Source organism: Pinus tabuliformis, chromosome 3_2 (assembly GCF_031772625.1).
Source record: "Pinus tabuliformis cultivar Carrire ecotype Pingquan chromosome 3_2, CPIR1, whole genome shotgun sequence".
In the NCBI taxonomy this organism is placed as follows: Eukaryota; Viridiplantae; Streptophyta; class Pinopsida; order Pinales; family Pinaceae; genus Pinus; species Pinus tabuliformis.
Genome location: NC_142302.1, coordinates 161,720,076 through 161,792,164, shown reverse-complemented (window position 1 = coordinate 161,792,164; position 72,089 = coordinate 161,720,076).

The following is a 72,089-nucleotide window of genomic DNA, read 5'->3' as shown; positions in this document are numbered from 1 at the left end:
AGGGGTCTATCCAAAATCCAATTTGGATCAGTCTCTACCCTGGGTTGACTTGACTTGGAGGGAGGTCGACTTGACAACTTTTGGAGCCAAAAATTACATTTCAAAAAATCAATTTTTCTTCTTTTAAAATTCGCAATGGGACTTTGACTCAAAATAAATTTTCTTTTGACTCTAGCATTTAAAATATTCTTTTACAATAATCAATACAAGTACATCAAGTGGCCAAATATACATTATTAACACCAGCCATAGTTACAAATTTAACACTCCCTCTTAACTAGGGAGGTATTCACAATGATTGTCATAGATGTTCTCAAGTTGAAAATTTTCTCTAAAGAAAAGCTTATATCAAATCATCATCAACATCATCATCTACCATCAACATCCACTAATGGCCATATCCAGGACGGTACCAAACCCATGGCAATGTCATCAACATATTAGGATTGACTCCTCCAGAGTGATCAGTCCTCAAATCCCAAGGCCTTTTCCTAGGCCACCATGATAAGACCTGAACTAGCAAGCACTCACTCATCCATCCTGATGAGAAATTTTGTCCAAGACCTCACTCAAGCCTCCCTAGTTAGTGATCGGGTGTAGATGCTGAAAGACCTCACTACACCCTTCCCTAGTGTGTGATTGGGTGTAGATGTTGAAAGACCTCACTACACCCTTCCCTGGTGTGTGATCGGGTCCAGTTACTAAAGGACCTCACTACACCTTTCCCTGGTGTGTGATTAGGTCCAAGACCTCACTACACCCTTCTTGGTGTGTGATTGGGTTCAAATATTAACTGGCCTCACTACACCCTTTCCTGGTGTGTGATCAGGTCTAGACCTTACTCAACCCCTCATGGTGAGTAATCAGGTCTCCTTCAAGAGGCAATCACTCAATCCTACTGTTCACGGTGCTGGACCCGCCAACATTCAGGGGATCACCCTGGTATGAAGTCCCAACTAGACCTCACACCATTTGATGTGGGAGTCCCATCCGGTATGATGGCCTGATTGCCATTGTCTTAAGGATTTTCCTCAACTCTTTCTTATCAGCACAAGGGAGTGGTTCGCTTTTCCTTCGAGAAGTGAGGTTCGCGTGCCTCATGAGTGTAAGTGTACTTGTGTCAATGGTTCTTTCACTGTGAGGAAAAAAGGTGAAGGTGAGTTCCAGGTTGAAAGGGATCAGTCCCAACTCGGCTAGGAACACACAACACAAAGGACATACACAACTTCCGGCGAAGCAGCCCACTCGTATGCGGTAGTCACAACATACAAGGTAAGATAACACATACAGCACTCACGGATCAATCCGAGAGGAGTGCAACGGTTGTTACAACAAGGTTCATGTGAAAGGTTTGTCTAATGTCCGGCAGAGTAGTCGACATGGACGGGACAACATTAACAGCATATACAACACATTTCCACTAATAGATTATGAATTACATCAAATGAATTATTTCAAGTGTAGAACACAAGTTAAAGAAACATGCATTACAAGTGTTAAAGATCAGTCTTACAACAAATACAATACATGTTTGAAAATGTGTTGGCCTATTAACATGCTTCTGAATTAAGCGAAAGTTCCAAGACACATCGTTGCACCATACATCCCTAACCCTGTCAACGGGGCGTTGGAGCCACTACTTACTCCTCAAAGAAAAGATTACAAACTCTCTTGGCTATGTGGGAGGAGCTGAGGTGAAAAGTCCTTTCATGTACAAATGAGGGGGGTATTTATAGTCAAGGGTGAAACTGACCCTTGTGGCTATTTGGCTACCCTCATGACCGTTCGACTTCCATGACTTTTTGACTTACATGACTCTATGTTCAACAAGTGGGTCTCTTGGACTTCCATGTTACATCACATTAATTGACAATAAGCCCATAGTGGAGATGTGGGCAACATGACTCATGAATTGACTCGAAATGACTTAACATGAAAATGTTGGTACATTCGTGCTGCTACTGGAGTGCATGTCGAGCTATAGCGTTGTTGAGTGATGGATGTCTTCATGGTGTATCATAGCTTCACCTTTGCGTGGCGAAGTGCATGGAGTCTTCGATGGTCCTTGGTTCACTTGATGAAGCTTTAGCATGTTGTTCCTTTCTTTCATGCTGGAAGGCTTGACAAGCTCACTTGTTTGTGAAGGTGCATGTTCATTGCATTCGTCTGCTTTGCATGCTTCGTTCGTTCGTCTGTTGGTGAACCTGTCCATCTGCATGTGCTCCCTTCGTTCATCCCGTTCATCGTCTTGACATGTTTGTTGGTGTACCTGTACCTATAGTCACTCATGACGAGACGACATCAAATCCAAAACCTCCTAGTCTACCATGAAACATGACCATTGATCTAGGAGGATCTCGTCAGATCAGTTACACTAGCTCAGTGTCGTCATCAACATTCAGTCCGGTGTCATTCAGTTTCGATAGTGTTGTTTATGGTTCAGGTTGTTCAGGTGATTTCTATGGTTTTCATGGTGTTCAGTTGATATGGTTTGGAACCTGGTTGTAGACATGTTGGTTGTCGTCAGTCTACCAAGATATGGTTTGTCATCCGCCTTCGCAGGATTTGGGTGTTGACAAAGGTTTGTCGTCGCAAATGTAGCTCTATGATGATGATATGTATGTGGGTTGAATGTCACCATGTGACAAGATTGATGTAAAAGGTTATGTTAAAACAAAAAAAAACCATGTAATGAAAAAACACTAATACAATAATCCTAAACCCTAACCATGCATTAATATGTCAAACCTAAGTCCTAGACCTTACCCTAAGTTCTAAACCTATCGAAACATATTACATTGCAAACTATGTATGACTACATTTCAAACCATGTATTAAAACCTAAACCCTAATTCTAAACCCTCTCGGCCTTTGCATATATATTAAAAAATTACATAAAAACCCAATTCCCTAAGTCTAAACCCTATGTATGAACTCTCGGCCTATGTGAAATGTTATAAACATATTAAAACATTACAAATTGGATACACAGTCCTAACTGTGGAGTCTGACCGCGTCAAAACCGCAGTCCACCATGTGATCAATGTGTAAACAGCGGAGATGTCAGTCATAACCGCGGGCCTTAACTGCGCTGGAGAAGACCATGGGGGAAGTCGACATGTGAGCGGAGTTTTCATTAGTCGTAAGGGTTAGAAATTAACCGTCGCGGAACTGTATCAAACCTTAACCATTGCCAAAACCACCGGGAGGAAGCCTGTTCACATGGCATGAGGCTGACTGCAGATCGTAACCGCCGAGCGAATAAACCACCAGGTGTCTAAAAATGGTTAGACCACCCTGTTCACATGCGGGCGGTCAACCTCCTCCCCCTAGTTAGCAAACCATTTACGGTTTTGCTTTAATATAAAGTTTATAAATGGGTTTTCGTTGCAATCTTGGTGCAGAACTAATTCAACCACCATGCAAGTGTTCAAACGTGATAAGACCTTAACTCCAAGAACCCAAATTAGAGAAAATTCATTCCTAAATTCGGTGGAGGGAGTTCTAATGCACTTGCAGGGTTTTAAAAAGGCGAATTGCTCATTGAAGTGAGGGAGAGTGGTTTTGAGTTTCATGTGTAGGTTCTGGAGGGATAGAGGTTGTTTTGTTTTTAGTGTAACAAGAGCATCCGGAGTCAGAATTGGGAACCGTGACAGGCGTTGGAAAGCTAGTTCAGAGAGATTTCTCATGATAGTGACTAGAAGTGTCTGTGTGCACATTCAGTTTGGTCAAATTTCTGTGTAAAGGATCTCTCCAGTTTCAATCCTAATAAAGCGGTCACCCATCTTGAAAGCGGACCCAGAGACATAGTTCATCAGGGACGAACTCTGTAATCAATTTTGTTGTCTGGTATCATTGTGTTTTTGCTGTTTTCACTTCTGTTTTGCATCTTAATTATGTTTGATCAACTGTCGTCAAGTCTTCTTCTTGAGAAGTTCTCACATTTTCAACACTTATAGCTAACATTCTATTCAGTAATGGCATAATCAATTCTACATCAGTTTTATCATATGATCATTTCAGATCATATAATTTGGTATAGAATTTGCCATTGAATGTTAACTAGGGCAAAGTTGCAATGTGGAGAAGGAATCCTTGAGCAGATTGATCCAGAGATTGGAAAGCGACGAGTCATTCATAAGTTGACCATGACAGGATATGATGTAGGTGAAAATCCAGAAACTAAGATGAGTGATGAACAATTTCAGCAAGCATTCTTGACTATGCAACAGATGTTGGGAGAACTCTACAAAGACAAGAAGGCGAGAGATGCAGCTTCTTCTTCAAAGACATCCAAGAAGGACAACAGTAAAGGCAAGGCTAATAAACCACCTTCACCTCCATCATCTCCATCATCATCTTCTTCTTCTTCTTCCAGTGTAGAATCTAAAACAGAAAAGAAACCTAAGAAAACGTCTCTTTTGAAACTTGATGTAAAATTTGAGTTACCTATTTATGATGGCGAAATGAATCCTAAAAAGCTAGATAATTGGATTAAGCAGTTAGAAGTGTATTGTCGTATTCAGAACATTTCTAATGATAAAATGAAAATTTAGTTAGGTACACTTAGAATGGGGGGAACAACTTTAATCTGGTGGGAAAGTAAAACTCAGATAGATTTAAAGTGAAAAGGAAAAGTCATCTCTTCATGATCTAAGTTTTTAAAAGCTCTTAGAAAACAATTCTATCCTTTAGGATACATGCAGCAAGCTATTATTGATTGGCAACATTTGAGGCAAGGTAAAGGGTAGAGTGTTCAGGAGTTTACTCAAGAGTTCAGAAAGAAAGCATCGGCACTTGGTATTTCATTGGATACACGTGAAACTTTATTGAAATACATAGGTAGTTTACATTCATATTTGCACCATACATTATTGATGTTTAATCCTGATGATTTTGATGAAGTGTGTTCAGGCCATACATATTGAATCAGGTGGCAGACCATTCAAGTTTTCATTGCAATCATCCAAAGACTTGGAAATCAAAGATTCTAATGACAGTAAAGGGAAGAACAATTCAAAGAGAAATAAATCAACAATAGCTCAGAAGGAAAGACCTACTTGTTCTCATTTCCAGAGAATACGTCATGATGAATCTAAGTGTTGGAAACTTCATCCAGAACTTAGGCCCAAAAAGTTCCTTAAGGAGAAGGATGAAAAGAAGGCAATTGTAGCAGTCCAACAAGATCTAGGTTCAGATTCAGGTGATGAAAGGAGGATAACTGCTATGGTTACGATAGGTAAAACTTTTGACATTGGTTCAAGTTCGAATACTATTGCATCTTCATCAAACATAAATCCTTCAAATGAGGATAAAAGAGTTGAATTGTTTAACATAAGGATAACTTCTAAGCACACAAAGATAGATACAATGTTTGACAGTGGATCATAGGCCAACTTAATATCTGAATATTTAGTTAAGAATTTGGGTTTGGAGACATGGAATCATCCAAGACCTTACCCATTAGGATGGCTAAATAAATCAACTCAGATAAAAGTCACCAAACAGTGTCGATTAAGATTTGCCATTATAGCTAATTACATTGATGAAGTGGAATTAGATGTGGTTCCAGTAGACATATGTGGAGTTATCTTAGGAAGTCCTTATCTTTATGATCATGATGCAATATTTTACAGGAGAGAGCATAAATATCACCTTAAGAAAGATGGGGTTGAATTTATTGTCAGGGCACATCAAAGTAAAAATCACTTGAATTTAGTTGTTGCTAATCAGATGAAGTGATTAATAAGTTCAAATAAAATATTTGTAATCATGTGTGTAAAGGAACAACATAAGAATCAACATGATGTTTGTTCAGGTTATGAGTCTCAGCTTAAAGATAGTTTGATCAAAGAGGTAGAAACCTTTTCAGTTCTATTTAAAGAAACCAAACATCTTACTCATAAGCAGGGAATACAACATGAATTACAGTTGATGCCTAAAGCTCCTCTTCCTAATGTCAGAATGAATCAATTTAGTCCAAGTTTGGAAATTAATAGTTACAGGGATGCAAGTTAGTATTGGGGAAAGTCAGTATTAAATTTCTCTTGTATTGTGTCACCAATTCATGTTTCAAACAGTTTAGAAGCCTCTTTTCAAGTGGAGAGGAAGCCTATTTGTTTTCATCTCAAAGCCTTTTCTAAAGCAGTGTCAAAGTATCTAAGGGAAACTTATGCATCAGGGGAAAGTGATAATCAATGGAAACATCATTTAATAAATGAAGAAACAGTGATTCAAACAAATCAACAGCTAATTCAATACTTTTAAAATCAAGCTAAGATGCAGTAGTTGTCACCTTATAGTTTGATGGGTTTATGGCAGCAAGTTCACTTAGTAATCAGGAATCAGGAAAGTATAGCTAGTTTGATGTCAATAATATCTTTGATTGTCTCTGTTATTCTGCAAAATAGATTGTTAATACATGTCAATGGTATTGAACAATATCCTGTAGAGACTGTTTTCAAAGATTATTATGAATCACTAACTCATGGTATTTCGTGGAAAGAAATCAATTATCATGTTCATAACAGGTTGTTTGAACATCTTCGCAAGTTGTACATTCTGCAGATGGATGGAACAGGTCACCGATTCAAAATGTGCCATGGTCAGCATCATCGGGGTCATCACTTGCAGGGGATTGATCGAATGTATTGGTACATTATCAGGACAAGGTGGAAAGTGAGGGAGCTCTACCCTCATCGACTATTTGTTTAGTCAAAAATTTTGTGGTCCAAAAGCTTTCAAGTGGAGAGGATTGATCCAGGAGGATCTCATTAGATCAGTTACATGGGCTCAATGTCATCGTCAACATTCAGTTCGGTGTTGTTTAGTTTCAGCAGTGTTGTTTATGGTTCAGGTTGTTCAGGTGATCTCTATGGTTTTCATGGTGTTCAGTTGATATGGTTTGGAACCTGGTTGTCGACATGTTGGCTATCATTAGTCCACCAGGATATGATTTGTCATCCGCCTTCGCAGGATTTGGGTGTCGACAAAGGTTTGTCGTCACAAATGTAGCTCTGTGACAACGATATGTATGTGGGTTGAATGTCACCTTGTGACAAGATTGATGTAAAAGGTTATGTTAAAACAAAAAAAACCATGTAATGACAAAAGCCTAATACAATAATCCTAAACCCTAACCATGCATTAATATGTCAAACCTAAGTCCTAGACCTTACCCTAAGTTCTAAACCTATCGAAACATATTACATTGCAAACTATGTATGACTACATTTCAAACCATGTATTAAAACCTAAACCCTAATTCTAAACCCTCTCGTCCTTTGCATACATATTAAAACATTACATAAAAATCCAATTCCCTAAGTCTAAACCTTATGTATGAACTCTCGGCCTATGTGATACATTATAAACATATTAAAACATTACAAATTGGATACACAGTCCTAACCATGGAGTCTGACTGCATCGGAACCGCAGTCCACCATGTGATCAGTGTGTAAATGATGGAGATGTCAGTCATAACCGCGAGCCTTAACCATGCGGGAGAAGACTGCGGGGGTAGTCAACATGTGAGCAAAGTCTGCATTAGTTGTCGGGGTTAGCAATTAACCGTTGCGGAACTATATCAAACCTTAACCATTGCCAAAACCACTGGGAGGAAGCCTGTTCACATGGCATGAGGCTGATTGCAGACCGTAACCATCGGGCGGATAAACCATCAAGCGTCTAACAATGGTTAGACTGCCCTATTCACATGCGGGCGCTCAACCTCCTCCACCCGGTCAGCAAACCGTTTACGGTTTTTCTTTAATATAAAGTTTATAAATGGGTTTTCATTGCAATTTTGGTGTAGAACTAACTCAACCACCATGCAGGTGTTCAAACATGATAAGACCTTAACTCCAAGAACCCAAATTAGAGCAAATTCATTCCTAAACTCGGTGGAGGGAGTTCGAATGCACTTGCAGGGTTTTAAAAAGGTAGATTGCTCATTGAAGTGAGGGAGAGTGGTTTTGAGTTTCATGTGCAGGTTCTGGATGGATAGAGGTTGTTTTGTTTTTAGTGTAACAGGAGCATCCGAAGTCAAAATTGGGAACCATGATAGGCGTTGGAAAGCTAGTTCAGAGAGATTTCTCATGACGTGACCAAAATTTCTTGTGTGCACATTCAGATCGGTCAAATTTTTGTGTAAACAATCTCTCCATTTTCAATCCTAATAAAGCGGTCGCCCATCTTGAAAGCGGACCCAGAGACATAGTCCATCAGGGAAAAACTCTGTAATCAATTTTCTTGTTTGGTATCGATGTGTTTTTGATGTTTTCACTTCTATTTTGCATCTTATTTATATTTGATCAATTTTCATCAAGTCTTCTTCTTGAGCAGTTCTCACGTTTTCAGCACTTACAGTTAGCATTCTATTCATTAATGGCATAATCAATTATACATCAGTTTTAACATATGATCATTTCAGACCAATCATTTGCATACAAGTTGCCGGGAGAGGTAGCACGGCTGTGATGTGGGATGATGGCTCTGAGAAACTGCTGATGAAAACTGCGCAAGAGTCATTGGGGGATGGAGACAAACAATCTGAATCAACAGTGACTATCTGCAAGGCCTGGCTCGACTGGGAGGCAAATTTGCACAAATTTTGGGAGGGATAGTCTGAGCTGCAGGAGGGCAAGGCATGCATGCTCTACGCATTTTCCAGAATGAACAGTCAATAGGGCCTGGACGACCAGATTTGCACAATTTTCCAGAGGAATGGGTTAGGCTGTGTGAAGGGTCAGCAGACAGGGATTGCGCAGTTTTTCTGGGGAACTGCCCAAGAGACTGGCAGCCAAAACTATGCAATTCCCAGAGGGAACTGCCAGTTGGTTGTTGGGTCACTAGCAGCCAAAAATGTGCAATTCCCAAAGGGAACTTCTAGTCACTAGTGGCCAAAACTGCGCAATTCCCAGAGGGAACTGCCAGTTGGCTACTGGGGTCACTGGCAGCCAAAACTACGCAATTCTCAAATGGAACTGGTAATTGGCTGCTCAGTCACTAGCAGTCGAAATTGCGCAATTCTTGGAGGGAACAAACAGTTTATTGCTAGGAGTTGTTGGCTAGGAAAACTGCACTGAGGCCGGGAGGTTGGCCTGCTGATCATCTCTGCACAATTTCTGAGTTGAGCTGACTGATGGGCAGCGAAAGGCCTACTCATGAGCATTGTGTAATTTCTGAGATGAACAGTCGGTCGACTGTTCGGATGACTGACTGGGAAAACTGCGCAATTTTCTAAAGGAGACAGAGACGAGAGCTTGGTGTCTATTCGGCCTATCTGCAAAATCTCCTTAGTCAGTTGAATGGGTGAGGTCAATGGCCTCTGCGCAATTTTTGAGGGGAGTCAATCCTGGGGTGACTATCGGGTCTAACTATCCAGGTGGCCAGCATGAGAGTTGATTGAGTTGCTTGTGGGTAGTGCAGCTTGAAAGGACTAGCTTAGTGCTTATATGCTGTTCTAGTTGACAGTCGATCGAGTCGAAAGCAGGGTGGTGGTTTGTCTGTCAGTGAGGAGTCTAGTCATCAGAACTTCAGCAAAATGACTAAGTGTGTGAAGAGTCGAAAGATGCATAGGTGATCATATGAACACACACACGCATGACTTGACGATGAAACGACCAAACCATCTAGACACACATGCTCAACATGACTGACCAACAGTGCAAGCGACAAGCGTGGCACTCGTGATTGATCGTTCATGATCGAGACGACGATTACGTGGTAGTGAATGTGACTCCATGTGTTAGTGTGACAGATGCTTTCATGGCGAACACAACAAACACATACGAAGAAAAGACTTTGAGCATAACCATAACACGGTCATGAGCATGACTTAGACATCAACATGCGGGGACTTGAATGCAATAAACAAGCAAGGAGAATGTAAAGACTCACACGAGCTCATGGAGTGAACTCAAGTGTGTGCAGTCATCAAGTGAAACTCTTCAAGGGAGGCTTCGAAATTGGTGCAGGCCAAAATTTTGGAGGGTGGTTGTAGCCGCTACAAGACTTGGCAACACACTAGTAGAACTCCAGCTTCTCTGTTTTGGTTCATTGCTAGCACAAGGCCTTGGTCTTTCGAGGATTATTGAATCACTGTGCAAGTTACTTTAGTTTCCCCACTTACCCCATGGACATACATGGTTCACCCTTTGCTAACTCAGTCAAACAAAATCAAAATTTCAGCTTAGATCTCAGTGTTTCAAATCTGGGAAGGGTAGTTTAGTTCGTGAGTTGAAGATTTTTAGAGTATAAGTTTTCATCTCTAGTGTTGCTCTGCTACCAGCAGGCCTGGAAAGTACCCTGGCAGAGTCACACATGAACACACACATTGCTCCACTACCAGGGAGCCTAGTTAGTACCCCAGTGGAGTTGCATGCTTCACCCTCTACGCAGGAAGCCTTTCTCTTCTTTTGCCTTTGTATTTTTTAGGAGAACTGTGAATAGGCACTTATTTTTTTTTTTGGGGCAGAAGAGGGATCCCGACTTATTGAGAGAAGAAGAGGTTGTTCCTTAAGAGAAGCATGTAAGACCTCTGACATAGGTTTGCTCTGTTAGTGTCTAGATTTACCTCAGGCTAAGAAAGGTAGGATCTAGGGCCAACATCAAACCACGCTTAACCTAGTAGCTAGCCCTACCAGGTTGAGAGAGGGCTCTCTCCGGGTCAATCTCAGCAAATTATGATCGATGAGTGCTTGAGATGACTGATAGAAATACTGATATTAGGCTAGGTATATGTGTGAAAAAGTTTTATTGAATGAAATGATGTTTATGTTGGCTCAGATGGAAAGGTAGATCTTGGGTGCGGGGATTGAGGCTCAGTCTTGCAGAAATCTCAATGGGGCAAGGTACGTAATTGTTTTTGGCACTTCAATTTGAATGGGATGGAAGTATTAGACAAGTGAGGAGCTGAAGAGGGAAAGGGAAGTCATGGATCCTCTCCAAATAGCTGAAAACATCAAGAAACTAAAGCAAACCTCAAGTAGTGCACTACAATTTCAATGGATTCTACTTACACTCTTGTTTGTTTAGTTAAGAAGAAACAAGATAGAGAATGGCATACATAACACATAAGAAAATTCACAATTACAAAATAAAGCACTGTACCAAGACAAATTGCCACATGAATCCCAAAGAGTGCTGCAAACCCTGGTCTCAATTCCTTAGCCAAAATGCTGATATGAGTGTACAATGAAGCTCAAGGCTTTCTCAAAAGTCCAACCCTGCTAATGACTGAAAAAATACATAATATAGACAACCATAGCTCATCCTTGCCTCTAGGGGTCGAGCTCACATGTTTAGGATTTGTTTCAACTAATTCTAAACTAAGAACTAGAAATCAGGCAACAGAACAACATGCCTCTAGAAACAAGGGAACTAATTCATTCAGTTTCAAACAACTTTTAAACTGATGAATCTACCTCTATAAGTGAACATTTGACACATTTACATCATGATCCATCAATTTACATTAAATTACATCACAAATTTGCCATTAAGAAAGCGAAAAAGTCAAACTGGCAAAAGCTGGGCGAAAAACAGAGCTTTCCTGGTCAAACTGGGCCAAATTTCCTCTATGCGTCACACCTAATTCTCTATGTGTAGCGCCTGTTTGGACCCACTTTTGGAGGCCTTACTGGTGTCCAAATTAGCTCCAAGTGTGCTTGTTGGAAGGTTTGTCTGTCTACTTTCCAACCCAAGTGGAATTTTTCAATTTGGCCTCCATTTGCCCCTCCAAAAGTCAGTTCTCCCAACACTGCTTCCTGTGTGTCAAAATAGGGGCAGTGAGGTCATTTTTTGAGTGTTTTTGACCTTTTTGAGGGCTCAAAACCTGTCCAAATTTCTTGGCCATTGGTAGGCAAACATATTTTTCCATGCCAAATCCAAAAATGCTGAGTTTTTGTCATTTGGAGGCTCCTAGCAAAAGTGAGCGCCACGTGGCGCGACGCATAGGGCAGAAAATTCTGTTTTTTGTGCCAAAAATTTCAAAAATGAAAAAAGTGCCCCAAATTTTTTGAAATTTGGGCTGAGTCTTCTCCATCAAACATTGTGTTGGGCCAAGGAAGCCTCAGCCAATATCTGAAGTCCTTCATGCTCTTTTTGCCTCCTTGATGCTCTCTTCAACTTTGCCTTTAAGCTCCTGATTCTAGCTTGGCACACCATGTTCCTCGACAAGTAATGATATGATAGGTTTCTAAGCATATTCTTCTCATTGATGGCCTTTTCTAGCTTCCTCTCCAAGTGGATATTGGCTCTTTCAAGCCATGACTCCCGATCGGCATTAACCTCCTGCTCAAGTGAAGTGAACTCCACCCTCCTCCTTTGGGCAGCTTGGCGATTCTCCCGAATGTTTTGCAACTCCATAATCACTTGCTGGTCTTCAAGCTACTTATTCCTTTGCTCCAGGTATTGTATTTTCCATTGGGCTCTATCCAAGTTGATGGATAAGGCATCAATGTCCGCCTGCTGCTCTTGAATGATTTCTTTGAGATTTGTGCTTTGCGGGCCCATATCAGTATCATCACCCTCAATGAGAATGAAATCAGTCTCACGCTCACCTGATGGTCCTTCCTCCTGTAATGGCCTCTTGCCTTTGTCCTGAACCTGTTGTGTTGATGAGGGAAGTGAGGCCCCTTCCACCTCAGGTGGAGATAACACTCGCTTAGCTACTGCGAACAACCGTCTAGTGCCCTTCTGATAGGTGATAAACACCGGCATGCTAGCGGTCTGTGTCTCATGACCTTCATGCTGATAAGAAGGTCCACTTATCTCATGTAAAACCTCTGAAGGTCCCTGAGGAGCTGTGAAAAACTCACGAGAGATGAAGTCCTCCCAAGTGATGCCCTGTAAGCCAAGCTGATGAATGACCACAATTTTAATGAGAGCAAAATGGTAAATACTGTTGAACTGCTGCTGAGGAGTCTTGTGCTGCACTAGAGTGGTCATCTTCTCGATATTTCAGCACATGAAGTAAGGGATGTTCATCATCCTTACCCTGGTAAAATGCATCAGCAGCCTAATATGATAAGCATATAAACGTGAAAACCGGCCCTCACAGCTAAAATACCTCATGATCAATTTCATCAAAGGAGCATAAGCATCTTTGAGGTACCGAAAAGGAAACACTCTCCTGAGTTGTCTCAAATAGCCAGGTTTGATGTATGGTTCATAATGCTGCCGGTCAATTTGCTGCCTCTTGTTCCATTGCTCTCCAATGTTAGGAATACCGGTTGCTAGTGAAATGGATTCTGGTGTTAATGTAAAAGTGACACCAACTAGAGTGGCTTGACCATCATGTAAATGCAGCACAAACAAACGAGCCAACTCATGATGAAACTAAATGCTAGCAACCTTCTCACAAAATTCATAGCAGGACTGATGTTGGAAACAAGAGATGGCAAGAGGGCAGGCCTGTAATTCAGCAAGAGTGGTTGGTTCTTCTCTAATATGTTTGCCACCTCTATGAGGCCTCCTGGGTGCATGTACCTTTGTAGGTGAATCACTGTGGGTCTCCTCTTCATAATCATATGAGGGATCAGATGCCATGTCTGCTAGTGGATGGACTATTTTGGAGCTATCTTGATGAGAAATAGGTGAGCTGTGATGTGTTTTGACTTTTGCCACCAAGGGAAACAGTGATATGAGGGACTGTGGAGGGAGAAAATAGTGAGGGATTTAGGGACTGTTGGGGTAGGGTTTAATTAGGGAAATAGGGAATTAGGGAATGATTTAGGAGTTTTTGATATAGGACTAGGGTTTGGGAATTAGAGAGTATTTGGGACTTTGGGAAAGGGGATTTGGGATATGGAATTAGTGAATATAAGGGTGTGTGAATTTAGGGAATAGGGAAATCAAGGGAAAAATGGAGTAAGGGAGTGATTGAGGGAATAGAAGGATGGAATTGGTAGCAAAACAGTCAATACTAACCCTAGGCAACAATTTCCTTTGAGAAATTTCAAGAGATAGGGTTTGGTTTCTTTTAAACACTCACCATACAACAAACACCATAAAACAACCACCAAATTTGGATGAAAAGCAGTGACAGAGGGTCAACCTACTTGGACAAGTGATGATCCACAAGTTTCGGGTGATTTGGAGCAAGTTTTTGAAGTTTTCGGGCTTGCCGGATGTATGCGCCACGCCCGTGCAATTTTGAATTGGAGGTTGAAGCCCAGTGCGCCACGCCTCTATCTTGGAGCGATTTTCACCAATTTTTCTCACTTTCTCACCACCACAACTTTGCCTTGCTTCCACTTTGTCTTGGAGTGCAAATGAACTTTTCAAATTGAAGGAATGACTTATAAACAAGGAGCTTTTAAATTTTTGGCTCATAAAACCCATTTTTACAATGTTTTGAAAATGACTTTGTTTTTGACTCTGTTTTGAGCTTTTTCACTTTATTAGAACTTGTGATGGACTAAATGACCTGTGCTTTGTTTGTTTTGCAGGGGGTTGGAGCTACTGGGGCTAGGGAAAGAGACCAGGGTTACAGGTGGAGTGATTTACATATGAAGAAAATAAAATTACATAAATTTGTACCATAAAAGCAAAAATACTCTGTTTTTCCTCAAAACAGAGTTTTGAGGAAAGACACATCTCTGAGCACTTGATGATGAAATTTATTGATGCTGGAACCTCCTCATGTGCCTGCTGGTTGTTATTGGACACTTTGAAACACCTTTTGATGAAACCCTAATGAAACCCTAGACCTAAATGACAATGAAACCCTAAAACAAAAACCTTTGCAATCTTTAAGACAAAAGATGATTGTATATGCTTTGTAATGAACAAACATGAGCCAGCAGGTAGATAACATGAGGGAAACTGTAGGAAAGCCACTACCGTCAGATGATCCATGCGCCTAATGGAATGCAACTGACTGAGCGAGACACCTAATATGCAATGCAACAAGAGGATTTGATCTCTGACGAAGGGATGAAGATACTGACACTAACATGCTCATTTAGATTTTTCCCCTTCTCCGTTTCTACTAGTTGGATTAGCTTAAACACAAAGAGCAGAAGGCTAAGTACACGCATGGGGCTTCCCAGTGTGGACACAAGTTCATGGTTTGACCAAATCTTCCCTTACAGACAGTTCATATTTTCTGTCAGGACTTCATCGGCCAAAGGTTGTAACCAAGCACAGAGAAAACAGACTCAAGACTGGCCAAGTGTTGCAGTGTCATAAGTCTCTTCAAATTTCAGCCACATACTCTATTCAAAAGCCAGAACATAGTAATTGGAAGCACTTATTTCCGGAAACAAAAATAGTAATATATCAAACAGACAAAATGAACGTGAACAAAAATAGTAATCAGAATCAAACAAGGTGAAAGCAAAGATAATAAGGAAAACAAACCAAATGAAACAACAAGCATCAAGTAGACTATGTACATGGCACGAGCGCGGCCCAACCTACTGAAAATAATGTTTGAGATCTTGGCCATTGGCAGGAAGGTTGTGAATCCTCCTGCCTAGTGATTTCAAATGATATGTGTGTGGACCAAGCCTCTCGTAGACCAGTGCAAGTCCACTGGGTTCCACTACTAGAACTTGTTGGCATTCCATAATACCTTCAAGTGAAGACAACACCACTGTTTCGAGTACTGTGTGCAACATGGGCTCAAATGATGGCACAGGATAGTTGTATTTATTTCGGGAAGGGTTCAAGTTTCTGAAATCGATGCGTAAGCAGATTTTCCCAGATTTCTTATGTGTAGGATTGAAATTAGAAAACCAATCATGAGGACAAACTTTGCAAATAATCCAAACACGTAAACTGTTAGTCAATCTTTTCAGTGAAAGGAGTGCAAACAACATGTATGTGTTAACTGTACCTTGATGCAATAGCTTGTATCCTCCTTTACCTCACATCTCATGTTGGATTGCCTGCATGTAGTGTGTATTCAAGTCATCATCTACTCGTGTAGACCCATCCCAGTATTGTTCGATCAAGCGGTCAACAATTTGTCGTTGTTGTAGTTTGTAGCTTGTACCGAGATTGACCATCTTCGGATCGTGGTAGGTTCCTAGGTTGCTTTGTTTGTTCGTAGTGTTGGTCCTTTGTGTGTTCAACATGAGTGGTTCATACTTAGCATCCTTGTTTGTGATTTTGAACTTCAAACAGCTCGAAATCATGCGTTGTTCATTGTTTTGGATGACTGAGATACACTTGGTCCTTGAGCCATCATGTGTTCCCAATTTGTCAAGACTCATGGCCCACAACTTTTCTGTATATGGACCATTTGGTGTGCTAGTATTACTGCTGCTACTACTGCTACTATCAGAGAAATAAATTGTACAAGTTTCATTACCATCAGTTGGGCAAGGAAGGAGTCCCAACTATGTGTCTAATGAGGTTTGGGCTAGCGTGCAGGATAGCACTCCAATGTCTTTTCGAGGAGGCAGTTGCCAAACATGAGTTCTGCGAAGGCCAACGGTTTGTTCTCGCCGTTAAGGGGAGTGACATTATGCTTCATGTACCTATCAGACTCTACCTAGATTTAGTTTCATTTTCCCTTGTACAGAAGCCACATGTGAGACTAGTCTGTAGCAAAATATCTATCTAGCTTGCTGGACCAATCTCTACGGAGTAGTAGATCATATGCTTCCGGGATGTCCACAAGCACTATGTTGATGCATTGGTGGACTCGACCATCATGAGATAGTCAAATGTTCATGTCTCGTAGTTCACCAATGGCTGGTATTGATGTTTGATCAAGTTGGATGATTCACGCGGATGTTTCGCTCCATCGTGCATTGATCCTTTTCGCAGTGGAGAGCGGCATGACGTTGGCTGCCGCACCGGAATCATCCAGACAGTTGTGAACATTGCAGTTGAAAATTTGAAAATATAGCAAGAATGGGGGGCAACCTGAGTGTGCTTCTTCCATATGGAGTGTATTGAGCACAATGGAAAGTGATCCAGGAGGTGTGCTTGCTCCCTTGCTGGTAGAGGTTGTGCTGTTTGTTGCTGTCTGTCCCAGTGCGCGCAACAGGATATCTCACTGACTCTAGATCTTAGCCAACTCGAACAAAATGATGTTTGCTCTAGTTTTCTTAATGTCATTAACAATGTTTTAGTCTAGAGGTGGTAGACTTACCGAGGTGTCTAGGGTAGAATAGATGTTCATGTTTTCCAAGGGAGTGTTTTGCAGTTTGCTGCTCATGGAAGTACTCTTGCCCGCCACTGTCTTCCTGGACTTGTCTTGTGTTTTATGCTTTGGGGCAGCTGGTGGATTAGCCTTCCTTATCAACAGTCTAATCTTCTCTTGAATTTCCCCAAGTGTAGGGGGAGCCCCTTTACTCCTAATATTGTAACAGTCATTTTGTCTTGGGGGATGCTTCTTGGTGTTTGTCTTCAACACTGCTTGAGAGCACTGATTTACGTTCACCACATGCCCAGAACTTGATGCTTCAATAGGTGCAATACCTTGGTCATAATCTCCGTCATCCGATTGCTTCTGCATCGAGTGTATGACTGTATACCAAGTTTGTGACTCGCTTCTAGTTCGAACAAAAGCTCTCGGGGTGATGTTCTTCGTGGAACAAACATAACTCGGGATCTGCGCATTGATCGACATTGAACACGGAGCTCTGTGCATTTTCTTGAGTAGACCAGTTGCTGCCTGATGAGTTACTTCCCTATCTCTATCTAGGCGGATATCTCCTTGCAAATGTGTCTGTTTTCCATTGTTTAAGCTCAGACACTTCAATTGTTAAGTTCTTGATGAGGCGAGTGAGGGTTTTAATGTCATTTGCTTCCTTGTCTCTACCCTTGCTCGCCATCGCTTGGGACTGCCTGCATGCGTCTTTGGAGTCCTTTGCTGGTTCATCATCCTTGATGAGTCCAATCACACACAGGTCTCTTTTGACAACAATAGCCTCTTCGCAATTTTCCAAGAGTGTTAGTTTCGCAGCTCACTTGACGAACTGCGCAATGTTGGTCGATAGTGTGGATGTGTAGTAATCAATAGTGATGGAGTCATGAGGTTTGATGCCCGTTGCAATTTTTTTCAATATGTGTGTAAACCTATGGTTGAAATATTTTACCTTTTCTTTCCCCTCCATCTTCAGGCTACCCAATTCTTTCAGTAACATAGCTGGGGTCTTGTCATTAGCAAAATTTTCAAGGAACACGCGTTTGAAATAACCCCAGTTCTGTATGGAGTTGGGTCGAAGGTTGTGATACCAAGCAGCTATGTGGTAGTCCAAGGTACATGGGAACAATATACATGCTACGTCATCATAACGTACCTCAAGGGTCTGCAGTTGTAGGTAGAAGTTGTCTAAGTGGTCTTCTACCTTCACCGCGTTGTCAGGGTTGAACTTGATGTTCATCCTCTCTTCTCACTTCGGCATCTTGTGTAGAACGACCAGGAGGGCCAATGGTCCCTGAGTCATCCATTCAAGATTTGGATCAGCCATCTCTTTGTATTCTTCATCTTCTTCCTCTCCTTCAGAGTATGATGGTTCTAGATCTGAGTTTGTTGGTTTGTCTCCACCTCCTCCTCCTTCGCTACCTTCCTCTCTTCCTTCTATATCGGAGTTCGATCTTAAGATCACAAGAGTGCCTTGTTTGTCTTCAAGGAGGACTAGAGGTTCCTCTCCGTCTTCAATAACTTCCTCTAGACCTTCGAGCGTGGCAAGGACTGCTTCTTCCACCGATGATACAACAACTCCTGTAGGAGTGTCTTTTGGCTTCCTAGATGTGTGTGGAAGATGTTGTACGCCTAGGATCAGTTCGACTGCTTTTGCGAACTGGTGAGTGACGGGACGGATGGAGCGAAGGTGTTTATATGAAATCTCGTTTTCAATTCTGGGAGGTGAGGAGTAACCAACTGCCGAGTCATGAGAGAGGAGTGCGAGTTACTGCCTTGACAAGATGGTTGATGAGTGATTGTGAGGGGAATTTCAGCCATGTCCAACTGGCTTCCCTCCTTCTAGCGCTAGAAAAGTTGACGGTGCTGGACTTGCCAACATTCAAGGGATCACCCCTGTATGAAGTCCAAACTAGACCTCATACCATTTGGTGTGGGATTCCCATCTGGTATGAAGGCATGGTTGCCATTGTCTTAAGGATTTTCCTCAACTTTTGCTTGTTAGCACAGGAGAGTGGTTCGCTTTGCCTTCGAGAAGTGAGGTTCGTGTGCCTGGTGAGTGTAAGTGTACTTGTGTCAATGGTTCTTTCACTGTGAGGGGAAAAAGGTGACAGTGAGTTCCAGGTTGAAAGGGATCAGTCCCAACTCGGCTAGGAACACATAACATAAAGTACATACACAACTTCTGGTAGAGCAATCCACTCAGATGTGGTAGTCAAAACATACAAGGTAAGATAACACGTACAACACTCATGGATCAGTCCGAGTTGAGTGTAATGGTTTTTACAGCAAGTTTCATGTGAAAGGTCTGTTTGATGTCTGGTAGAGCAGTCGACACGGACGGGACAACATTAATAGCATATACAACACATTTCCATTAATAGATTATGCATTACAACAAATGAATCAGTTCAGATGTAGAACACATTTTAAAGCCACATGCATTACAAGTGTTAAAGATCAATCTTACAACAAATACAATACATGTGTGAAAACGTGCTGACCTGTTAACAGGCTTCTGAATTAAGTGAAAGTTCCAAGACACATCGTTACACCATACATCACTAACCCCATCAGCGGGGTGTTGGAGCCATTACTTACTCTTCAAAGAAAATATTACAGACTCTCTTGGCTATGTGGGAGGAGATGAGGTGAAAAGTACTTTCATGTACAAATGAGGGGGGTATTTATAGCCAAGGGTGAAACTAACCCTTGTGGCTGTTCGACTACCCTCATGACCATTTGACTTCCATGACTTTCCGACTTACATGACTCTATGTTCAACAAGTGGGTCTCTTGGACTTCCATGTTACATCACATTGATTGACAACAAGCCCATAATGGAGATGTGGGCAACATGACTCATGACTTGACTCAACATGACTTGACATGACAATGCTTGTACATTCATGTTGCTGCTAGAGTGCATGTCGAACTACAATGTTGCTGAGTGATGGATGTCTTCATGGTGTATCATAGCTTCACCTTTGCATGGAAAAGTGCGCGGAGTCTTCGATGGTCCTTGGTTCGCTTGATGAAGCTTTAGCATGTTGTTCCTTGCTTTCATGCTGGAAGGCTTGACAAGCTCACTTGTTCACGAAGGTGCATGTTCGTTGAATTTGTCTGCTTTGCATGCTTCGTTCATTCGTTTGTTGGTGAACTTGTCCATCTACATGTGCTCCCTTCGTTCATCTCGTTCGTCATCTTGACATGTTTGTTGGTGTACTTGTACTTGTAGTCACTCAAGACGAGAGGACATCAAATCCAAAACCTCCTAGTTTACCATGACACATGATCATTCAGATGCAGGTGACTGGGAGAGGCAGCAGGGCTATGATGTGGGATGATGGCTCTGGGAAATTACTGATGAAAAATTCACAAGAGTCATTGAGGGATGGAGACAGACAATCTAAGTCGACAGTGATTGTCTGCAAGGTTTGGCTCGGCTGGGAGGCAAAATTGCGCAAACTTTGGGAGGGACAGCCTCGGTTGCAGGAGGGCAAGGTAGGCATGCTCTACGCATTTTTTGGAACAAACAGTCAGCAGGGGTTGGACAATCAAATTTGTGAAATTTTCCAGAGGAACGGGTCGAGCTGCATGAAGGGTCAACAAGAAGGGAGTGCGCAGTTTTTTTGGGGAACTGCCTGGGAGACTGGCAGCCAGAACTGCGCAATTCCCAGAGGGAACTTCTAGTTGGATGTTGGGTCACTAACAACCAAAACTGCGCAATTCCTAGAGGGAACTTCCAGTTGGCTTCTGGGGTCACTGCTAGCCAAAACTGCGCAATTCCCATAGGGAACTGCCAGTTGGCTGTTGGGGTCACTGCCAGCCAAAACTATGCAATTCTCAGAGGGAACTGACAATTGGATGCTCAGTCACTGGCAGCAAAAATTGCACAATTCCTAGAGGGAACAGGTAGTCTGTTGCTAGGAGCTGCTGGCTGGGAAAACTGCACTGAGGCTGGGAGGCTAGCCTACTGATCATCTCTGCACAATTTCTGAGCTGAGCTGATTGATGGGTAGCGAAAGGCCTGCTCATGAGCACTGTACAATTTCTGAGATGAATAGTCAGTAGACTGTCTAGATGACTGACTGGGAAAACTGTGCAATTTTCTAAAGGAGACAGGTACATGAACTTGGTGTCTTTACGACCTGTCTACACAATCTCCTCAGTCAGTTGAATAGGTGAGGTCAATGGCCTCTGCGCAATTTTTGAGGGGAGTCAGTCTTGAGGTGACTGTCGGGTCCGATTGTCCGGATGGCTAGCATGAGAGTTGATTGAGTTTCTTGCAGGCAGCGCAACTTGAAAGGAATAACCTGGTGCTTCTGCGTTGTTATGGTTGACAGTCGACTGAGTCGAAATTAGGGTGATGGTCTGGCTATTAGTAAGGAGTCCGGTCGTAAAAACTTTAGCAAAATGACTGTGTGTGAATAGTCGAAAGATGCATAGGTGATCATACGAACACACACTCGCATGACTTGATGACGAAACAACCAAACCATCCAGACACACATGCTCAACATGACTGGCCGACGGTGCAAGCGACAAGTGTGATACTCGTGATTGGTCATTCATGATTGAGACGACGCTTGCACGACAGTGAATGTGACTCCGTGTGTGAGTGTGACAGATGCTTTCATGGCGAACACAACAAACACATACGAAGAAAATGATTTGAGCATAACCAGAACACCGTCACGAGCATGACTTAGACATCAACATGCAGGGACTTGAATGCAATAAACAAGGAACGCGAATGTAAAGACTCACACGAGCTCACAGAGTGAACCCGAGTGTGTGCAGTCATCAAGTGAAACTCTTCAAGGGAGGCTACGAAATTGGTGCAGGCCAAAATTTTGGAGGGTGGTTGTAGCCACTACAACACCTACCTTATGAGCACTCTGAGCGTCTCGGACCATTATCCCTTTCGGGATAATTTCCATCCATGTTGGTGTTATATCACCAATCCCTATCACCTAGAGGGGTAATCTCCACAATCCCTGTATTGTCTCTAAAGTACACGAACTTCTCTCTTGGAAACAACTTTGTCAAAACATCATCTTTCTGCTCATTGGTGTAGATATACTCGAGCCTTATTTCTCTCCTTTGCACCATGTCAGGGATATAGTGGTTCTTGATCTCAATATGCTTCAACTTGTCATGGAACACGAGATTATCTGAAATATTCACACAACTTTGATTAACACAATGTATCACCGTTGGTTCCAGCTCTTGGTCAAATATTCTTGCAAACAACTTTCGAAGCCATACTTATTTTGTACATGCTTCATTCACTACAATATATTATGACTTGGTAGTGTTGAGTGTGCCAGATCTCTCCTTCCTTCTCATCCAAGATATCATAGTCGATCCCAAGCTAAAGCATACTTCTAAAGTGCTTTTCCTATCATCAACACTTCCTTCCTAGTCAACATTTGTATATCCCTGAAGTTGTACATCTTTGTTTTCAACGTATCTCAAACCATAGTTCATAGTACCACATAGATATCTCAGAATGTGCTTTGCTGCAATCTAATGCTCATATCTCGGTTCAACCTAAAACTGACTCAAGGTGTGTAGGTTTTAACCCTATACAGAAATTACCTGCATACGAATTCTAAAAAGTAGAAAATAAACAATGCGAGAGCATAACACATAAAACACATATACACAGAGATTTTCCCTTGGATCCCAAAACTGGGACTACCAACTTGATTTTTTCATTATATTCCTTTCAATGTTACAATAAATATTTATACATGCCGAAGCATCCAATACCATGGACCGAAAACCATCGCATCCAAAACCATGGACCGAAAACCATCGCGTCCAAAACCATGTGTGAAAATCATGCACAAAACCATAGGTAGGTCTGCCCAATCTAACATAGGGTCTAAAACCAAAATTTTCCGGGGCGTTGCCCTAGACCCCATAGAGTGGGGTTACCTGCACCCCACAAACCCCCTGTGACTCCCCCCACTACGCAATCGGCGCAACGAAGGGGGGCTCCGCCCCCCTCCTAACCCCTCGTTTGACTATGTAGGCTAGTCGTGGAAAGAATATAACACAACCCAACATTCTCCCACTTGTTGTTTTCTTTCCACAGGGGGCCACAAGAGAGCTTATTCATTTATCCAACCCTGCAATGCCCATTGTTTCTCTACACCAAGAGAACTTCTCAGAGCTCACATATTTTGTCAATGCATCTGCAGTATTCTTCAAAGTGTCCACCTTTACTAGCAACACCTTTTTGTCTTCTATCATATCCCTCAAAAAGTGATACTGAACATCAATGTGCTTTGTCTTTGAATGGTAAGTAGGGTTCTTTGCCAAGAAAATTGCACTTTGGCTATCACAGTCTATCCTTAGAGCTCCCTGTACTAACCCCATACTTGAACACAATCTCTGCAACCAAACTACTTCCTTGCTTGCATGAGTGGCTGCCATGTATTCTGCCTCTATAGTTGATAGTGCCACTACAGATTGTTTCTTACTCATCTAACTGACTACACCTCCAAATAGGTTAAACACATACCCACTTGTAGATCTTGTCTGATCCAGATCTCCAGCCCAGTGCGCATCAACAAAACCATGGGTATCCAAAACTTTGTCCAATCCTAGTCTTCCTTGGTAGCACAAACCATAATCACTAGTCCCACGCAAATACCTGAAAACCCGCTTCACTGTTGTCTAATGCTCCTTCCCTGGTTTTGACATAAACCTGCTCAATACTCCCACTGCAGGTGCAATGTCTGGTCTAGTACAAACCATCGCATACATCAGGCTACCGATTGCACTTGCATATGGAACACGGGACATATCCTCTTCCTCTTCTTGTGTCTTCGGACTCTATTCAGCATATAACTTTACACCTACAGGAATAGGAACCTTCACAGTTTTACTATCCTGCATCTTAGACCTCTGCAATATTGTCTCGACATACTTCCTACGGTTTAACCAGAGCTTCCTCTTTTCCTGATCTCTTTTAATTTCCATGCCCAAAATATAGTTTGCAGCACCAAGATCTTTCATGTCGAATTTGGAGGACAATTGGGTCTTCAAATCTTGGATAATTTCTTTGTCATTTCCAACCAGCAACATATCATCCACATACAAGACCAAATAAATAACACAGTCACCAATTAATTTAAAATACACACAATGATCTGCTTTGCTTCTGGTGAAGCCAAGTCCCTGTATAAATTTATCAAATTTATGATACCACATCTTTGGTGATTGTTTAAACCCATACAGAGACTTCTTTAACTTGCATACCAGTTCTTTCTTACCCTTCACCGCAAAGCCTTCAGGTTGCTTCATGTAGATCTCCTCTTCCAGATCCCTGTGAAGAAATTTTGTCTTCACATCCATCTGTTCTACCTCAAAATCAAAAGCAACAGCAACAGATAAAAGTAATCTAATAGAAGCTATCTTGGCAACAGGAGAAAAAATATCACCAAAATCAATTCCCGGCACCTGGGAATAACCTTTTGCTACCAACCAAGCTTTGTATTTCTCCACCTTTCCTTCTATATTTGTATTCTTCTTGAACACCCATTTGCTGCCAATGTGTTTCCTTCCAGCCGGCAACTCCACCAGATCCCAAACCTCATTTTTGTGTAAAGATGTTATTTCATCAACCATGGCCTCTTTCCAAAGTTTTCCATCCTTTGAATCTACTGCTTCCTTCACAGTTTTGGGATCATCATCAGTAATAGATAAAGCAAAATTTGAACAAAAAATAGATGGACTATACCTTTCTGGCTGTTTTCTTTCTCGAACTGATCTTCTCACACCCGGAGTTTGTGGCTCTTCATCTTCTGATTCCTCCTATGCTGTAGAGTCTGATTCTTCCTCCTTTAGCTCAAACTCTATCTTTTCAGGTTCCTTTGGTTGGACTTCATGTTTAATAACATCTGTCACCTCTCTGAACACCACATCTCGGCTGTACACAACCTTCCTCGTTAATTGGGTTCCAAAGCTTATAACCCTTCAAACCATCCTTATACTCAATAAAGATGCACTTTTCAAATTTACTATCCAACTTGGTTCGTTTCTCCTTTGGAACATGTACATATGCATCACATCCAAATACCCTCAGATGTGAAAGAGAGGGTTTCTTACCAGTCCATACCTCTTGTGTAGTTTTATCCTCCAATGCTGATGAAGGTGATCTATTGACCAGGTAACACGCTGTCTCCACCACCTCTGCCCAAAATTCCTGTCCTAACCCGACACCACTAAACATGCTTCTTGCCCTTTCCATCAACGTCTTTTTCATTCTTTCTGCAACTCCATTTTGCTGAGGTTTATATGGAGTAGTCTTCTACCATGCTATACCACACTTCTTACAGAATTCTTCAAATTCCTTACTGCAAAACTCTCCACTGTTATCTGTCCTCAGCACCTTTACCTTCTTGTCTGGCTGGTTTTCCACCAGAACCTTGAATTCTTTAAACTTGTCAAAGACTTCAGATTTCTTCTTAAGGAAATATATCCATGTATTCCTTGAGAAGTCATCTATAAATGATACATAGTACACAGAATTACCCAGTGATGGAACCTTCACAGGTCCAAACACATCACTATGCACAAGCTCTAATATATGTTTCGCCCTCTTACCACCAAAGGGGAAACTCACCCGATTCTGCTTCCCATATACACAATTTTCACAGAAATAAAAATGTAGAGATCTATTACTCATACCTTCTACCATACCTTTACCATGAAGTATTCGAAGGCCCTTCTCTCCAATATGTCCAAGCCTTTGATGCCACAACATGGTCTTCTCTCCAGAGACCACTAGATTTTCTGCTCCACTTTCAGGAACCACAGAACTATTGCACCCATCAACAACCGTGCTACCTTGCAGCTTGTACAGAGTTCCAATCTGAACTCCCCGCATCAATACCAGTGCTCCTCAAACCATCTTGCAAGTATCCTTTTCGAACACTGTTTTTACACCTGCATCATCCTACTTGCTTACATAAATCAGATTTCTGGCCAATGCAGGAATATGCAGAACACTCGGAAGTGTTCTAACCCTTCCACCTTGCAACTTCAACTTCACTTTTCTACGACCAACGATTCTAGCCTTCTTATCATCCCCTAAGAATACATCACCACCATCGTATTTCTCATACTGGCAGAACCACTCTCTATGGGGAGTGAAGTGAAAGGATGCACTTGAGTCAATCAACCATGCCTTATGATCTACATCTGTACTTGAGGAAGCCAAGTACACATCCCCACCTTCATCTGAGGTGGTTTTTGCCTCTGCAGAAGGAGCATCATTAGATCCCTTTCCTTTATTAGGAGCTTTAGATTTATAGTCCCTTTTGTAGTGCCCTTCCTTTCCGCATCTCCAACACACCACCTTTATAGGTTTTCCTAGAGATTTACATCTCACTCTAGATTTAGATCTCCCACTCGATGACTTATTTTTGTTTCTGTTCTGGGACCGTCCTTATACAGACAAGGCATCACCATTTTGGCTCTCCATATTTTTCCATCTCATCTCCTCCGTCAGCAAGGATGAGACTATTTCATCAAACTGCAAGGTAGTTGCATTACTACCTATTGCGATGACCAGACTATCCCACAAATCTGGTAAAGAACAAAACAAACTAATGCACTTATCTTCATCTGAAATTTTAATATCAACAGATGCTAACTGACTTACCACAGTATTAAATGCGCTCAAATACTCTGTCACCGAGTCTCCATCTTTCATCCTCAGGTTATACAACTTTTTCCGCAGGAACAATGTATTCACCAAAGACTTAGATTGGTACAAAGTCCCTAAATTGTCCCACAAAGCCTTCACCGTAGCTTCCCCTGATACATTCAGCAATATTGAATCTAAGACACACAATCATATTGTGCTCTTGACCTTTTGATCCAACTTCTTCCATTCTTCATCGGACACTCCCATTGGTTTAGTACTCGGATCTACCACGATCCACTGATTTTTATCCACCAACAGATCCTCCATCTTGAGTTTCCATAACTCAAAACTTTGACAATTAAATTTATCGATCTCTATCTTTCTACTGCTCACCATCTTCTTTCACCACCAGAATCGATCTCGTAGATCTCCCACTGAACAGGGTCTACCACAGGCCCGAGCGAAACCCCTCAGCAACAATGGCATCCCCTTGAAGCCAAAACAGCTCTGATACCAAATGTAGGTTTTAACCCTGTACAGAAATTACCTTCATACAAATTCTAAAACACAGAAAATAAACAATGTGAGAGCATAACACATAAAACACATATACACAGAGTTTTTCCTTGGATCCCAAAACCACGACTACCAGCTTGATTTTTTCATTATGTTCCTTTCAATGTTACAATACATATTTATACATGCCGAAGCATCCAATGCCATGGATCGAAAACCATCGCGTCCAAAACCATGGACCGAAAACTATCGCATCCAAAACCATGTGCGAAAATCATGCACAAAACCATAGGTAGTTTCGCCCAACCTAACATAGGGTCCAAAACCAAAATTTTTTGGGGCGTTGCCTCGGACCCCATGGAGTGGTGTTACCTACACCCCACAAACCCCCTGTGACTCCCCCCGCTATGCAATCGGCGCAACGAAGGGGGGCTCCGCCCCCCTCCTAACCCCCCGGTTAACTACGTGGGCTAGTCGTGGAAAGAATATAACACAACCCAACAAGGTGTTCATAGTGAAGCAAATGTTTGACATGGCATTAACCAAATACATCAACGAGCCAATTAACCACTAGTACATAGATGGATCTACCAAACCGGTTTCAGAGCCTCTTAGTTTCCTAAAATTAGTCACCATGGGAGTAGCCATGGATTTACAATCCATCATGTAAAACTTCTAAGGGATCTCAATCACATACTTTCCTTGGCCAAGGAAGACTTCGTCGGGTTTTTTTCATACTTCTAGTCTTAAGTAATACTGCATCAACCCAAGATCATTTATATCAAATTAAGAAGTCAACTACTTCTTACACTGAATAATAAGAGGTTGTTAATAGTGCTAGAAGCTTCCAACAGGGAGGGGGGTCTCCCCGTTGTGAAGTCTTAATTAGACCCCACACCATTTGGAGTAGGAGCCCCAACTGGAAAATGATTGGTTTCCAAAGTGGTGGTTTCAAAGATGTGCCTAGCCTGCGATAAACACATAGAATGATATATACATGACTTCGGCGAAAACAAGTGTATGAACTTTGTGAAGTATCAAATGTAATGCATGAAAGGTTCCATCACATCAAGGGGAAATAAGTGAGCTCTTAGAAGCAAGTAATAGTACTAAATTAGAAGAGACACACCAGCAATATAAGAGAATCATTAGTTAACCAGCAAAATAGTTCATAAGATAACAACGATTGTAGTAACATAATAATTTGCATTCAACAAGATTCATACTAAAGAAAATGAATTAATCCATATGCGTTAGCATAAATGAAACAACACATATCACAAACATAACAAGAATGTAGGGATTTACAAGGTAAGTTCCTTAGATAGAACACCAAAGGACATCGCTCACAAACAGATCACAAATCAGTACACCAGTATTCTTGATGTGGTTAAAACCCTTAAAGAGGGAAATAGTCCATGGCCTGAGCCAACGCAGCCACTTCAGGAAATTTATTAATAAAAGAAATAAAATTTACATAAGCTTCTCTCGTGAACGGTCACCTTACAAATGACCCTCCATGCTCTTTAAATAGAGATCATGGACCAATCGGGTGTTAAGCCATGGATCTAGTGTCGGTAATACTGAGGAGAGAATGAACCGTCGGATCACTTCATGTCTAGAACATATCGTGACCGTCGGATTGTAAGTTACAAAAGTACATAGTAAAGAAACATACTTTACCTAACTCTACACTAGACCAAGTTATACTTAACTATTTCCTATGTGTTGGAATATCCTAACATGCCCCCTTAAGAACAACTTGGGATAGGATTGAAGGATGTACAAATATGAAACAATAGGAGAAGGAAGGAGGCATGAGAGCCTATCCCCCCTTAGTGACAACTTACTGAACTCCAACCATAAATCGAAGTTTAGTAAACTTTGCCTTTGTGAGAGCCTTCGTAAAGATGTTTGCAACTTGATCATCAGTTGAACAATATTGCACTTCAAGAACATGGCCATGAATGAGCTTTCTGATGAAGTGCATGTGTAGTTCAATGTGTTTGATGCGCTGATGTTGGATTGGATCTTTGCATAGTTGAATGGCACTTTGATTATCACACCAAAGTGTAGTCGGATGTTGTTGCTGAAAGCCAAACTATGATAGGATCTGATGAAGCAATAAGGCTTCCTTGCTAGCTTCTAAGGTGACACAATACTTTGCTTCTGCTGAAGAAAGAGAAATGACACTTTGTTTCTTGCAAGCCCATGTAATAGGTCCAGAACCAAGAGTGAAGACATAACTTGTAGTAGACTTTTGATCATCAGGGTCACCTGCCCAATCAGAATCAATGAAACCAACCAATAGAGGAGATGCTTCTGCACTGTAATGAATCCCAAACTAAACTGTACCTTGAACATAACGAAGTATTCTTTTAGCTGCTTTCCAATGAATTTCATGTGGGTTTTGCATAAACCGAGCAATAAGGCCAACAACAAAGGAAAGATCAGGACGGGTATGGGTCAGATACAAAAGTTTTCCTACAAGCTGACGATATAAGGTAGCATCAATATCAGGGGAAGTACAAGTGACTGAAAGTTTGGCTCCAGACTGAAAGGGAGAAGGGGATGGCTTACAGTCTTCCATGTGAAAATGGCATAGAAGATCACAGGAATACTTGGACTGGCAAAGGGAAATACCTTCCTTGGATTGCAAGACTTGAAGACCAAGAAAATAATGCAAGTGTCCTAAGTCTATCATTTCAAACTGCTTTTTAAGGCTGGACTTCACATGGTTTATAAGGTTGGGATCATTACCAATAAGGAGAATATCATCAACATAAATAACAAGAATGATAAGAGACTTACACACTTTCTTGGTGTAGACAGTATTGCCAGAATGACACCTAGAAAAGCCAATATCTAAAAGAAAGTTATCCATTTTGGCATACCAAGCCCGAGGGGCTTGCTTGAGACCATAAAGGGATTTCTTAAGCCAACATACAGGGCTAGATTCTGTTTGTATAAATCCAGGAGGTTGTTCCATATAGATTTATTCATGCAATTCCCTATGCACAAAGGCAGATTTAACATCCATCTGATGGACTTCCCATTTGAAAGAGGCAGCAAGGCAAATAACAAGGCGGATAGAGTTCATTTTGGAAACATAGGAGACGGTTTCAGTATAGTCAATGCCTTCAACTTGTGAAAAATCCTTATCAACAAGAAGAGCTTTATGTTTATTAACTTTTCCATCTGGTCCAAACTTGGTTTTGTAAACCCATTTTCATCTAACAAGTTTTCATCCATTTGGAAGAGGAACAAGATCCCATGTATCATTTGCCAATAATGAACGATATTCTTCATTCATAGTTGCATCCAAATTTGGATGTGTTACATAGCATTTTGTCACTATCCCTATACTCCTCGTTCCGCGATCCCGAAGGACCTCTACAGTGACCCTCATGTGTTTTCCCATCATGAAGAAACTCCCATTATGTCCCTCTTCATGAGCATAACAATTCCCTTTTGCATCATTTCCCAAGAATCTTCCTTTTACCCCAGTTTACAAGACTGACGTTAATGACCAGTTCATCCCCTACGCCGATTTGCAAAGTTTAACACTGGGACTAGCGCTGACCAGTGCAACTGAGCCTTGTCTCAGTTGCGCCAATCCTCTTTTGGCAAGTTTTTTAAATTTGAAGTCGAAGCTTCCAGGTCTAGAAGCTTCGTAATGGAAGTCTGGTAAATGTTTGGGCTAGATGGAGCCGAGGAATTTGGTTTGGGCTCCTTTCCGCCATTAGGATGGAACTAACCCAAAAGATAAAGCCTTCTCCCATGATAAAAGGAACCATCTCCCCTCTATCCAAGCTATATAAACTCCTCCTTTTACAAGCATCACTAGTTCTTTAGTTTCAGTCTTGGTATTTTTGGAGCTTGAATAATCAACAAGACACCTATAGCTTGTAGCTTTCTAGTGTATGTTTGAGGGAGAATAGTGTTTTGTTTGCTTTGAGACTAAAGGGAATAGGCCTTAAAACTTCCATTGTTGGGGCTATCCATGAGATGCTAGCATAAGTGTGGGAACCTGAATACGTCGGAGGGAACAAACAACTTCAAGGCATTGGTTGTAATCTCTTTCTGAACTTATATGAATACAAATATTGATTGATTTCATACATTGAAGTGGTATCTTACATTTGATGGCTAAATGTTCCTTGACCTATTAAGTAGGATGAATACAATATTGTGTGGTATCACGTTTGTTGTTGTTGTTTGTTTTCTTGTTTCAGGTATTCGAAGGAAGGAAATAGACAATTGCTAGAGTGAGGAAGCAGGATCATCACCAAGTGAAATAGAGTTCTAAGAGGTAGGCCCTCTTATTTGATTCTAGCTTAAGGAAGTTTTCCATAGATTGTTCGTTTGTGGCTAGACCCACCCTCTCGAGCTAGAGGAATTGTTTGTGTTCGCACTTAGAATTTACCTGCACCACAAATTGGCGACTCCGCTGGGGATCGAACCCAGAATCTCTAGTTTCGACAGAAGTTTTAAGGTCTCTTCCATTTAGTCTCAAACCAAACCAAACACACTGTTCTCCCTCAAACATACACTAGAAAGCTACAAGCTATAGGTGTCTTGTTGATTATTCAAGCTCCAAAAATACCAAGACTGAAACTAAAGAACTAGTGATGCTTGTAAAAGGAGGAGTTTATATAGCTTGAATAGAGGGGAGATGGTTTCTTTTATCATGGGAGAAGGCTTTATCTCTTGGGTTAGTTCCATCCTAATAGGGGAAAGGAGCCCAAACTGACTTCCTCGGCTCCATCCAGCCCAACCATTTAACGAACTTCCGTTATGAAGCTTCTAGACCTGGAAGCTTCGACTCCATATTTAAAAAACTTGGCAAAAGAGGATTGGCGCGACTGAGACAAGGATCATTTAAGCTTATCAACGCTAGTCCCAGTGTTAAACTCTGCAAATCAGCGCAGGGGATGAATTGGTAATTAGTGCCGGTCTTGTAAATTGGGATAAAAGGAAGATTCTTGGGAAATGATGCAAAAGGGAATTGTTCTACTCATGAAGAGGGACATAATGGGAGTTTCTTCATGATGGGAAAACACATGAGGGTCACTGTAGAGGTCCTCCAGGATCGCGGAATGGGGATTACAGGGACAAACAAACAATCTATGGAAAAATTCCTTAAGTTAGAATCAAATAAGAGGGCCTACCTCTTAGAACATAAATACGCTTGGTGATGATCCTGCTTCCTCACTCCAGCTACTTTCCATTTCCTTCCTTCGAATACCTAAAACAAGCAAACAAACAACATCAACAAACGTGATACCATACAATATTGTATTCAGGCTACTTAACAGGTCAAGGAACATTAAACCATCAAATGTAAGATAACACTTCAATGTATGAAATCAGTCAATAGTTGTATTCATATAAGTTCAGAAAGAGATTACAGTCAATGCCTTGACGTTGTTGGTCTCCTCCGACGTATCTAGGTTCCCACACTTCTACTAGCATCTTATGGATAGCCCCAACAATGGAAGTTTTAAGGCCTCTTCCCTTTAGTCTCAAACCAAACCAAACACACTATTCTCCCTCAAACATACACTAGAAAGATACAAGCTATAGGTGTCTTGTTGATTATTCAAGCTCCAAAAATACCAAGACTGAAACTAAAGAACTAGTGAAGCTTGTAAAAGGAGGGGTTTATATAGCTTGGATAGAGGGGAGATGGTTCCTCTTATCATGGGAGAAGGATTTATCTCTTGGGTTAGTTCCATCCTAATAGGGGAAAGGATCCCAAACTGACTTCCTCGGCTCCATCCAGCCCAACCATTTACCGGACTTCCATTACGAAGCTTCTAGACCTAGAAGCTTCGACTCCATATTTAAAAAACTTTCCAAAATAGGATCGACGCAACTGAGACAAGGCTCAGTTGCACTGATCAACACTAGTCCTAGTGTTAAACTCTGCAAATTAGCACGGGGGATGAATTGGTCATTAGCGTCAGTCTTGTAAACTGGGGTAAAAGGAAGATTCTTGGGAAATGATGCAAAAGGGAATTGTTCTGCTCATGAAGAGGGACATAATGGGAGTTTCTTCATGATGGGAAAACACATGAGGTTCACTGTAGAGGTCCTCTAGGATTGCGTAACGGGGAGTACAGGGACAGTGACAAAATGTTGTGTAACAAATGCCCCCTAAAGCGTGAAGGCTGAACTAGAGTGAGGGGTGAAATGCTTTACAAGTAGATGTGGGGAACCGGAGTCCATCGTCGGAAAACCTGTAAGCAAGAATACATGTACATATCTGAAATCTAATATTCGTGCCTAATAAACATGAGAGGCATATAACAATACATGAATCCATGGTATAGGCGCATTTATCCATCAAGAAAAAGATCATGTGCATGGATCCTCGGCATGGATGCAACCATTTGACTAGAGGGATCATATGAAATAGATCCACGACATGGGCGTAGCCATCCATCTAAAGAATTATTTATATAGTCATGAATGACTCATCTCTCCTCGCAACCTCTAGTTTTGTGATCTAAGCCCAAGGTCTTGCACTTCAACACGACCCGATCAAAGTACAAATTCTAACATGTGAATATACATGTTGGAGTCCAACATGCTATAAAGTCACTTGATTACCAGCCAATTATGTGAAACATTAACAAGCGCGAGAGAAACCACCAATAATGACAATGGATCTCAAGGTACCAGCAGCACAATTCACGAGGTGTGAATAAGGAACTGAAGTCGAACATTCGTGAAATCATTTGATCGAAGGCCAATGATGAGAACTTGTCATCGAGTGCGAAGAACTTGCCATTGAGGCATGCAAGCTCTAAGGTACTAGAAAGGAGTTTCTATATCAGCTTCTTGGATAATGAGCTGAAGTCGACAGGAAGCGATTCGCCGAAGGAAGGTCATAATGAATCCTTCATCATCGACATAAAATGGGAACACAATGAATGAGAGTAATCCAAGATGATCAGCTAATCTACAAGTTGGAAGACTTCTCTTGAACATATGGATGACGCTACTCCAATGTTTGGCAGCATTTGACATCATAGGATCAAAGGTCATGGTGATGTGGCAAGGATCATATGAGAGGTTTAAAATGGATAACTCAAAACCTAGGGAGGCAAGTGACAGAGTGAGGATGTCCCAAAACCCGACACAAATAGCAAATGAGTGTCAATGTTCAAGAGCAACAGGCTACCTCAAGTGAATACAACTGATGAAATGCTTCCAATTTTCCCTCACCATTTCTAGCGAGTACCTCAGTTATTTTTACACAAGCTTGACAGCGATAGCATATGCTTGTAATATAAGTCCATCCTTCAGATGGATCCATCCTAGTAAGTTTTATGAGCCCTAGGAAGGAGTAGCTCGGTCTCTTCATAATGACAAGTCTTAAGTCATTTAATTTTTTAGCAAGTCCGAAAAAGGTGAAACTCGGCATATTTTTCATGTTTAGAGAGTTTGAAAAAGACATGAAAAAGAAAACTCCAAAAGGTTCCTTTTTGTACATGGGTGTCTCTCAAGCCCGAAAAGGTAGAAAAGAATACTTGAGAGAATGCTTGACCATGTCAACCAAGGAGTACCTTTTTTGTAAATAGTTTATCCCAACCAGAAAAAGGGGTAAACGTATACTGGGTAAATGACGTTTCACAACCTTTAACGAGTTCAAAACGACAAGATCTTGGCAATATTTTCATATTTTGAGATTCAGAAAAGAGCTCAAAGATGACTCCCTACTTTTATTTTCTTTAATGAGTCTAAAATGGAAAAATACTCGTCAATCTTTTCATTTTTTACGAGTCACAAAAGAGCTTAAAGGTGACTCGTCTTGGGGGAACAAGTGTTATAAAGGTTAGCAAATGGTTTCGGAAATGGTAGAACTGCTCAAAACATGTAATGGTCAAGAGGCTGGCTAATAAAACCACTCATTGTTACGGTCCCTCATGAAAGGAAAAAACAACCGAGTGAAAGCATATGATTGGCCAAAGAGATGGTGGCGATGGAATAAAACAACCAAAGCTCATCTAACAGAAATCAACTGATTAAAACGGAAATCACGAGATGTAAATTAGGCATGGGTTCATTTTTACACAAGATTGAACCATGGAGAACTCTGCTTGGATTTAGTTTCATGTTTACACAAGCTTGAAACGAAAAACTATGCTTGAGATAAGTTTGCATGCCCCTGGCATAATGACTCAATTCGAGGTACATGCCCCCAAAGCTTCATTTCATTCAACTAGGTGAATGGAATGAAGGTTCACTTTCGAGATCCAGGAAAGACTCGACTGGGATTTTACGAGATCTTAATCAAAGACTCGATTTGGAAAAGGGAGGTGCTTCATTTTTTAATGAGGTTGACACAGTAAAAGAACTATCTTCGAGACCCTTGTTTCATTTTTTAACGAGTTTGTCACAAGACAAGGAACCATCCTCATGACTCCTTGTTTCATTTTTTAACGAGTTTGACACAAGACTAGGAACTATCCTCATCACGTATGTTCATGACCCATAGGAGAACATAGCTCCCAAGACATCTTCACTAGACAAAAGAACCATGCTATGGGAGGAATACATTTCATTTGGTACCAAAAACAGATCGGGTTCCAATTCCCCCAGTACATAATGTATAATACCATCTGTGTGATTATTAGTAGATGCGGAGACGGAATGGGTAGCCACATAATTGACCTGTGGTGGGGAGGGCACTATTTGCAAACAAGAACCAATAGGGGACGATGGTTGTATAGGAGGCACCTGGTGACCAATGAAAAATAATTGATCAATGGTCACTATTCTCCCTTCATGTGGAAAAAATGTAGGTTTTAACCCCGTACAGAAATTACCTGCATACGAATTCTAAAACATAGAAAATAAACAATGCGAGAGCATAACACATAAAACACATATACAGAGAGATTTTCCCCTGGATCCCAAAACTGGGACTACTAGCTTGATTTTTCATAATTTTCCTTTCAATGTTACAATACATATTTACACATGCCGAAGCATCCAATACCATGTGTTAGAGTCGGTCTAGTAGCCCTCCATCAGCGATCAAAGCTCTTTGCATTTGCATAAGTAGGTGTCTCAGCAGTGTCTTGCATTCCATTAGGCATGCCATAACCTTGATGGAGGAGCTGGTGTCTTTATTCCCCTCTTGGCACTGCTGGATCAAGTTGTTTTAGTCATTAAACTTTTTCAAAGTTACTTGTCTTGTCTTGAGAGCAAAATTCTAGGTCTAGGGTTTTGGTCAAGTTTGTCTTCAAGGTCATGTTTCTGAAGGTCAATAGGTGCCCAACAAGCTAGAGGGATGATTTTCAAAGTGTTTCTTCGAAAGATTCTATCTTGTACAGTTAATTTTCAGCTTGGATTTAAAAACCCTGTTTTTAAAGCCAAGGTTATTTCTCAACATTTTGTAAAAATTGTAAAAATTCAAAAGGGCTTCAAAGGATAGCATGTAACCCTGGCTCCCTTGCCAAGATCCCTCAGATGCTATCCCTGCAAAAATTATCAAAGCAAAGCATCAAATCAATCAATTTCAGGACAAAAGGAAACCAAAAAAAAAAGTCAAGTTTATAAAGTGTCATGGAAAAACATTATAAAGTGGGTTTGGGCATGAAATTAATTCAAATCAAGGTTATAAAAGCCCAATCTCCCTCCATCGAGCCTCATTGTGCATCTAAGTCACTTGCAAGAGAGATTGGGCGAGAGATTGGACGAAGTTTTTGAGCTGGACAGGCGCGCGACCCGTCAGGAGCCCTCCGCCAGTGTTAAGTTATAACGCGCATGACCCATTGGGTGAGGCGCGCGACCCGTCAGCGCCCTCCTTATAAAACCGCCTGCAAATTTCACCAAGGAGCCACAAAATCGCCGGATTGTGTGAGGTAGGCCCTCAAGCTTAAAAATTTGTTGCTTGTTATGGTTAAAAGAAATCATGAGTACGTTTTCAAAGATCTCCATGTGCAAGAGAAAAGCTCCATGTTGCTGTAGTTTGAAATTGTAAAAGTGGCTAGGGTTTTATGCTGTTTTAAGGTATTCCCTTGTAATCATTTTTTCCCCATTCCCATTTCTTTTTCCTTGGCATTCCATGTAAATTTCCCTTGCAAAATTAGTGAAAAGCCCTAAACCCTACCCCTCTTCACTAACAAGTAAAAATCAAACCCTAACCCTACCTCTAATAATATCCATGTTAATAAGTTTGTATAATGATGTATATGCAATGATTTTGAAATGATTTTCCCCTAAATCCCTGTTTCATTATTATTCCCAATTTCCCTTTAAAACATCCCTTCCCTAACATTTCCCTGGTGCTCCTTGTCCCCTTGAAAACAACATTTTAATCAGCAGTTTATAAAGAAGAAACAACAGTACATTTCAGCCATTTTGCTCCTAAAACAATGTTAGAAACCGGAACCAGTTATGAGCAAAGTGATGACCATGCATCAGCTTCAGAGTTTGAGGAACAGAGGAGGCCTCACAAGGGTGGAAAGGGCGGTCATCATAGGAGAGAGGAGCCCACCTATTTGACCAATTTGCAGGCTTGTCCAATGGCAGTATCATGTTTCCGTTATATGTCTTGTTATGAGTTTTGCGAGAGGATCTCTCAGATTCAGCATCACAGGGAGTTGGCTCGCTTATTTGTGTTGTATTTGCATGATGGACATGTGAACCTTGCTGGGGTGGATTTTACATTGACACCCGAGATGATTGCTCAAGCCACAGGGATACCGAATGTCGGAGAGGTGTGGAACAAGCGCAGGATGCTGGACAGTGTTCAGTTTGAGCCTTTCATTAGACCTGCATTCATGAGACATTTGACGGGTGTATTTCCCTTCAGATTTTTGAGGAGTGAGTTTGCTCCCATGATGAGGCTTATCATGCTCTTTTTCACCTGTGAGGGCAGATTTTCACAGATATATTCGTACCATATTCGCCTATTGATGCATTTCACATGGGTACGGATGATGAACATCCCTGTTTTCATGTGCCAGAACATTGAGAGGATGGTGCCCTTGATGCAGAGGAAGAGCCCAGCTCAGCAGTATAGGAGCCTCTATCATTACGGTTTGATTCAGCTTGTGGTCAGACATCAGTTGGCTCAGTAGGGCATCACATGGGAGGAGTTCATCTCTCATGAGTTCTTTACAGCACCACCACCACATCCGGAGATTGTTCATGAGGAGGGAGGACCATCACAGCAGCATGATATCCCCGGGACTAGCCATGTCAGCTCTCCTCCGCTTGTCACTTATCAGAGAGGCCAAAGGGCCTTATTTGCAGTAGCTCGGTGAGTATTTTCTCCACAGCAGGTGGAAGGGGCCTCACTTTCTTCAGCAGCACAGGCAGCACAGAGGGGCAAGCAGCCCAAGATTGATGAGGGGCCATCAGGTGTTCCAGATATAGAGCTTGTTGATCTCGATGTCAGTTCTCCTAGCCAAGAGTCAAAGGAGATCATTCAGCACCTTAGAGCTGAAAATGATGCATTGCAGAGGAGATTAGAGGGGGCACAATGGACAATCTCATATCTAGAGCAGCGCAACAAACAGTTGGAGGATGAGCAAGCTCTTGATGAGTTGTGGAGGATTCGTAGTGACCGCAACTTGAATCGAAGAAGACCCGGTGATCTATTGCCCGCTGAGCGAGAGTCTATGCTTATCCAGCTCAACGCTCATTTGGAGAGGCTGTTGGCCAAGGCCAACCAAGATACGGAATTTCTTAGAAACATGAAGAATCATTATTGGGCACGGATGCACGTGTACAAGGCAAAGATGAAGGTGCTCCAAAGGTGGTTGGTCAAAGCACAAAAACGGAGAAAAAGGCCCGATCCCCTCCAAATCTTGGCCGAGGCTTCCTTGAAGGAGAAAGGCACTAAATAGTTCAGCCCCAGCACAAATTCCAAGAAATTTTGAGCATTTTGGGTGATTTTTGGTTTTTAAAGCAAAAAACAGGTTTTTCCGCTTGACGGGTCTCACCCCCCGCGCGGCCCTTTCACTTGGCAACTCTATTTTCAAAAAACTCAGCATTTCTGGATTTGGCATGAAAATTTACACATGCTCACCCATTTCCAAGAGATTTTATGAAGTTTTGGGCCTCCAGAAAGTCAAAAAACAAGCAAAAAATGACTTTCTGCCACATTTTTGACACACAGAAAATAGTCTTGGGAGATTGCAATTGTTGAGGGGTAAATGACCACCAAATTTAGAAATTCCACTTGGGTTGGAAAGTAGACATCCATACCTTTCCAACAAGCCTACTCTTGCCTCATTTGGACACCTTGAAGTGCCTCAAAAGTGCCTCCAAAGGCGCGCGACCCATCAGGCAATTTTCACAATTTTTCACTTACAGCTCATGGATTCGCCCAGCTTTTACTAGTTTTGACTTTTGATGGGATTTTTCACCCTCTTTGATGTAATTTATGTATTTTCATGTTGATATGACACTTATTTACCTTCTCTAGAAGATTCATTCATGAAATAGCATGCATTTAATGAATGAATTGGTTTCCTAGCTTATAGAGGCAAGTTGTTTTGACTGCCTAGATTTTAGTGCTCAGTTTAGAATTGGTTGAAACAGCTCCTAGAAGGATGAGCTCGACCCCTAGAGGCAAGGAAAGATGTTAGATTGCCTATATTATGTATTTTCTTAGTCATTTTCAGAGGTTGGAGGGTTGGACTCTTGAGGGAGAAGCTCTTATTGTATTACTCACTGTATCTCTGCAATTTTTGGCAAAGGAAGACCAAGGTTTTGCAGTCCTTTTTGGGATTCTTGTGGTCACATGTATTGATGGTGTGTTTCTCTTTGTACTTGTAAGTGTGTTATGTGAATAATTTCCTTACTTTTCCTTCTACACATTAGGCAAATGAAGTGTTAAAGTAGAACTCATGACTGTCATGCTCTGCTTTTAAGTTTGCTTAATATCAATGTTTTCGACTGTTTAAAGGGAATTCAAGGTTATTGCTTGCTCTCTTTAACTCCTCACCGGTCATTCTCATCCATCCATTTCTATTAAAGGCATCAATACTGTTTCCTACCTCGCCCCAAAGAACCCCCTGCGAAAACTGTGTCCAATCCCCGCACCTAAAATTGCCATTTCCCCAATTTTGCACCAAAAACCCTAAAAATCCCAAATCAACCCTTTTGATCAGTTTACTAGCCTAAAATTAGTGTTACCCTATTGGTTATCTCGCCCATTGAAGATCTTTATCGAGATAGACCGGAGAGAGCCCTCTCCTGCCCCGTAGGGCTAGCTACGAGGCTAAGTGGTTTGATGTTGCCTTGAGGTTTACCTTTCTCAGCCTGAGGTGAAATTTCAAGCGCTAACACCATGGACCAAAAAATATCGCGTCCAAAATCATGGACCAAAAACCATCGCGTCCAAAACCATGTGCGAAAATCACACACAAAACCATTGGTAGGTCCGTCCAACCTAATATAGGGTCCAAATTTTTTTTTCCCGGGGCGATGCCCCGAACCTCGTAGAGGGGGGCTACCCGCCCTCATCAAACCCCTCAGATAGGAGGGGCTGCCACCCCCCCTGTGACCCCCCCCCCCCCCCCCCTGCGCAATCGGCACAACAAAGGGGAGGCTTCGCCCCCCCCTCTAACCCCCCAGTTAACTATGTAGGCTACTCATGGAAAGAATATAACACAACCCAACATTCTCCCACTTGTTGTTTTCTTTCCACAAGGGGTGACAGGAGAGATTAGTCATTTATCCAACAATGTAACGCCCATTGTTTCTCTACACCAAGAGAACTTCTCAGAGCTCGCAGATTTTGTCAATGCATCTGCAATATTCTTCAAAGTGTCCACCTTTACTAGCAACACCTTTTTGTCTTCTATCATATCCCTCACAAAGTGATATTGAACATCAATGTGTTTTGTCTTTGAATGGTAAGCAGGGTTCTTTTCCAAGAAGATTGCACTTTGGCTGTCACAGTCTATCCTTATAGCTCCCTGCACTAACCCCATACTTGAACACAATCTCTGCAACCAAAATTCTTCCTTGCTTGCATGAGTGGCTGCCATGTATTCTGCCTCTATATTTGATAGTGCCACTACAGATTGTTTCTTACTCATCCAACTGACTGCACCTGCAAATAGGTTAAACATATACCCACTTGTAGATCTTCTCTGATCCAGATCTCCAGCCTAGTATGAATCAACAAAGCCATGAATATCCAAAACTCTTTCCAATCCTGGTATTCCTTGGTAGAACAAACCATAATCACTAGTGCCACGCAAATACCTGAAAACCTGCTTCACTACTGTCCAATGTTCCTTTCTTGGCTTTGACATAAACCTGCTCAATACTCCCACTGCATGTGCAATGTTTGGTCTAGTACAGACCATCGCATACATCAGACCACTGACTCCACTTGCATATGGAACACGGGACATGTCCTCTTCCTCTTCTTGTGTCTTGGGACACTGTTCAACAGATAACTTTACACCTACAGGAATAGGAATCTTCATCGGTTTACTATCCTACATATTAAACCTTTGTAGTATTGTCTTGACATACTTCCTCTGGTTTAACCAGAGCTTCCTCTTTGCCCGATATTTTTAAATTTCCATGCCCAAAATATAGTTTGTAGCACCAAGATCTTTCATGTCGAATTTGGAGGACAATTGGGTCTTCAAATCCTGGATAATTTCTTTGTCATTTCCAACCAGCAAGATATCATCCACATACAAGACTAGATAAATAACACGGTCACCAATTAATTTAAAATACACACAATGATCTACTTTTCTTCTGGTGAAGCCAAGTCCTTGTATAAATGTATCAAATTTTTGATACCACATCCTTGGTGACTGTTTTAACCCATACATAGATTTCTTTAACTTGCATACAAGTTCTTTCTTACCCTTCACTGCAAAGCCTTCAAGTTGCTTCATGTAGATCTCCTCTTCTAGATCCCCGTGAAGAAATGTTGTCTTCACATCCATCTATTCTACCTCAAAATCAAAAGCAACAACAACAGATAACAATAATCTAATAGAGGTTACCTTGGCAATAAGAGAAAAAATATCACCAAAATCAATTCCCGGCACCTGGGAAAAACCTTTTTCTACCAACCAAGCTTTGTATTTCTCCACCTTTCCTTCTGCATTTGTCTTCTTCTTGAACACCCATTTGCTTCCAATGGCTTTCCTTCCAGCCAACAACTCCACCAGATCCCAAGCCTCATTTTTGTGCAAAGATGCTATTTCATCAACCATGGCCTCTTTCTAGAGTTTTCCATCCTCTGAATCTACTGCTTCCTTCACAGTTCTGGGATCATTATCAATAACAGATAAAGCAAAATTTGAACAGAAATAAGATGGATTGTACCTTTCTGGCTGCCTTCTTTCTCGAACTGATCTTCTCACACCTGGAGTTTGTGGCTCTTCATCTTCTGATTCCTCCTCTGCTGTAGAGTCTGATTCTTCCACCTTAAGCTCAAACTCTATCTTCTCAAGTTCCTTTGGTTGGACTTCATGTTTAATAACATATTTCACCTCTTTGAAGACCACTTCTCGGCTGTACAAAACCTTCCTTATTACTAGGTTCCAAAGCTTAAAACCCTTAAAACCATCCTTATACGCAATAAAGATGCACTTTTAATATTTACTATAAAACTTGGTTCTTTTCTCCTTTGAAACATGTACATATGCATCACATCCAAATACCCTCAGATGTGAAAGAGAGGGTTTCTTACCAGTCCATACGTCTTGTGGAGTCTTATCCTCCAATGTTGATGAAGGTGATCTGTTGACCAGGTAACATGCTGTCTCCACCGCCTCTGCGCAGAATTCCTGTCCTAACCCGGTACCACTGAGCATGCGTCTTTCCCTTTCCATTAACGTCTTGGTCATTCTTTATGCAACTCCATTTTGCTCAGGTGTGTATGGAGTAGTCTTTTTCCATGCTATACCACACTTCTTACAAAATTCTTGAAATTCCTTACTGAAAAACTCTCCACCGTTATCTAATCTCAACACCTTTATCTTCTTCTCTGTCTGGCTTTCCACCAAAGCCTTAAATTCTTTAAACCTGTCAAAGACTTCAAATTTCTTCTTTAGGAAATATATCCATGTATTCCTTGAGAAGTCATCTATAAATGATACATAGTACATAGATTTACCCAGTGATGGAATCTTCACAGGTCCAAACACATCACTGTGCACAAGCTCTAATATGTACTTTTCCCTCTTACCACCAGAGGGGAAACTCACCCGATTTTGCTTCCCATATACACAATTTTCACAGAAATCAAAATCTAGATAGCTATTACTCATACCTTCTACCATACCTTTACCATGAAGTATTTGAAGGCCCTTCTCTCCAATATGTCCAAGCCTTTGATGCCACAACATGGTCTTCTCTCCAGAGACCACTAGATTTTTTGCTCCACTTTCAGGAACCACAAAACTGTTGCACCCATCAACAACAGTGCTAACTTGCAACTTGTACAGAGTTCCAATCCGAACTCTTGGAATCAATACCAATGCTCCCTGAACCATCTTGCAGGTATCTTTCTCGAACATTGTTTTTACACCTGCATCGTCCAACTTGCTTACAAAAATCGGATTTCTGGCCAATGCAGGAATATGCAGAACACCCGGAAGTGTTTTAACCCTTCCACCTTGCAACTTCAACTTTACTTTTCTACGACCAATGATTCTAGCCTTCTTATCATCCCCTAAGGAGACATCACCACCGTCGTATTTCTCATACTCATAGAACCACTCTCTATGGGGAGTGAAGTGAAAGGATGCACCTGAGTCAATCAACCATGCCTCATGATCTACATGTGTACTTGAAGAAGCCAAGTACACATCCCCACCTTCATCTAAGGTGGTTTTCGCCTCTGTAGAAGGAGCTTCATCAGATCCCTTTCCTTTGTTAGGAGCTTTATATTGACAGTCCCTTTTGTAGTGCCCTTCCTTTCCGCATTTCTAGCACAACACCTTTACAGGTTTTCCTAGAGATTAGATCTCCCTCTAGATTTAGACCTCCCACTCGATGACTTAATTTTGTTTCTGTTCTCAAGGCATCACCATTTTGGCTCTCCATATTTTTCCGTCTCATCTCCTCCGTCAGCAAGGATGAGACTATTTCATCGAACTGTAAGGTAGTTGCATTGCTACCTATTGCAATAACCAAACTATCCCACGAATCTGGTAGAGAACACAACAAACTGATGCAATTATCTTCATCTGAAATTTTAATATCAACAGATAATAACTGACTTACCACAGTATTAAATGCATTCAGATGCTCTGTCACCGAGTCTCCATCTTTCATCCTCAGGTTATATAGCTTTTTCCGTAGGAACAGTTTATTGACCAGAGACTTAGATTGGTACAAAGTCCCTAACTTGTCCCACAAAGCCTTAGCCGTAGCTTCCCTTGATACATTCAGCAATACTGAATCTGAGACACACAATCATATTGTGCTCTTTTCCTTTCGATCCAACTTCTTCCATTCTTCATCAGACACTCCCATTGGTTTAGTACCCGAATCTACCACGATCCACTGATCTTTATCCACCAACAGATCCTCCATCTTGAGTTTCCACAACTCAAAACTCTGACCATTAAATTTCTCAATCTCTACCTTTCCACTGCTCGCCATCTTCTTTCACCACCAGAATCGATCCCGCAGATCTCCCACTGAACAGGGTCTACCATAGGCTCGAGCGAAATCCATCAGCAACAAAGGCGTCCCCTTGAAGCCAAAACAACTCTGATACCAAATGTAGGTTTTAACCCCGTACAAGAATTACCTGCATACGAATTATAAAACACAGAAAATAAACAATACAAGAGCATAACACATAAAACACATATATAGAGAGATTTTCCCCTGGATCCCAAAACCGAGACTACCAGCTTGATTTTTCATTATTTTCCTTTCAATGTTATAATACATATTTATACATGCCGAAGCATCCAATACCATGGACCGAAAACCATCACGTCCAAAACCATGTGCGAAAATCATGAACAAAACCATAGGTAGGTCTACCCAACCTAATATAGGGTCCAAAAAATTTTTCCAGGGGCGCTGCCTCGGACCTCATAGAGGGGGGCTACCCGCCCCCCTCAAAACCCCCAAATAGGGGGGCCTGCCGCCCCCCCGTGACCCCCCTGCTATGCAATTGGCGCAACAAAGGGGAGGCTCTGCCCCCCCTCTAACCCCCGGTTAACTACGTAGGCTAGTCATGGAAAGAATATAACACAACCCAACAAAAAAAACCACACAAAAAAGTGAAGAAACAAGAGCTCCCATGTCATAAACATAGTCACGTCTAAGGAGAAGATTGAAATCTAAAGGACCTTGGACTACCATCATGTCTATATAGACAGTGTTTCCTCCCAAAGTAATATGGAACTATGGAAGGATCCCTAAGGGTTGACTGGTTCCTCCGTTGAAAGCTGACGAATTCTGGGTGACAGGCACAAGCTGTGAGGAACCCAAAGCTTGCCAAGTAGTAGAAGACATGATGCTAACAGACGTGCCTTCATCTAATATAGTGCCATGTACTACCATATTATAGGCTTGTACTGTGATCTGGAAAGGCACATAATATGGGAGTTGGAATGCAGTCAATTGACTCCAATCAAAAGAAACGACATAACTACTTGGTAGGGTATCATATGATTGCCCCCATGCCCTGTAGGAGAAGGAGAAGGACTCCCTTGAACAACTGGGACAGGAGGGTCACTCTTTGATTCATGAGAATCTAAGGAGATGAGAAGAACATGAGCAGTATGATCACTACTCTCTTCAGGAATAGAGCAAACAACTGAAGGCAGAGCCAAGTCGACAATATTTTTGACCAATGGTTGGTCGGGAACAGACACAAGAGAGTCATGTTCAAGAAGAGAAGGATGGGCAAGAGATGAATCCAAGTTAATCTCTTTACCAACTAGGAGAGGGTTAGAATAAAGCCTCTGATAACCTATAGGAAGTTAGGGTTGAGGAGCTATAAAGTTTTCCAAAATTTTGGAAGCTTTATCCATAAAAGGACAAAGGTGAAGAAGATGCTTCCCTTCACATAACCTACAGGGGAATCTAATCTTTCCCTTGTTTTTACCTTCATTAGCTGAAGGTGTAGCATCAACATGATCTCCAGAGGTTGATGGGGATGGTCGATTTAGGTCTTGAGACCATACCTCTAAGACTCTGGGAATGCCAGGACAATCTCGAAGGATATGGTCACCCTTATATAACCTGCAAGGGAATTTTACCTTTTTATGGAGGATCAGAAGGTTTGTCTACGGGAGGTGCATTTGGAGTAACAACTACATAGTTCGCCTCTCACTTATTTGTCTTCTTCTTCTTCGTATTATTCTTCTTCTTCTGAGCCTCTTGGTTATTGGATTTCAAATATTCACCAGGCGAAGTAGAAGAGGAGGGTGAAGAAATAGGGGAAGAAGGTGAGAGGTCAATCTTAGTATCAACGTGATGTGGTTCAAATGAAGGAGATGGTTGGGTAGGGGTCGGGACACTCGGAACCACCGTGGTCAAAAATAACCAGATAGGTAAACTAATGGTTAACCCATGGAGGGACAACATTGCCATATAAGGAGCACTAGTGTTTCCAAATGAAGGAAAAGGACCAAGATTCCAATCCGAGGGGAATCCTTGAATTGTAGACTCTGAAAATATTGTCATTAGAATCGACCCAAAAGAATCACTAAGGAAGATAACTTTAACCAAGAATATTTCGTGGGCAGTTAATTTTAAGACACTGAAACAAAACTTTGCCTTTTAATATTTTAAGAGTTGAGAAAAGGGTGAAAGGTGACTCTAGTCGCTTTCGGAGTTAACGAGCTTGAAAGGACAAGTGCTTGGTGATCTTTTAAATTTAAGGAGTCAAAAATACCAAAATGACTCCTAAGGATAATCTAGACAAAAGGATTACCTAGTAAGCGTGAACTGCAGAATACCTCTCGGCGAACCGAGAAGTACAGGCAGGAAATCTCCCTGAATGCTGTGTTTGATGTATCACGTTTACAAGGCAGCATAATTGACTTCCTTTTGATGAAGGATTGAAACCTAGTGGGGTCTCCCTTTATATACGCGATGGTATGTGGAGCACAAGTCCGTACTAGTGTTGTCTAATGCTAAAGCGAATGACAACCGCTAGTTTTAAAGACGCCGGAACATGTCTCTAGCCTACACCTCTAAATATAAACGTTAAGTTTCAATGCTTCCTTAGCTAAATTCAATAGATTTTAATGGTTGATCTTGAATTAGGTTTCAGTTACAAGGCCCTACCACTGTCAACTAAAAAAATCCTACATGCAGCTATATGAGAAAGGAAATCTTTGTCTTCAATGAAAGATAACACTAATTGAGAGATAGAGAACACACAATCAATGCAACAATCAAAGAATAAAATCTTTCACTAATAAATTGCCAAAATGCACTGAATCTTCCTATTGAATGCACTTCAACTAGTCCTTTTAACAGTAATGAGAATTCATTTCTTTTTGAATACAAATGATGATGCGACTTTAGTCTTCAATGATGCTAGCTAATGTAACACATTGATTTAGAAAACTAGAATTATGTATTTTTCAATGGAATGATAACGTGAATCTTTCACAAACACTTCAATGAAATTTTTTCAAAACAATCAACATCAATCAAATGGAAAGTACAAAAAGAGAATTCCTTCCAAACCAATGATGCAACGATTCAATCAAGAACAAGACAAGCAATGTAATCTATACCCGAAGAGACGCTTAATCAAGATAAATATAAACGAAACTTTTCAAACTTATTTAATTGAAACCAAAGCGATAAAAGGACTAAAAAACGAAAATGCATGGAGCAGCTAACCAACAATTTGACTTGTTGGGCACACAAACAGTTGAATGGATGATGACCTAGATGCCCTAGGGCCACAAACCATCCAAAGACTTAAAAAATCAAGTAAAATAAGGCAAACCAAATAAGCACACAAACCAAGCCAATGAAGCTTTCGAGTCAGGGAGAACATAGGCAAAACGAGCCAGGAGGCAGAAATTAAGAGGGAAAGACACATTGGTTATGATCCAAGAGAAACCCTTATCTTCACCTACAGGAATCAGAGCGACTGCCTAATTGACAACAAGTGTTGATTGACATGACCGACGTGACTGCCTAACTGACAACAAGCACTGATAGGCCTGATCGACGCGACTGTTTGGCCAAAAAGAGCGTTGATCGAGGGATTCAAGAAAAAAATAAAATTTTTCAAAGGCTAAAACCAGACTTGCCACTGTAAATTTCAGAGTCAAAGCAGATAAAACTAAAGGGAAATGGTGATACTAGAAAAGTTCACACAAAATCATAAAATGAAAATCAATCAAACAGAAGGATTGGTTCCCTAGCAGAGTCGCAAATTTGTGGTGCAGGTAAATTCTAAGTGCGGACACAAACAATTCCTCTAGCTAGAGAGAGCAGGTCTAGCCACAAACAAAAAATCTATGGAAAACTTCCTTAAGCTAGATTCAAATAAGAGGGCCTACCTCTTATAACGTTATTCTGCTTGGTGATGATCCTGCTTCCTCACTCTAGCTACTTTCTGTTTCCTTCCTTCAAATACCTGAAACAAGCAAAAAAGCAACAACAACAAACATGATACCATACAAAATTGTATTCAGCCTACTTAATAGGTCAAGGAACATTAAGCCATCAAATGTAAGATAACACTTCAATGTAGGAAATCAATCAATAGTTGTATTCATATAAGTTCAGAAAGAGATTAAAACCAATGCCTTGACATTGTTGGTCTCCCCTGATGTATCCGGGTTCCCACACTTTTTCTAGCATCTCATGGATAGCCCCAACAATGGAAGTTTTAAGGCCTCTTCCCTTTAGTCTCAAACCAAACCAAACACACTATTCTCCCTCAAACATACACTAGAAAGCTACAAGCTATAGGTGTCTTGCTGATTATTCAAGCTCCAAAAATATCAAGATTGAAACTAAAGAACTAGTGAAGCTTGTAAAAGGAGGGGTTTATATAGCTTGGATAGAGGGGAGATGGCTCCTCTTATCATGGGAGAAGGCTTTATCTCTTGGGTTAGTTCCATCCTAATAGGGGAAAGGAGCCGAAACTGACTTCCTCGGCTCCATCCAGCCCAACCATTTACCAGACTTCCGTTAGAAGCTTGTAGACCTGGAGGTTTCAACTCCATATTTAAAAAACTTTCCAAAATAGGATTGGCGTGAATGAGACAAGGCTCAGTTGCACTGATCGACGCTAGTCCCAGTGTTAAACTCTGCAAATTGGCGTGGGGGATGAACTGGTTATTAGTTCCGGTCTTGTAAATTGGGGTAAAAAGAAGATTCTTGGGAAATGTTGCAAAAAGAAATTGTTCTTCTCATGAAGAGGGATATAATGGGAATTTCTTCATGATGGGAAAATACATGAGGGTCACTATAGAGGTCCTTCGGGATCGTGGAATGGGGAGTATAGGGACAATGACAAAATTTTGTGTAACAAGATGACCTAAACCTTCTGCAAAAGTGTCAATATCATAATTCATTGAAGCTTGAGCCAATAAATAAGAAGCTCTATCGAACTGAGAACGTGTACGTCATTGATCTGTAAGATCACCTGCAAGAGAACCTTGTTGCATCCCGAGTAGCACAGACCCATTTTGGAAGCTGAGGATTTGAACGAGGATCCTGAGAAGGTGGGGGAGGATTGTCATCCTCACTATCATCATCTGAAGAAGAAATATTTTCAGAAGTAGAAGGGATAGAGAGAGGTGTCACATCAGCCAAACTAGGCTCGTAGGCCGATATATTTAGCAAAATTTACATCTCTTCTAATGATAACATTTTTGGACTTAGGTGAAAGAATTCTATATCCTTTGACATCTTCATAATATCCAACAAAAATACATTTTTCACTCTTAGGTTCTAAATCTTTATGTTTCTTATTTGGAATATGGGCTCGTGCTTCACTTTCAAAAACACGAAGGTGACTTACATCTGGTTTTATTGAGCTCCATGCTTCTTCTGGAGTGATATTCTTTAAAACCTTAGTAGGAGTGCAATTTTACTATGTAATTTTCATAGTTAATTTCTTTTACCCAAAAATTAAGACTAAGTCCTTTAGATTGAAGCATACAATTAGCCATTTCCTTTAAGGTGCAATTCTTCCTTTCAGCTACAACATTTTGTTGTGGAGTATATGGAACAATATGTTGCATTTGAATTCCATGCTCAGTGCAAAAGTTGATGAATTTATTGTTAACATATTCTCTGCCATTATCAGATCTTAGCTTAAGAGTTTGATGTCAAGATTGTTTATCAACAAAGGCCTTAAAGGCCAAGATAATGTTAAATACCTCACTCTTGAGTTTTAATAAGTATACCCAAGTGCATTTGGAAAAATCATCAATAAAAGTTAAGAAATACTTGTAGCCAGAGAATGAAACAATTGGAAGTGGACCACATAAATCACTATGCACAAGTTGTAAAGAGGCTCAGGCATGCCAACAGGCACGTTTTTCGAAACTATCTTGATGATGTTTTCCGAGTACACATCCGGAAAAAACACCATCTCTGTAAGATACCATAGGAAGACCTGTCACCATATTTTATTTACATAGAGTTTTAAGGGAGCGATAGTTTAAGTGACCAAATTGCTCATGCCAAAGTTTGCTCACTTCATCATTATGAGCAACAAATACCGCCAGACGAGTTGATGACCCAAAGTTGTTAAACTTATACAACCTTGTAGAATCATCAGCAATGCCAGTAGCTAAAATCTGTCTAGGATCTCCTAGGTCCTTAATTACAACATCATGAGGTGAAAATTCAACGATTTTACCTTCACCTGAATGAGTTACCAGATATACAGATAGAAGGTTGCAAGATAAGATTGGAACACATAATACATCATTAAATTGACCATTGTCTAGATGAATAGTTCTAGTCCCTACAACACTAAGAGATCTATCATCACCAACATATATATTTTTGGTGTTACAATCATTTAAAGAAGAAAACATCGCTTTGTTTTTGGCCATGTGATAAGAAGCTCTATAATCAATGAGCCACTCATGACAATGAGAAGGAGAGGATACATTTAGTGCATAACCAGAGTGAGATGCTTGACAACCACATGCAGAAAGTGCTATTCCTGAAGATGAAGTTGAAGTTGAAGAGTTCTCCAAATGGATGCTATTCTTCTTCATTGCTATTCCAAGGCTTCCATCTTCTTAAAGCATTTGGATTCTAAGTGACCATCTCGATTACAAAAGTTGCAATGCCCATCATTCTTCTTCCCTTTGTTTTTATTTGCCTTATCATTTTGTTGAATTGTTTTTTCATTTTGAGATTGAAATTGCTTAGGACCCTTGTTTGATTTAGGACCATTCATTTTAGGATACTACTTCTTAGGATTCTTTGAATTTGGTTGTTGCTGAGTGGCTAAGGCTTTCTTAGAAGAGTTTCCAAGATTAAGAAGACCAAGATGTAAGAGTTTTTCTTGTTCTCTTGTTAAAGAATCACAAAATGCATCAAAAGAGGGAGGCTTGTAGTCTTGTCCTTGAGAAATAAAGGCTTCTCTAGTAGAATGGAAGGTGGAAAAAAACACATAGTACGCTGGTCCCAACTTAGTAAGAATGGAATAGCTAAGGCTACCATCTTCTTTATTAACCTTAACACCTTCCAAGAGAAGTCAAAGGGTCTTGAACTTGGACAGAAATCTTCAATGGAAGAAAAATTATTGGGGTCACACGTAAGCAACTCATTTTCGAGTTGATGGGCTCTAACTTCATTTTTAATTCCAAAAACTTTAGTGAGTTGTTTCAATGCTTCATTAGGGATATCAAGTTCTACGATATGAAATCTAAGGTATGGAGAAATAGACATCCATATCAACCCACGTGCTTGATCTTGCCTATTTTCCCATTTGGATGCCTTATCTTCATATTCAGGTTTAGTTTCTTGGCATGAGACTATTCTGTAAAGACCTTTACTTCTAAGTAAATCCATAATGTAAGACCACCATTGGAAGTAGTTGGTGCTGTCAAGAATAACTTGGCATGGAATTTCCATTTTAACGTAAACTAAGGTTGTAGATACTAAAACTAAGTGTTCCAATGGAAAGATCTCGAAAAATTAGGCCGATTAAATAAAAAGGCTCTGAAAACGGCTTCCGACTGAAGAAGTTATCGATTTTTGAAGAAAAGTTGTTGAAGATGCCGACGAAGTGCGTGAATGTGCGGAAGTGAATGATACTGTTATATTTAAACCCCCCCCACCTTTCCAAACTTAATTTAGTTAGGTCACTTAAAAAAAAAAATATGTGACCCACTTTTATAAGTAAGTGAAAGTCACTTTTACAATGGTACTTTATGAGTTACCCACTAAATTGTAACTTAAATAAAAGATAAAGAGACTTTAGAACTATAAGTGACTCACTTTTTATAATGGGTGAGAACACTTTTACATAAAGTAACTTTAAAACATAAGTCACATGTGCTTTTTGAAAAAGTAACTCAACAAAAAGAAAAACTTGAACCCAATACCTCTATTCTCATAAAGTAACTTTGGACCAAGTGAGCTAGTTTAAAAGGTTAGTCATTTTTGGAAAAGTGGAAGGGTTTTTTATTTTTATTTTAGTCACTGAAGCTTTGGATTGCGTGCTTACTTGACAAAGCTCTTTTTTGCCTCCATATCTTAAAAATGATGTATCTAGGGCTACCAGAAACCTTTTCGCGTGAAATGAAAGTGGTTCCTCACTATAACAGATGCTCCTAACACAATAGAGCAGTCCTCTCAGCCCAAAAGTAGTTAGAAATAGTATATCTAGGAAACGCAAATCGGGTGCAGTTGTACCAGCTTTCGATTTGGATCACTAATGGATGCGGCCTTCAAATGGTTCTGATAGCATGTAGGAATTTACAGGGTAAGTTCCTTATATAGAACACCAAAGGACATCACTCACAAATAGATCACAGATCAATACAACAGTATTCTTGATGTGGTTAAAACCCTTAAAGAGGGAAACAATCCACGACCTGAGCCAACGCAGCCACTTCAGGCAATTTATTAATAAAAGAAAGAAAATTTACATAAGCTTCTCTCATGAATGGTCACCTTACAAATGACTCTCCATGCTCTTTAAATAGAGATCATGGACCAATTAAGTGTTAAGCCACATATCAAGTGTCGATAATACCGAGGAGAGAATGAATCATCAGATCACTTCATGTCTAGAACATATCATGACTGTCGGATTGTAAGTTACAAAAGTACATAGTAAAGAAACACACTTTACCTAACTCTACACTAGACCAAGTTATACTTAACTATTTCCTATGTGTCGGAATATCCCAACAAAATATTCTTGCTACATCCACGACATATGCACAAAGACATGTCGACTTTGAGCTTTATTAAAATTGAAAGTTCCATACATGCATTTATAGTTGACAAGACACTAGCCCTAACAGTGGAATATGAAGCCAACACTTGCTTCTCCAAAGAATAATATTCCTTCTATGCTAAATTGGAGAAGCCAAGGCTGCAAAACAAAGCTCCCAAGCCTTCGGTTCCAAGCCCTTTGCTTGAGTTATGAGGGTGTATTTTGTTGAAAACAGCAACAAGAAATGCTAAATATAGAAATGCTAAAAATAGCATTACTATAAATAGCATTTCAGGATACATTCCAATTTTAGTTAGTCCCTGAACTAAAATTGAGAATTAAAATTCGAATTTGATCTTAGCAGTTGTTTGAAAAATAATTAATTAATTCATCTTGAGTTAATTAGTTGAAGAAAATCAAACATGAAGTCTATGTGAAGACATGCAACAATTATCCCTTTGATTGAGAAAGTTATCCCTTAATTAAGGAGATCAGGATGAGTTGTAATTAGTTAGCTCAGTTAACTGAATTAAGTCCAGTTAGATTAGTTCCAACAGTTTGTGGAACTGATTGTGAGTTCAGTTAGTTAATGCATGCATGCATGCAACTAGTGTACTTCAGATAACTGAATATTCTCTCATAAATAACTCATGCATGTCAGTTCAGTTAGAGACCCAGTTGAGATTAGAGGAAGGGACAATGTACTATCAGTTTCAAGAATATTCCCATGAGGATATCTCTTGCATGCAGAAGGAATTCATTCCTTGGGGATTGCACAGTTTAGTCTGAGGACAGTGTTGTGTGTGAGAGGAGAATTCACACAGGTGGCAGCCAGAGGACCCAGGAGAAACTGTGCAAGGAAATAGGAGGCTTGGAGGGCAGAGGAAAGGCATATGTGTTGTGTATTCTGTCTATGAGCAGCAATGAGGGATTGTATTGAGAGCTGGATAGCTTGTGAGCTAAAGCTTTGTGTAATCCTAAGATATTTCCACTTGTATGATAATACAGAGATCAAGGTTTTTAGATGAGGCTTTCCCCGGAGTATTCTTCTGTGTTCATGTGTGATTGATTTCTTCTTCATCTGTTATATATGTTCTATTTGATCTTTCTCAAAATCGATTAAGCTTTCACAAGTTTGATTGTAGAAGTAGATTAAGTATATTGCTTTAGAACATTGCATTATCAGTTTAATCTACAGGTGAAATTTCTACATGGTATCGGAGCAAAGGTGATCAAAGTAGAGAATAGTATACTGTGAAGGGAGAAGTTCGAAGTTTGCAGTTCTTGATTATAGAAATCGAATTCTTATCACATCTCAAAGTTCACCAATGGCGTTCAATGGTTTGAGACTCGACTATGCCCTGGATGGCAGCTCGAATTACATAGCCTGGAAGGATTGCATGGAAGCAGTATTAGAGGAAAATGGTTTGAAGGACTTCATTTACTAAGAAGTCCCCAAGCCAGTAGCAGCTAATGCTACAAAATTGGCGGAATGGAAGAAATGTGTGGCTAGAGCGAGGAGGATTCTTTTGGAGGGAGTTCGAGACCATATTGTCTCGAGTGTCCATTGGAAGTAAACACCATTTTCAATGTGGAAAACATTGAAGGACCTATATCATAACAATAGCGACTAGAGGAAGCTGGCACTGAAGGATAAGCTTCGGAAAATCAAGTGTGAAAAGGGCGACACGATCTCTACATTTATGAACAAGCTCACCACCTGCAAAGATGAGCTTGGAAGTGTAGGAATCATGGTAGTTGATGATGATATGGTGAGTCTTGCTCTCCTCGGTCTTCCTGAGAACTGGCATAGATACCAGGACTCAGTGAATGGAAGAGAGAAACTGCCAGATTAGGAATGACTATGGTCGGATCTGATGCAGGAGGAGATCCGGAGAAACACCAGAGATGTTTCTTCATCTAAGCATGATGATGAAGAAAATCTAGCATTAGCCAGTAAGGCTAAGAAGGGGAAAGGGAAGGCTTCCCATCCCAAATCGAGTTCTTCTCATCGTGGGAAGAAGATTGACAAATCTAAAGTGCAATGTTTTAATTGTCATGAGGTGGGCCATTATGCAACAAATTGTCCATTGAAGAAATCCAAGAAGGGATCCTTGAAGGTATCAGATGAAGAGGCACTGGCCTCACAGTTCGAATTGGATTTTACCCTCATCACATGTATGGTTTCATCGATGGTGGGTTGTGTTTGGTACCTGGACAGTGGATCCTCATTCCACATGACCAGTGACAAGAGTTTATTTAGTACCTTGGAGGAGAAGGACCTCCAGATGCGTATAGAGATGGGCGATGATGGAAAGTACTGTGTTTCAGGTGAAGGTATGGTTGTGTTTCAGAGGGAGCATGGAGCTCCTCTCACCCTGACTGATGTAAAGTATGTGCCTAGACTGAGGAAAAACTTGGTATCGGTCGCCATGTTGGAAAACAAAGGCTATGATGTAGTCTTCAGCAAAGGAAAGGCATTCCTGAGACACATAGCCACTGGACAGACCAAGAGGATTGGGATTCGAGTGAAGAATCTCTACAAGCTGGAGGTAGATGACTACGCTACATTGAGTTCCAAAGCAGAGATGGTGCAAAGCCAAGATATTAGCGAGCTATGGCATAGAAGGTTGGGCCACTTGCATCATGGGGCCTTGAAGATCATGTAGTAGATTTCTACCAGACTTCCCAAGGGTAAACTTGAGCAAGTGGATACATGCAAAGGTTGTACCTTGGGTAAGTATGCAAAATCTTCCTTTCAGGATCGAGATAGTCGAGCTGGAGCAATCTTGGAGAAAGTTCATATAGATGTGTGTGGACCATTCTCGATAGCCTTTACTGCTAAACAAAGGTACTATGTTATTTTCATTGATGATTTTTCTCGTAAGTGCTGGATCTATTTCATGCAGAAGAAAGATTAGACCTTCTCCAAGTTTTGTGAGTTCAAAGCCTTGGTGGAGAAGGAATCAGTGAAGAAGATAATGGCCTTGAGGAGTGACAACGGTGGAGAGTATGTCTCTCAAGAGTTTAAGGACTTCTGTGAAGCAGAAGAAATTAAACGGGAATTGCCAGCACCCCATAACCCACAGTAGAATGGGGTGGCCGAGAGGAAGAACAAAACAATTTTGGGAGTAGCTCGGGCGATGATGCATGACCAAGGCTTACCACTTCATTTGTGGGTTGAGGCATGCAATACAACAGTGTACTTGCAGAACAGAAGCCCGCATCGCATACTTGGGATGAAGACACCTGAGGAAGCCTTCTCAGGGAAGAGACCAAATCTAAGTCACTTCAGGATATTTGGCTCATCGGTATTTTTTCATGTGACTAAAGATGCTCGGAAGAAGATTGAGCCAACAACTGAGTTGGGGATACTTGTGGGGTACACTGATACACCCCACAACTATCGGGTGTTCTTGCTTACCAGTCAGAGTATAATGGTATGCAAAGATCTAAATTTTGACGAGCAGAAGGCCATGCGAGTTTCCCTTGAGAGGGAGCTCAAGTTGCATGCAGAGGAGGAACTTTTGGTTCCTAAGGAGGAGGAGCCTCAGACTGATGCGGAGCAGCCACATGTAGATGTTCTAGGAGTGGAGACATCCACTCATGCAGAGTCTTCTAGAGAGGGGCGGAAACGCACAAGGGAAGCTGACAGATTTTTGATGGATGCGAGAGAGAATGTGGGAGAGTAGTCTTCTTACCACAGATAGAGGAGGTCACCAGAGCGATACACTAGTTACATGGCCCTTGTTGGGGAGTGTGTAGAGACCGAACCATCTTCCTGTGAGGAAGCAGTGCAGTAGCTAGTTTGGCTTGATGCTATGGTGGAGGAGTATGACTACATAGTTCAAAACAATGTTTGTTATGTGGTTCCAAGACTGGAGAACAAGTCAGTTGCGAGTTCTCGTTGGCTTTACAAGGTAAAGCAAGCTGTTGATGGTAGTGTGGAGAAACATAAGGCAAGGTTCATTGCCCGTGGTTTCTCATAGGTCAAGGGGATCAACTATGATGAGAATTTTGCTCCTGTAGCAAGGTACTCATCTATCAGATCGATGTTGGCACTATCAGCACAGATGGGTTGGAAGATCCATCAGATGGATGTGAAGATAGATTTCCTCAATGGCAAGATTGAGGAAGAGGTGTACATAGAGCAGCCGAAAGGATTTGAGACATTCGATCGAGAGTCACATATGTGCCAACTCAAGGGAGCTTTGTATAGGCTGAAGCAAGCACCTCGTGCTTGGTACACTCGGATTGATAGTTACTTCACCAGGTTGGGCTTCACAAAGAGTGAAGCAGATGTGAACCTTTACCACATCATGGTAGAAGGTAAGCCATTGATCATTGTTCTTTATGTTGATGATCTAATATTAACAGGTGATGATCAATTGATCAAGTCTTGCAAGGAGGATCTTGCAAGAGAGTTCAAGATGAAAGACATGGGTCTCATGCACTACTTTCTAGGCATGGAAGTGTGGCAGAAGGATGGGGAAGTGTTTGTGTTTCAAGGCAAGTATGCCAATGAGATACTTTAGAGATTCCACATGGAGAAGTGCAAGCCCATGCAGACTCCTCTAGCAGGTAACTGGAGGAAGGAGGATACTACTTCAGGTGAGGTAGTAGCTGCTATTGTATATCGGCAACTTGTGGGTTCATTGATGTATTTAGTGAACACACGACCAGATTTATGCTTTGCGGTGAACCAGCTGAGTCAAGCTATGGTTCACCCTACCAAGCTTCTTTGGAAGGCAGCTAAGCATGTGTTGAGATACCTTAGAGGCACATCTCACTATGGATTATGGTACAGACGGATAGAGGGAGTGAAGCTTCAGGGCTTCATAGATGCAGATTGGGTAGGGAGTCCATCAGATCGGAAGAGAACTTCAGGAGGAATTTTCAACCTTGGTTTAGCTGCAGTTTCTTGGTACAACAGGAAACAGAGGTCAGTTGCACTTAGCTCAGCAGAGGCTGAATACATGGCTGCAAGCCAGGCAGCATGTGAGGCCATTTGGATGCAGAAAATTCTAGTTGGGTTGTTTGATCAGAGGATGGATCCAATTGTGATCTATTGTGATAATCAGAGTTGTATCAAACTCTATGAGAATCCAGTATTTCATGACAGGTCCAAGCACATCGATATTCAGTATCATCATCTTTGAGACTGTGTGGTGAAGAGGATCATGTTGTTGCAGTATGTTTCGACCGAGGAGCAGGATGCAGACATTTTGACTAAGGCATTATCAAAATGAAAATTTGAGTTCCACAAAGAAAGGGTTTGGTTGACAGATAATCCCTTTCTTGTTGAGAGGGAGTGTTGAAAATAGCAAAAAGAAATGCTAAATATAGAAATGCTAAAAATAGCATTGCTATAAATAGCATTTCGGGATACATTCCAATTTTAGTAAGTCCTTGAACTAAAATTCGAATTTGATCTTAGCAGCTGTTTGAAAAATAATTAATTAATTCATCTTGAGTTAATTAGTTGAAGAAAATTAAACATGAAGTCTATGTGAAGACATGCAATAGTTATCCCTTTGATTAAGGAAGTTATCCCTTAATTAAGGAGATCAGGATGAGTTGTACTTTGAGTTGTAATTAGTTAGCTTAGTTAACTGAGTTAAGTCCAGTTAGATTAGTTCCAACATTTTGTGAAACTAATTGTGAGTTCAGTTAGTTAATGCATGCATGCATGCAACTAGTGTACTTCAGATAACTGAATATTCTCTCATAAATAACTCATGCATGTCAGTTTAGTCAGAGACCCAATTGAGATCAGAGGAAGGGACGGTGTACTATCAGTTTCAGGAATATTCCCATGAGGATATCTCTTGCATGCAGAAGGAATTCATTCCCTGGGGATTGCGCAGTTTAGTCTGAGGATAGTGTTTTGTGTGAGAGGAGAATTCACACAGGTGGCAGCCAGAGGACCCAGGAGAAACTATGCAAGGAAATAGGAGGCTTGGAGGGTAGAGGAAAGGCATATGTGTTGTGTATTCTGTCTATGAGAAGCAGTGAGGGATTGTACTGAGAGTTGTATAGCTTGTGAGCTAAAGCTTTGTGCAATCCTGAGATATTTCCACTTGTATGATAATACAAAGATCGAGGCTTTTAGCTGAGGCTTTCCCGAGAGTATTCTTCTGTGTTCATGTGTGATTTATTTCTTCTTCATCTGTTATATGTGTTCTATTTGATCTTGTTCAAAATCAATTAAGATTCTGCAACTTTGATTGTAGAAGTAGATTAAGTATATTGCTTTAGAACATTGCATTATCAGTTTAAACTACAGGTGAAATTTCTACATATTTATAACAAGTGAGATGACCCTTCATCCCCCTTTGTGACCTTTCAACTTCCCTCATGACTCTTTGACTTCCTTTGTCTTTTCCTAACTAATGATTTTTCATATTCCACAATTGACACTTGGACTTCCACTTACATATTTATTTCCAATACAATATTACAAAAACCCATATGAGACAAAAATGGGTAAATCATAATAATACAAACTATACATATCAAGCTTGTGTTTGAGGAAACTCTAGCTCAACAACTTCAATTTGTAGATCTTCAGTCACATAGTGATGCCATGCTTTGTATTGTGTGATGGTCTCCTCAAACTTTGCAAGAAGATTAAGCTGAAAGCGGACCCTAGCTTCCATTATATCTGGGTAGACTTTTTTGGAACCATTTTGTATCTCCTTCTTCAATAAGAACAACATAGTATTGCTCTTGGGAGGGCCACCAATATACTTCTACATGGTGTGTCTATCAATCTCCAGATCTTCTTTGGTAGTACTTTTTCTCAGTTGGTCCAAGTATTTTGAAACTTCCTGCCTGACCACATTTCTGTTTTTTTTCTTCAGTGAATGTCCTGACTAAAGGGATCATATGATATTTCACCAGAGAGTCCATACTATTGTAAAACAGTGCATAATAAGACAAGATGTTGGCTATGAAAGTGTTGAGTTGTTTATTGATTTGTATAAGCATCCTGACTTCAGCCTTCTCCAACTCAACTTATTGTCTTGTTTTCTTAACTAATTTTGGCAGTGCACCTCTATACTTCATTCCCCATTCATGAACTGTAGTGATGGATGCATGAATGACCTTCAAAGATTTTTCATTCTCCCGTGATTTCTTCGGCATGTCATGCAAGGGTAAAATTTCTTTATGCACAATGACCAACTCCTCATAAATATTCATCATAGATTCTCCCAATGCTTGCACTTCACCAAATATTGCTTGAAGCTCTTCCAAGTACACATATGCATGAGAAAACTTCTGAGTTTCGGCCTAGAGTTTTTCTATCTGTTGTCTCATAGCTTCCAAAGCCTTTTCCATTTGTCTATTTTCTACCATCAGATACTTTTTATTTTCCTTAGAAGCTCCTGCAAAGGCCAAGTTAGTTGCAATAATAGTTTCAAGATTATTTCTGGTGTCCATGATAATCACCCTTTCTATATTGATGAAAACAAGATGTGTGAGGTAATTGGGAAAATTATTCTTTATCGCTTGCAAATTTTTCCTTTGAATCTCATCGAAAGTCAAGCTACAAATATTCATGATCGGGCTATCATCTAAAGGAGAAATTTCCTCTTCATCACATGGAGCTTTCCCACATGTAGGATGAGGCAGAGACTGGATGATGATCTATTCTATTTTGGGCATAAGATCAACATCTTGATTCTGTTGCTCTTGTTCTACCTCCATGTCTTGAATAACTATTAACTCTTCAATCTCTTGAGAAAGTTCTTGATCTTGCTATTGTTTAATATCTTCTTCGTGTAGTTGATTTTGTCCTTCTTCTTCTTATTTCAACATTGCTTCTTCCTCCTCCTTCCTTCTCATTTATTCTTCTTGCATTTGCCTTTCTTATTGTTCTTCCTTTTGTCTTTTCTCTTCTTCCTACCTCTTTTTTTCATCTCGCTTATGCTTCCTTTTTCTCTTAGTTTCCATAGTCACTTTCAGAATAGCTGGATTTGCTTTAAACTTGCGGCTTTCTTCCTCTATTGGACTATGAGTAACCTTTCTCTTATATTTAATGCTCACTTTATTGTGCTTTTCTGCTTCCAGAATATTGTCTTGTTCTTCAGTCACAAGAGATGGACCTACCTATCTACTTGGTGTGTGGGGTCTAGAAGCATTATAGAAGTTATTGATCTTTTCCTCTAGTCTAGAGTAGGTCCCACACAACTAATTGAAATACAACTTGGCACATTGTTGCTTTCAAATTCCTCTAGGATAATACTGATGATACTCCATCATGCAAAATCTGAATTTCTCCAACTCCTTACCTTTGGTTTTTGCAGCCTTCAGGTTCTTGATTTTGTAGGATCCCACTTGCAAAGGAAAAGTAGTCCAAGGTGATTTATTTTTCCTTTGTAGTACTACTGATAAGCCGGTGGAAAGATGATATGTAATCTGCAGCATGACCAACCTATTTATGGCATTCCTCTGTAACAAATGTGATGGTTTCTAGTAGTCGAACACCCTGAGGTAAGTGCCATCTGGTAAGGAAAACCAATCAACAAGTTTTGATACTGAATCCATCAATTCACTGTGCATACAAGGGGGTTCCTCCTCAAATATCATTTTGTACAAGACCTTGAGTAAGTGGTCAACCAAATTTTCCATGACTTCTCTATAACTGCACTCTGAAAGCAGCTTGTAATAAATATGAACATTAGGCTCTTTGGGTGTCCAATTCCAGCTTATGCCAATAAAAGCATTATAAGCACATATACCATCCAATAGGTATCCAAAAATGTAGAATTTGGCTTTATTTCCCTTAGGAGGATTGTTTGAATTGTTCACATTAATCCTAAGTTGTTGAGCCAAAAGATCGGACCATTTGACTAACTTCCCCTCGTTGACAATATGATGCAACATGTAAACCCAACCTTCAGGGAAGGTTTCAGTACTCTATTGTCCATATATCTGACAACATAACACAATCAGGTATTGGAACACCTTTTTAAGAGATCTAGTCTTGTAAGTATTACTGGGTGTCTAGCGGAACTTAGCTGGCTCTTTCACCCAAGTCTTGATAACATCCTTGGTGCTCAAATAGTTGGTGATTGCATAAAAGTGTGAATCCATATATGCCTCTAGATTAGGAAAGTGATATATCAAGTGAATATCATGGGCTAAATAAGAAGCAAGTCGATGCTCCCTGACACTACTGAGGGTCATGTTCTTAGTATCCAAGTGCTACAAGATCCATTTTATGACATCTACACAGGGTAAGACTGGGAACCTGCATGCAACTCTATGAAAACATGACCATTGGATTTTTATATACACCTATCTATCCTCTAGATTTTTTTTTGTTATGAATATAATTCATCTAAAAATAATACATATAAATATAAATATAAATATAAATATAATAATTAATAATTAATTAACTAATGGTTAGTAAGTTAGTAATGAAGAGGTGTATCTTAGAGACATGACCAATCATGAAAGGGAACTTGCCTAGGGTACATAATCATGCCCTCATTCTCATTTGTAATATCTCATATCAATTCTTTTACAATATTCAATTTACAGTTACATGTCTAACAATGGAAATTTACGTCTTTGAAGTATTTTAAAGATTTCCACTACGTATATGACTTTTGGTCTTTACAATGGTATCAGAGCATTCCTCTGAGTATACGAACTTTGTTCGTTACATTGGTATCAAAAATGTTTGATCCTCTGGACGCTCAACCGCTAAAGAGAACTAGTTTGATCTGGCCTTTGGCCATTAATCCTTCACCAACCTTGTTTTCATCATCATTGAAGTGTTTCACTACACAAAGTTGGAGTTTCTTTTTTCCTCCAATTTCGTCACTCAAGGCTTTGGCCATTAAATAAAAAAAAAAAAAAAGAGAAAATAAAAAAAGAAGTACATATAAATATTAAAAAAAAAAAATTAAAGAAAAAATTCATATAAAAAATATACTATTAAAAAAAAAATAGTTCGATGTAAATTTTGAAGGAGAAAATTAATATATATTAAAAGGTTCTACATTATTTATAAAAAGTGCATGATAAAGTTAAAAGAGAATCTTTCCAAATATCTTTAAAACTATACGTAAGAGAAGGAAGAGTAGATGAGATTATCTTGATTCTTCATTAAGTGGTTTACAAGCTCGTGGTTTTAGCAACCCATGGTATTTTCAAGGTAAAAGAAAAACAAAAGGAATACAAAATCTCTTTATGTGAATGGTAAGTTTTATTTTTATGTGGAGAAAATTAACCGAGTCAAAGGCACATAAGTGGACATATATTTTTAGATCATACCCCAAAGAGGTGAATAGCCGCGTTTCACTAGGGTTGTAACTTTTTAGAAGGATTTTTTTTCAAAATATATATTGAAAAAAAAGGTTTGTAAAAAAAATAAAACAAAATAAAGTTAAAAAAAATTCATAAAAAAAGGGAAGAAAGTTTAAGAAAAAAATATATATTATAATTCTATTTTCAAAAAAAGATTAATATAGAACTTAAAAGACAAGTTGAAGTACAAAGTGTAAGAGATTATATTAAAAATTGTGGCTACCTAAAAGATTGCAAGGTTACATTGGTGGAATCAATCATTGAAGAGAAAAGAATGAAGTCTAATTTGAAAATTATGGAAGGAATATTCTCTTGTAAACGTGGCATGATCCCATGTTATGGATTATGTACATTAAAAGGGAATATCCTAGGAAAATATATTAATATCATTATCAACGAGAATCATGAGGAAAATTACATTAATGTTAGTTTAGAAAATCAATTATTAATTTAGGATCAAATATAATTGAGAATAAAGAAGCCTTTTGTTTCGATGTCGAATAAAAAATTTAAAACTTGTAAGTAATAATTGATGAAATATGAGTATGTATCTCAATTTGGTGTAGCGACTATGCTTAAAGAAGAGATTGAAATAATTTTCGGATTACCTTGGTTTAAAGAATTGGGCACGTTTTTTTAAACATTGAAAAAAATTGTGTATGTTCCCTTATAAGAAGAAGATGATCACATTCTAAGATGTGACCATAAAGTCAGAATTAACAACATGCTCATAAAAAAACCTTAAGGATATTTTGAAATTGGTGTTCCAAGAGATCCAATTAGAAAAATAAAGGAGCAGCTTGAAGAATTCATCTCCAGTAAAGACAAAGAAATTTCGCACCTCAAAGAGCACAATGAAAAACTACTCGAACAAGTCAAGAAAGCTAAAGCCACAAAGAAGGAACTCAAGAAGCACTTATCAGAACAAGAAGAGGAAAATTCACATTTAAAGAACCATAATCAAACATTATTAGAACAAATCGAAAGTTTACAAGATGAGGAGAATACTAAACATAAAGCCAACAATCCAGAAAGAGAAGAGATTTTACATCTAAGGAATCATAACCAAGCCTTACTTACGCAAATAAAGAAGCTTAAAAGTGATAAGAAGTCATTAAATGACAAGTTAGAATGGCTTACACAATAAGAAGTATCAAAGCCTTCAGTCCAAGTTGAAGATAAAGGAACAAATATAGATCTCGTCAATATCATAACTCAAAAATATGAGAAACCAATAGAAGTTAAAACTTATGTAGATGTTGCAGTTCAAACAATTGAAATTCCAAGTGATGATTCAATATCCAACTCAACAACAACAATGCCTGAAGGAAATCAGGAAACAACCACTAACATGACTAGGTAAAGTCCAACTAGAAGAACTATTTATCGACATCTGAATCACAAGAGCATACTTTCCAATCAATCTATGTTCCAGTATCACTCAAAACATAAACGGAAAAAATTATGTTCCCAAGAATACTAAAGTTTGTAGAATCTAGTCTTATGATAACTATTCATCACAAATTTCCAGATATTAGAATATTCCACATAAGATTAATCTAGGATGGTCGGATCCGTTCTAAGTACGACAATTTTTTCTATCACTTAGAGCATCATATCATCTTGTATCAACGAAGATAAAAGTTCAGAGATGAAAAAATATTCTCAGTAAGCTTTGAGGATAAAGCTTCTTGAAGAGAGAGGCAATGTTATGAATATAATTCATATATACAGTTACATGTCTTACAATGGATATTTACATCTTTGAAGTATTTTAAATATTTCCTCTACGTATATGACTTTTGGTCGTTACATTGGTATCAAAGCATTCCTATGAGTATATGAACTTTGTTCATTACAACTTTGAAATTAGTAGCTGTGAATCCATCTTTGACTTTATGCCATGTAATATATGATTCCTTTTCAATGAAGAGTTGAGTATCATATAATATAGGAATGTTAACTGGATTTCTCTCAATCACTTCATCAGTGCCACTCTTTGTTGTTTCTTTTGAGGTTGATCTCTTTGGAGGCATGATGATGGCTACTGATGAAAGAGAGATTTAACTCAAAACCTGTGGTACCTGTAACCAAAAGATGCACTCATGGAAAACAAATTATATTAAGAAGATAATTTCATCAATGAAGATTAAAGAAGCAACACATTGATTGAAGAGAAGGATTACGAAGTTTGTGGGATCTGGGAGGTAGACTGGGATTTTGAACTGCAAACTACGCAGTTTCAACAGACAAGGATGGAGCTTGAGGATTGAAAATGCACAATGCGCAGTCTTAGCTGGGCAGGAGAGGGTCAGTCTCAGAGGCCAAGTATGAGGAATGAGTCCTGGAACTACATAATTCACAACTAGGAGAACTAGTGACTATGCACTACGCGGTCTTAGGGGCCAAAGGATAGGCTTGAGCCTTGAAGTTGCGAAATGCGCAGTTGGAGAGTCAACAACTGCTCAAGAATTACGTAGTTCTACTCGGGAAAGAGAGAAAAACTTCAATATTTGATACCAAGTTAAGAATAAGTGTATAGAGGCCTTAATGTGAGATATATCAATCAATAACATGGGCCAAAAAATATCATGCAAAAGGGAAAACATGCATGAACAAAATGACCTAGCAACGACAATTACTGGTAGGAAAAAAGAAAGAAGGTGATGTGACACTTATAAAAAATGAACGACAGACCAAAAAAAAACTTGTGCAAGGTAATAATAATAGAAATGGAAGCTAGCATTAAGAGAAATGGGAAAAGTAACACTCATAGAGGAAAAAACGACAAAAGTGACAAAAAAAGCAGCAATAAGCAACACATGAAAAACTTACACGAAAAAAGCATTGTAAACTAAGTCCAAACTCCTTGATCTCATGGGGAAGGCTAGATCTCCAATGTCGAGTGTCAAAATTATATATAAAATTATATATTATATAGATCTAGCCCCCACATGGTTAGGTTAGGGTTTATGACTCGGAAGCCTAAAATCAAGGAAAAAGCGACACTTGTCTTAAGATAAAAAATAGAAATTTTGTGCCACTTGGAAAACAATGATTGTACACTCCTTATTTTCTAGGGATGGGAATTAGCTTACTCCAGGGAACAACACAGTAACACTAGAAGAAGTAACTATGCAATTCCCAACAATAAGGGATTGCAGAGTTTGTTGACTCAGTGCATTGCACAGTCTTGACTCTGAGAGTGAGCTAGTGCAGTTTGCATGCTTAGTGACTACCTGTCTTCAAGATTTATGCATTCTTGATCCTCAAGGCACATTGGAGTCTCCAGTGATAGATAATTTCATAGTTCCCATAGGGAATACCAATACTTGGTGCAATATCAGGATGAAAGTTGGTTTGTGTTTAGAAATTGTTTAGTTATCATCGACAAGACTTAGTCATCATCAAGACAAACTAATCAAGTCATCACAAGCACTTAAAGAAAAGACGAGTCTTCATAACACTAGATAATCAAAAGGAATACTTGATTATAGTGAAAGATAGGTTCCTATGAATATAATGTAGGCTCCAAAATCAAGGCATAGGAAAAATTTTGGAGGGGGGTTGTAGCAGCTACAACACTTTGTGACACACAGGTAGAACTCCAACTCCCTCTATAGGTCTAGCTCTATAAACTAGGTCTAGCTCTTTAGTAAGTATTATGCATCTCAGATTTCCACAACTTCTTTACTTATCTTGAGTTAAAGATGTAGTACCTTCATTCTTTTCATCGACAACACACTAACAAAATCAAGTGAAACTCAGTTGCTTTGTTTGGGGATAAGGATCATATAGATATACAAGTGAAAAAGGATTATCAAAGTCTTAGTTTTCATATCTGGTGTTTCTCTGCTACCAGTAGGCCTATACAATACCCTAGCAGAGTCACTATAGGGACACAAACATTGCTTCACTACCAACAAGCTTGGACAATACCCCGAAAAAGTTGTTTGATTCACCTCCCTACATAGGAAGCCTTTCTCTTATTTCACCCTTTCTTTATTTTTATTTATAGAACTATTCTTTGACACTTATTTATTTCATGGGGAGGAAGAGGGATCCTGACTTATTGAGAGAAGAATAGGTTGTCCCTTCAGAGAAGGATATTTATATACCTCTGAAATACAATCCACTTGTTAAGCTTCCTCCCCTCCTTATTCTACTCGACTAAGTTGAAAAGATAGAACCAATCAAACATAAAACCGACTAAAGAAGAGGGTACTAGTTATAAATTTGAGCATTGCAATTCCACTAAGTTTTCTCCAAGGAAGAGAATATTTTCCATCCGATAATCATCGACAAAAAGATACAAGGCACCTGCAAAGAGAAGGAATAGTAATAAAGCCAAGCATTGACAATTGTACAATGTCATCTTGAACTTTGTCATGCTCATTTCAAAAGCCAAAACATGATCTCATATAAGGCTTATTACAATGGAACTAAATAAAGTACGAGACAAAAGCAAAGAAAATAGGACTAAACTAAGTTAAACCTACTCCTAAGCTAAAAATATAGACCAGGTTTATATAAAATGAAATTTCGAGTTCAACTAGTGGAGCATTACCTGACCTATATCAGCGAGGGTTCCAATGACAACAAAGGTCATCAAGAATAACACATGACAAGAAAGATAAAATGCAACATGTTTCAAAATTCAAAGATAGAAAACGTAAGAAGAAAAGTATAATATGAAAGCATGTTCTAAACATTCTACTGATGCATCATGATGTTTACTGATATCACGATAGATTCTCACATCAAAGCATCCATTCTGACTTTCAATCTTGGCAAACATAAGAAATACAAGAACTTGTGTTTCGCAAAAGGGCTTTCCAAGTATGATTACTCCAACCATTGAGCAATAGGATTGTGGAAAATGGGTGAAGGATCCAGAGGCTGGAATATAGGTTCATTTTCAACTTTTGGGATCTCCTCATGAGTTATTCTGTGGAAGAGTATTAATCTTATCATTTTTGGAAATACCATCAAGATCATGAGATCTTGAAATAACCATCAGCGTAAGTTGAAGTGTCTTGAATCTTGACAGGGTTCTGTTGACGGTGTTGGACCCGCCTGTTAGTGTCAGTCTTTCCAGCCTTCCTCCAGTAATCAAATATGCTCTTACAAAGTGGTCTCAGAGTGTCAAGGTCAAATTTTGTCATTTCAAAGAGTTTTCAAGCAAAATTTTGTCACTAGGCATTAGGTCTAGGGTTTGCTCTCACTCTTTTCAAAGTTGCCAAAATTCCAATCTATGTCACTATTCAGCTGAGTCTATCATCATTCATAGGGTTTTCATTATCATCTCAGTGTCTAATGAGTCTTTTTACACCTTGTCCATGCTTCAGTTGCGCCTAGGTAAGGTCATATTCCTCTCCTAGGGTTTTGAAGCCAATTTCTCTTGGACGGTCAAATCATCGGCAAAACTTGTATCTTGATGTTCATACACCTTCCCCTATCCTTAAAGTACCTTATCAAATTCTTCCCATCACTAAGATCCCCCAAATTCCTCATTTTTCCACAAACCCTAGTTTCTAGCTACAACCTTGCAATTTTCTAGGTTTGCCCTGTGTTTTTCCCTTTTGGACCCCTTCCCCTCACTCAATCTCTGAGATTCCACTTTCCCCTACTTCCTAACATCCCTCCCTACTCCCAAAAATTTCCTCAAGAATTTATAAGCCCCTTATCCCCTTCATTTCGCTTCATTTCGACAAAATCCCTTGTTTCACACATCGGGATCAGTTTCACTCAAAAGATGTTTCAGAGAAATAAAAGATGAATTTGGGAAAACTGAGAGAGGTTTTTGTCTAAAACAGGCCAAGGAAAAAAAACCTCCTTCACTTTTTGCACAGGTGTCATGGTTTGAGAGAAATGTCAAGAATACCGTTGCCTCAAGAGAATCAAAGACACCTCTAAAGTGACCTTGGGAAAATCAAGTTTTCTCGTAGCTTGGTTGGCCAAATTATTTTATTGATGGGTAAAATGATAACTAGACACAAATATATTTCCAATGAGCTATCATGAGCTCAATTTGGGGTTGAGGAAGGCATTCAAAAGTTGACTGCAACAACACTCTTCCTTGAGGCAGCCTCATTTGGCACTTTTTGACCAGTCTTGGGAGATTTGCTTTTTGACAGGGCAAATGAACTTCAAATTGAAAAATTCTAGTTGGGTTGGAAATTAGACTCAAGGACCTTTCCAACGAGATATCTTGCACCCGATTATGACACCAGGAAGGCCTCCAAAAGCCTCCTGCAAAAGCGCGCGACCTGTGAGGGGGGTCTTACCAGTTGGGAAAATACACTGGCGCGACCTGTTGGGAATTCATCCACAAAAAATCGCCAGTAAACTGCAAATTGACCCCAAATATCTTCAAGGTTGCAGGTAGGCCTCTAATCATCAAGGTTTATTGCTTGCTAAAGCTTGCATGAGCATGAAAATGTGTTTTAATGCCATCAATTTGAAAGGAGAAGTTCATGTGTATTTTGTTTAAAAATGTCAAAGTGCAAGTAAAGCTAGGGTTTTGTTTTGCTGCTCTCAAGGTCATCCCTTTCACTCCCATTTTTTCCCCACATCCCAACCATCTCCCTTGTCATTTTCACCTAATCTCCTTACCAAAAATATCAAAGTCCCTAAACCCTACCTCCTATGAAACCCCTACAAAATATGATTATGTGATGGTATATGTTTCATAATTGCTTCCCTAATTTCCCCTTTCATATGAATTTTCCCTAAATCCCTTCAAAAGTCCTCCTCCCTAACATCTCCCTTGTGTTTTTGTCCCCTTGGAGCAACATTTAAACAGTCAAAACAGCAGGTATCCCATGGGAGGATTTTATCTCTCGAGAGGCTATGCTTCTCCAAGACAATGCTCATTTGGAGAGGTTGTTGGCCAAGACACTAAAACGACGAAAAAGGCCCGATCCCCTCCACATCTTGGCTGAGGCTTCCTTGAAGGATAATGATGCTAAATGACTTAACTCCAGCACAAATTTCAAAAAATTTTGAGCATTTTTGGTCACTTGTGAATTTTTGGGCAAAAAACAGGTTTTCTCCACCAACGGGCCGCGCGCCGTGCGCGACCTTTTCGTTGGGCAACTCCTTTTTGGGAAAACTCAGCATTTTTGGATTTTTCATGCAAAGATACACTTGCTCAGAAATTTCCAAGAAATTTCACCAAGTTTTGGGCCTCCAGAAAGTCAAAAACAAGCAAAAAATGACTTTCTGCCACCTTTTTGACACACAGGAAGAAGTCTTGGGAGATTGCAATTTTGGAGGGGCAAATGGCCACCAAATTCTGAAATTCCACTTGGGTTGGAAAGTAGACATCTAGAAATTTCCAACAAGCCCACTTTTGCCTCATTTGGACACTTGGAAGTGCCTCAAAAGCAGCTCCAAATGCGCGCTACCTGTTCAGGATCAGGGCGCGACCTGTTGGGAAAGTTTGCCAATTTTTCATCTACAGCTCAGGAATTCGCCCAGCTTTGACCAGTTTTGACTTGTGATGGGATTTTTCACCCTCTTTGATGTAATTAATGTATTTTCATGTTGACATGACACTTATTTACGTATTCTAGAAGATTCATTCATGAAATAGCAAACATTTAATGAATGAATTGGTTTCCTAGCTTATAGAGGCAAGTTGTTTTGACTGCCTAGATTTTAGTGCTCAGTTTAGAATTGGTTGAAACAGCTCCTAGAAGGATGAGCTCGACCCCTAGAGGAAAGGAAAGGTGTTAGCTTGCCTATATTATGTATGTTCTTAGTCATTTTCAGAGGTTGGAGAGGTTGGACTCTTGAGGAAGAAAGCTCTATTGTATTACTCATTGTATCTCTACAATTTTGGCAAAAGAAGAAAGACCAGGGTTTTGTAGTCCTTTTTGGGATTCCTGTGGTTACATGTATTGATGGTGTGTTTCTCTTTGTACTTGTAAGTTTGTTATGTGAATCATCTCCTTACTTTTCCTTCTGCAAATTAGGCAAATGAAGTGTTAAAGTAGAATTCATGATTGCCATGCTCTGCTTTTAAGTTTGCTTAATATTTATGTTTTCATCTGTCTAAAGAGAACTCTTGAAGGTTTCTTGCTCTCTTTAGCTCCTCACCG